The following is a 72,089-nucleotide window of genomic DNA, read 5'->3' as shown; positions in this document are numbered from 1 at the left end:
ACATTCAGTGTTTTACTTTTGCATGGTTTCAATCTCACTTGTCTTCACTCTCTAAATATTCTGTGCCCTCTCCTGTCTTTATGGCTCATGAACCACAGAGTAAAGAAAATGGAAAATCCGCAGGGCCACCACTGCTGCCCTTGTTTTGGTGGGCTACCTCTCCACAGTACTCTTCACCACAGAATGCATAATTTACCAAAGCAAAAAGAACAGTGACATTCCTTAAATTTTCTCTCTGTTTAATGGCCAGTGTGGATTATGCAAGGAGTCAGAATCGAGCAAATCATACGTTCAGATAATGAGTTTCTGTGGTTTTTGTACACAACTGTAAAGGTGTCATATGTGCTTTATGAATGATCAAGAATCCCCCCTCCCCCAAGAAAAAATGCAGCTTTAAAAGTGACCTCAATAAGGTTTCTTCAACACCTACATCTCGTTATGTGCAGAAATATTCTCATTTCCAAAATATGGGGAAAAAAAGCCAACACAAAATACTGCTCATTTTAATTACACTGGAAGAAATATTAATGGCAGAGTTCCCAGAGTCTGCTGAAAGTCAGTCACACAAGATCAGACTTGGTCTACCACTGTTTATTTTTCCAAAAACCCGAATGGGACCCCGAGGATATTATGCCTCTTTCTAGTTTATCTTGGACTTCAAAGGTAATGCTCTAAATTGATTAAGTCATTCCATCGCTAGCATTCAGGAGCACATTAGCGGCAGTCTTCAGCGCAGCAATAATCCTCTGTGTCACACTATTTAGAGAGACAGGGAATGCAGATCTCTAATGATGTGCCACAATGGAACGCACCTCACATAGCTGCGTGCTGATTCCAACCCCATTGCTCCTTTAAGACAATGAGGAAGTGAGTCATGAATCACGCCGTCTAAATTTGTTTATTGTAAGGTTGACAAATGCAGATGCCTTCGAAAAAACATTTCAGCACACTCCTACATCTACACAAGTAATCAGTGTTGCATTTTCCTTGTGGGACAATAACAAATTGCATGTTAATAGAGCTTCCTTGTTTGTTATCTCTACTGTGGAGAAAAAAAGGAGTGGAGTGGTTCATTTCATGTATACTGGCACCAAAGGTCATCATTATTACTAATGTTTCTGAAACATTTCTATACAAAGTAGTTTTACTATTATTATTTATTATTATTAGTTACATTATCATATTGTTGGGTAACAATAATGACAAGTGAACTTATACTTATGTAACCTATAATATAATTAATTCATTACCCAACCAACTAACCAGTGTTTCACTTAATTAAAAGCAAAAGGATCTGCGACAGTCTCTCAGGGAATCTCTTTTAACAATTTGAATATCATCCCATCTTATCAGATCTAAAGGTGAGAACTCATACAGGAACTCTATGCTCCAAAGATCCCTATTAACTAAAACAATGACAATAAAATTAAGAGTTCATGAGCCTTTACATATAATATATAGTGATGATAACCATATGGGATGAAGTGATGAATTGTATACTCGGCCCCTGTTTCCAAATTCCTGCTGCTTCGCGTCAACACCGGAGAGAAATGTGTGGGTCTCATACCTGCAGACTTCATAAATAAAGATGCGTTGCCAATTATGCATGACTGTGAACACTCGAATGACAGAAATGCTGGCGATGTGTTTAACACCCCACAGCCTCACTTCTCCGGCAGAGGAAACAGAGCTTTTATTGTTTTGGCTCTGCACGTCAGATCTCCCCAAACATACCCGTGTTTGGCTAATTATATTTTCGAATGAAAACAAGTTTGTCTCATGAGCTCTGTCTAGAGAATGAGACGCCCTGTGTTGAAAACATTTTTTACCTGTCAAACGATGATGCATTGGCATCAAAATCTATTACAAAGTGCTGAAGATTTGTTTCAGGATAATGTTATTTAAAATGTAACATTGATTGTGAAGTTTAATATCAACTGAATGGAACATGATCACAGATTATCAGAGTATGTTTTCTTATCAAAGGAGGCTCTGCTGTTTGTTAAAGTACTTTGGACAGTATCAGTCACCTGGTTTTGCTTTGCAGTTTGGAGGTGGCAGACAAATAAAGTTTATTTTTTTATATTTCATTAATGGAAGCTGTTAAATGTCTGGGATAGCTCAGAAACAAATATTCTCACAGGGTTTGTGGCACCATAAGCATTTGGGGAAGCAATTTTGCATTTCTGACCTTGAAACCTCAAGGCTCCTGCCAATGGTTTTAGTAACCCTGTTTTGGATTAAGAGGCAATGTGTGCTTTATCAGCAACCTCAAAATGCAGCTCTTCTGGGCTGTAAGCATTACACTCCTTTCCTTGTGTATTTAATTAGTGTCTACCCATAATGTATTGGTTTTTGTAAGAAAAAATAGGAATTGAACAAGTAACAAGTAGCATATCTGAATACCATGCTACATTTTCTGAGTCTGTCCCTGTCTGTGAGAATCCAAGAATAAGACACATCTCTTCCAGTCATTTTGTTTTTTAATAGAATGAAACTTCAAGTAAACATACAAAATCTTTGAACTCATCCCACCTGTTAAAATGTGTATTATTTACACTGTATGAAAATAATGTGCAAATGAGCTTTGTACATTCCTACCCAGTTTCAAATGAGAGCTTTGATTACCTTTTCCATAAGCAAAAATGTAAATAATGCATCTTGAATGGTGCCACCACCTTAAAGTCACGCTTGGTATTCTGAGATTAGTTGCCAGCTGTCAGTTGTGCAATCTGCTTGGATTTGTTGGACCAGCAACCTTTTCTGGTATGATTAATTGTGTCTTTCATATTGTCTTGCATCTGTGTGCATCAGCATGCATGAATGCAGATATTGCACCTTCTTGTGTGCATAGCTATGTAAAACCTTACAGAGCTGTTGTCTATATGTGCAGTAGCTTTGTTCACTTCTTAGGTATTACCTCAACAGCCTGAGTGATAGCCTTAACCTTGGGTTTATACCTTGGTTTTAACCTTGGGTTTATAACTCAGTTGTCATATGTATAGCTTTACATGTGAGTCTGTCAACTGTCATGTATGTATTGTGTTAATGCTTATGTTACATGTTGCAGCTTAGGTGGTGATGAGCAAACAGTTGGTTTACCAAACACTCCCATCATCCTGTATGTAGTACTCATGAAAATAGAAAATGCCAATATCTTTTAACTCTTCAGTCATTTTTTCTGATTGTTTTTTATGCCTGGCAAAGAACCATTATAAAGTATGTTGCTTAAGATCTTATTTTACCTTGGGGATCTCCAGGATTTCCTGTAATACGTTCAGATTTGATTTGACTTAGCTTTTCACTGAGCATATTCACTATGTCAGTATTAACTGTTATTAGTTATGTTAACATATGTATGTTTGTGAGGTTGGGCAGCAGTATGGTGTACGTAGTAGGGAACTGGTCTTTTAACCCAAAGGCTGCCAATTTGATTCCCAGGTGGGACACTATTATTGTACCCTTGAGAATAATACTTAACCATAATTGTATCAATAAATATCCGGCTGTACAAATGGATGCTATGTATATTGCCTTGTGTTCAATGATTGATTGACATCAGTTGTGACTACATCACAGTGTAAGTTACCAAAATGATAAATTGTATCATTTGCATACATTTTTTTTTTCTGTTAAATATAGAACAGAATGATAACATGTAGTTATAAAACGGTTCGTGGTGGGTTTTTTTCCCCTAATATACTCTGCTGGGTTTAGTAGTCAGGAAAAATGTAAACAACACATGGTATACATTTTGAGTTCATTCTAGTGTATATCTATTGATGCAGTTGGAAACGGTGAATGAAAAGGTTCCATAGCAGACAGTTAACACCATAACTGTCGAATTACCAATATCCCAGCCAGCGTAAATCTATGCTGTTAATTCATTACATCTTATGTATATATGAAATCAAAGTGTAAACAGCTATGTCATGCGTTGCTGTTGAGGGTTTTTCCATACTACTCTCATTAAGAGTGAATAAGTCTGCCTCTGTTGTGCATGACCAGTTTGAATTTTCCAGAAATTGTAATAGTCAGATTATTACTAAGACCTGTGATGTAGGGTTTACCAAATTCATGTGAGCGCCATTAATGCGTTGGAACACAAGGTAAGAAAGACTCATACTTGGCTTCTATTGCCAGTTATTTTCACCAATGAGAAATACGTTACTGATGTCATTTCATGTATTGTTATGTGTCTTTGTGAACATCAGTAGTTTATCATACTGCCTGAAATGCTTGCTGTTTTCTGCATAAAATACACAAAAAGGAGCGGATCAACAAGAGAGGGATGAGGGGAGGCTATGACAACACAGGTAACAAGAAGCAGACGGGGGAAGTCAGACGCTGTTATTGTTTTTCCGTAGGTTTGCTTTGGCTCAGGCAGCCTTCTGCAACCTGCGGGCCATGTAGTGCATGAATATTTAAACAGCAAAAGGAACTTCCTCAAAACATCAGTCAGGCACCGTCTATTCAATTATAGGATTTAGATCTGAAACGTCCTCCCATCATCGGCTCTTGATGTGAAGAAATTTTGCCGATGGCGAACTTGGTGAGCATCCCAAACCACTCCGACAATGGCTTTCAATTAAGAACAGGCTTCCTGGATTCTTGGCAGGCAACCGATTTTACTGCTCATAAATTTAGAAAAATTGGACATGCACACAAAATACAATATTGCTTGGTAGGTACAGACAAATGTAGCCATATGCTGGCTCTCTGTTTAAAAATAACACACCCTGTGTTTCATGCATGAATAGATTGTTCCAGCGTGTCCTCATGTCCTTCCTTGTGAAATAGAGCATGCTTCTTAATTTAGAATTACAGATGGAATTAAGGTAATTGCACTAAATCCATATGATTTTTTTGACCATAAGCCTGTCGTAAACGAATCTACATTGCTTTAAATTACAGCATTCTCATGAATCTTGTTTCCATGTTTATTGTGCTAAGGCTGCATCATTTATTCTGACTGCTCAGTTGTCTTTTTCTAGTCATTCCTCGAACTGAATTCATGAATCTATGGTTTAAACTTTCACTGCAACTTTAGCATTAGAAATGTCCTAGTTTACTTAAATCAGCAATGTAGTGCATGATTTTTACTAATCAGGGACTTTAAAAATAATGTTTTGCTTCTTGGTTCACCGTGCATAGAGTCTCTGGGAGGTAGTTATTAAAGTGAGAAGTCAAGAACATCTGTTTCAAGTTATGTGAATTTCCTGAGTATAGTACCTTGCATATTTATGCATAAACCTTTTATTTCACAACATGTGTTTTCACAATCTAAAGACAGAGGTATTCATCAGTAACATTTTAGATTCCATCATGTCAGTTGTGGGAGTTATAGTGGTGCAAATTATCTAAAACAAATTACTCAATGAACAGTAAACAAAATAAACTTCCTGAACAACTGTTTTGTCTCCCACAGCTCAGTGGAAATGTTCAAAACAATGGCTTGAATGTCACATTTTTACCTTTGATTTTTTTCCAATAATAATTTTCAGGAATTTAACAGAGTAGGAGACTGTCTTTTCAAAAAGCTTTTCAGTGTAAATTGATGCCTACAGAACTTCAAAACAGTTAATATTTCTGAAGGAATGTTACAGTTTTTATTGGACTTTATTTCAGATATATTATAATGTATTGCTGCGCATGGAATTTTTATATGGCATATAGCTATGGTTATGGCCCTGGCTGCGGTTATAATTACTAGAAGGGATGCACTTTAGTGCTGTTATGATGGCAGAATCAAGTACAATTATATAATGGTGAGCGTTGGTGGTATTACCATGTGTCCTCACTCTAGGACTCCAAAGAAATGACCTCATACTTACAAAAGCATTCCCCCAATTACACCAAACAGAGGCAAAAGCCACTTAATTAAAAGGGGGAAAAGGTGCCTTCTCTCACTTCTCAAGCCAAATCTCTAGTACATTATCTCACAAAAGTACCTGCCATTTTGACATCAATGGATGTTTGTAATCTACCCAATGCAAAGTACTCCCCAGCGTACACTGGTTATAGTAGTTTATTGGCAGAGCCAAATCAGAGCTACACTACAAGTTTGATGCTTTTCAGATTCCATGGCCACCAGATTTTATTATTATTATTATTATTATTATTATTATTATTATTATTATTATTATTATTATTAAACCCTAATAGTAGTCAGAATAGTTGTGTTAATTGCTTACAACATTTCCTGAACTATCACAGAGTTTTGAAGACTCTGCAGCTGGATGAAAGTTTCACTTGACAAAATAATAACTGCTTCAGAGGTACCAGCATCAAAACATATGTGGTGAAGCAGGGCTTTTTCATTGAATCTGAACACTCTAAGGCACACTGGAAAAGTGCATCTGTTCAGTCTAACTAAACTGATCATGTCTTAATGGAGAGATTTTACAGTTAAAAATGAAAAGACACAGAAACATCTGTTGGATGCATTAGATGGAAGACATTCAGCCACAAATTTTTACACCCAGCCCACAAAAAAGCAGAAGACCCTTTGTGTTATATTTCACATTACGTTTTAATGAAAGGCAGTGACTCAAAACCCAAATGAATTCTGGAGCACAGGAGAGCTAAACATACATAATCTATTAGATCGTGTATTCCCTTTGAGAGAGCAAGCCCAGTTTACAGTGCAGAGTAAATTACATTACTTTACCTATGACATTATAATCCAATTCAGGGACTCGTAATTCTTTAGGGTCGGTGCATCCTTCATTGAGATGTCTCTGACCCCATTCATGCAGGCAATATAGTATAAGAATTCCACTTCCACTTATTCTTTGTATGAAATAAGAGTGGAATCAAGAGTGGAGTGGAACACAGCTTGCATTCCTCTTCATCTGAATGATTATTGGATAAATGCTTATTCATAGGAGTGACTTCAGAGATAATTCCTTGCTGTAAAGGTGTATATGAGTAATGTCTTCTTCTTCTTCTTCTTCTTCTCCCTCTTCTTCTCTTCTAAATTTTAGCTATGACTTTTTTTAGCAGATGCATTCATCCAAAGGGAGGTATAAGGCTTACAAGGACTAGTATGAATTCAGTATTATTAATTCAGTAATAAACAGAATTCTAATGCTCAGACATTTGGGCTCAGCATGAGAATCCTGTGGCTGATGTGGAACCCAGACAGATCGGAGGCATTAGTGTGTGAGCCGTCTCCTACAAGGGTGGACTTGTCTCCGAAAATAAAAACGGAATTCAGCAAGAATTCACACAATTAACTCAATTGATAGTGTTCAATGGATTAATAAAAAGCTACAAGGCCATTTAGTTAAGTTAGTTTAGTTTATTGGTTTATTTAGCAGGGGCAATGTACAAAACATCAGTTGCACCAAATTTAGCTAATTTGCATCTACAGTCCCGGGGCAGGAAGCATATTAAAACATTAAAATACAAGCAGGAAGCGTGACATAGCAACTTAATATACAACATTCACCAACAAAACAAGGACAGAAGGAAGAAAGACAAGAAAAATGACATTTATATGTAATTAATTTGTAATTACATTAATTTCACACAGTTAAGCCTGTAGTTAATGATATTTAGCATTCAGCATCAGCCACATAGGGTTGAAAAGCCTACAATAGCAGTATTGTGCTGGCTCAGACACACAAATATAGCACGCATATAAAAGAGCATGATTATGACTGTGGTTCCTCCATTTTTTTCTTTTGTTTTCCTGGTCCGCCTGCAGTTCCTCATACGATGCTTCCTCATACGATTTAAGAGATTGTTGACAATAGATTTGCATGGAGGGAATTGTAGTCCAACACAGAAATTGTACTGTATCTCAAGTGCCCTGAATGTACACAGGAAAAATGAGAGCCGCATAACTGACTGTTCCCTTTTGTGCGGGAAATTTCCTTTAATGTGAATGCACAATTAGACTATTGAAGGCAGGCTTTTGAATATCTAATGAATTAAGGGATGATTCAAAACAGGATTGTCCCAGAAACCTTATCTGTATGTTCATGGATTATTCTTTTCAGACTAAGCTTTCAGATTCTCTGTGGCTAAGTGGGGTCTGCAGGACATCTGATGCAGGCCCTTCCATTACCAGCAGAACTTAGAGGAGAGACTGGATTTTTTCATGGAATGCAATCGCTGCTTAAGATCAAAATGCAAGGCATGTCTGTCTGCACCCTCTGCAGCAGAAAAACCTCCATTTTGACTGGAAAAAGATCTTTCTTTTCATTTTGCAAAGCAATATTTCTGGAGTTTTATGAAAAAGTAATTCAATAAGGTCAAAGGCACAGTGGACAATGAAGGGGGCTTGTGAGCATGAGAGAGAGGGAAAGATGGGCCTCTGTTGCCAAGGATGGAAGCCAGACTAGATTTCATTATTTTTCATAAGTCAGCCTTGACTGGAAGAGGCTGGCTACCTCGCGCGGCTATGCTGTGAAATTTTATAGAGCAGATTCGATCATTACAAGTGCAAGATCCCTAAAGGGAAGGGCTTCCTTCCAAAAAACTGTCCCAGATAAATCACAGAATACAGATAGAAGAGGGAATCATGGGACTGGTTCACTTCTCTTGGATCCTGTGAAATGCAGTGTATTGGTCATGAATCTACCAAGCTCACTGGCAGATATTGGTAAACCTTTCCAGGTTTATGTGTGAAAGACCATGCAAATGTCAAAACACATCAGACTAAGACACTGTGCTGTTGTCAATATCCACAAATGTGCAGTTATGACCAAATAAGTCTGACTGATATAATATTTTACACAATGCTTCACATCCCACTTTTGTGTTGAAAAACGCTGCAGCACTGACCACATACTGTGCCCAGCCTTAAGAATAACCAGTGCAATGCCTAGCAGTACAGTGCAAACACATTTACTTTCCAAAGGAGAACGTTTTGTTTCAAGGGCATCCATATCAACGAGAATCGTCAGCGTTTTTGTAAGATTAAGCACTCTCTTGTTCATGAGTGATGCTTAATCAGACAGCAAACAAAGAGAAAGAGCAGATAAAAGTTGTCTGGTTTAAACTGATTCTGCTGGGGCCTTCTGAAATGGAATCTGCTCTAAGCGGCTGGCTAAACATCAGAGCGCAGGTGAGCAATTTACCGGTTTTGGCTTTTGGGTCATCAAATGGTTGCATAGAGAGGGCCATGTACCATGTAACCATATCAGAAGAGACAAGGGGCAGAGACGGTCAGAGGAAATTGTTCCCTTTGTGCAGCCATGTCTGAAAGAAACCCATCCGCTGCTAACAAGAGCCAGACTCAGTGTAGGGAGTGCTATTCTTGGCAGACACAGTCCAATGCTGGTCTTCTACAAAAGACAGACTGTACACCAAGGCCAGACATCCTCCAGTGGGATTTGAGAACGACCACTGGAACGGTTAGTTAATTAAATGTTTGGTTTTCTTATTATCTTAACATATTATACTGTCCTGGTCCTGATTTGGTCTCACTGATTTTGTTAATCACCGTAAATTGGAATATATGCATTTCAAGTGGGTTTAGTAAAAGCAATGTGTTGAAATAACCCACATTATATTGTAGTGCCCTTGGCAGATCAGGAATGAAGTAATAACACTATTTATCTCTACCACGGCTCTAATCATGTGAAAATGTTTATTGTTTCTCTTACACACAGTCTTTCTGATTTGTCTACAAGTTTCCACAACTTTGCCCGATAAGATAGGGTTGTTCAGATGGATTCAGACCGCCCTGTGCACCTCCCTCTCTTTCAAACAAAGGCAAACGGGCACATATCAATCTAACAAACTGATTAATTTAATCAGGTGGTTAAAGACCATAATGAAAGGGAACAAAAAACCATCTAGCCTTCTAAAACAAAATCTGTGCACATTATTTTAATTAATGGAGACTAGCACTAATCTGCACCCACCTGATAGAAATGTTGAACCGTAATACAAACATTATACATGTCAAACCTTTACATATGCTGAAATCATTTAACATTATGGCTTGCATAACCTGGGTGTTTATATCCCACCAATGGTCCTGAGAAGAAAATTGAAGGAACAAGTATCAGGTCCAGTGCTGAAAAATATTTTCTTCTTAAAAACAGCAGCATTCAATCTTCCATAACTTAGACATTATAGTCTGGAAGACCATATGAATGAAAACAGTTGTTTTAATGGCTTCCTGATTGAATTGCTCATAGCTGTACTATTTTACTGAGTGTACTTTGAATGTTAAGCATACACAGTTACAATTGAACTACACTATGACTTCTATAGCATCTCATAAATGTTTTTTACTAATTAGTATTTTTAGCCAATGGTGTCATTATCTACTTTCACAGTGGTTTGAATTAAGCCCATATCGTGCCCCCCCCCCCCCCTTTTTTGACTGATGCTGATTTATATCACTTTCATGAGAAAAAAAAATCATCTTTTATCTATAATTAACAGAATACCCCATCAAATCCACCGCAACAGTGATCATGTTGAAATATTGTACGAGTTGAAAGGGGTCTGCTATGCATTAGGCCTTACACTCCCTAAACTACATGAAAGAAGCAACGTTCATAGCAAAACAACCGTCATCGACTATGTGAAGGATTCCCTTCCAACACAATATGAAGCGTTCTCCTTCTAGTGCCACGCTGGCAGGGGCCCAATGTGTCATCAGTCCCTTTTAATTCAATTAAGCTGATGTTTCAAACACGTCGTTACCAAACATGAAATGACACATGCCTGACAGACCATGACATTCCTGCAGAGGGGGCTGGTTTAAATAAAGTCCTTCAACCACACAATATTTTACTTGTCTTTGGATCATTGCATCTGAGATCTGGAAAGAGTGACACTGAAACTGGAGGGGGGGGGGGGGGGGGCAGCATGGAAACAACCTAACAAGTAACACAACATCCCCTCCGTTACATGATTGTGTATGAGGACTTTTAATACTGTCTTAATTACAAGCACCACTGTTAAGTAATGTGTATTTCATCTAAAGTAGCTATTCTGAAGCCTGCTGACTAGGCTTTTTCCATGCTTAATCTCAGTTTGGATCATAATGAGTTCAATTTCATTTCATTCTCATATCAGACACATTTGTTAAGTGCCTTGTTCAAGGTGGAAATATCACAATCCATTATTCAATCCTGCAAGCACAAAACAATGGCCCAATTACCAAACCCAGATGAAGTTACGAAAGAAATATGGTCACATAGAATGGCTGTGTATAGTGAAATTCATTTAGAACAAGATTAAGAAGAAAGGGGCATATTAACAAAAAGGCTATAGGCTATAAGACTGTAGACCTACAGCAAGTAAGGGATTGAAAAAGAGGATGTTTGCCTGTTTTTACTGATGCACTTCCTTAAAGTTGGTATTCATGCTCGTTACTGACTTTAATAATAGGTAGTACAGTGTCCCAATGGCCAACATTCATTGTCATAATTAAGCTTTGAAAAGAGAGCTGAGAGTGAGTACAGTGTCATATCTGTGCTTACCCCGGCCCCTGGAGGTCTGCATGCTGTGTTATTACTGTTCCACCTCCAGTCCTGATGATTGAGTGGTTTTCATGAGGCATGAAGTTCCTACGGAAACATGCTGCTGCTCAGTGACTTTATCAGTGCTAATGCATGAAAATCCATGGCCGTCTGCCCATCACTGCATCAATGTCCTATTAAGTATATTTCTTTAGAAATTAAATATGTTGAGTGCTCACACACATCATATTAGGAATTTTGTTGATTTTCAGGACACATCAGGACAGGTATTTACTGTAATACCATGCAAATCTGTTTTTGTATTGGACTAACCATAATTATTGCTGATTTATTATTCATGTTTTTTCTAACTGTCAATAAGTTTATGCAGACTGTGAGAGAGATGGAGGAGAGATTATACATTTACAATCATTAAAATGTGTACACTTCTCTAATTGGAAGGAAGCTGAATGGTGAGGTATTTCTCTATGGTGTCTGATCAGTATTTCTTCTCACTGGTTGAGCAAGTATCTGTTGTGTTTTAGTGTCAAAGGTGCTCAAACAGAGTAAAAGAAAAAAAAACTGTACCATGTAAACCTCTTTAACACACATCCCATATGCTCATTCCCCCTCGGGTAGCATAACCATGTTCCAAATGGTATAGCCACAGTGGCCCATCTCGATACACAGACTCAGAGAGGTCCCTCAGCGACCCTAAATCAGAACTGGTCTCAGCACCTTCGTGGAAACGGACCCGTTAATGTTCTGAGCAAGGTTTCAACAACCATACATGTCACGGAGAAGTCAACCATGGGATATATTTAAACATTTTTTTTTAAGTAAGATTCTTTCAGTCTTATTCTGTATCTATATCACTATCAAGCAGACTTTAAGAAGCTACAATTCAGAATCACCTTACTTTTTGACTTAAATGAGAGAAACAATAAACAATAGTGCATCAAGTGTCTGAACAATGCATAATTTTAAATCACTGCCACACACAGAATGTGAATTAAGCTGTGAATATGCTATAATAGCATGTCTGTTATTGTCATCATTTATGAACTGTGTAAAAACACAACGATTGATGATCAAAACCAGGATTCACTTAAACGAAATTTAACCCTCACCTTTCTATACCGCACAGTTTACAACCCACTGTTGGGTAATTCCTGTTCAGGAAGAGGACCTAGGAAAGTCATCCCCATTAAAGGCGGGGTGAGGGTTGGGATTTTATCTCAACATTTTCCGCAGAGAGCATTGAATTTCATATTCACCTTGTGAAAATACTTTTTGGTTTATTGCGCAATGTCTGACACATGCTGTAATCGTCCATATCCATTTGTCTGTTTGCGGGTTGAGGTATTTCAGTCATTCAGATTGCTATCATTCTTTTTTATTTGTTTTGGCATTAGACACGCCTGTCAGAAAAGATGGTGCAAAGAAATGTAAATGGGAATCCTGTCCTTTAATTATCCTGTGGCTAATTCCATCATCTGTCTGCAGTGTTTTCTGATGGTTTTCTATCAGGCAGTTTTTTTTGAAGAAAAGCAGTGTGAAATTTTCACTAATTTTACTCAGCAGCATAGTATGGAAGCATGCCTGCTTTAATGTTGTTTCAGAGTTTGACCTCTTCATCACTCACCCCGGCCAGTAAAGAACTCACACACAGCTCTCCAGAGCCGAGATCTCAGTGCAAACATTTAAAAACCAAACCCTGAGATGCATGCAGGCCCCATATTGGCTGTGAAAGCCCACACTGAACAGCACGGGAAATGCGTCTCTGGAGCTGACAGCATTCTGGCAGTGACGATAAGGAGATGTAAGTGTTCATTCACAAATGGACCGAAGCTAGTTCACGCAGGGAACACCTTGGGTTGTAAACCACTGGTAAGTGTTACTGTCAGCTGATTGCCTTTACATTCAAACATCTAAAGCCAAGTGTTGATATTATCCAAAGTACACATGACAGTCTTTTTAAACTTATCTAGCTAGCAGTGGAATGGATATGGTTTGCTGTGCTGTGGTGTGCAATTCCAACCACCCTAGCTTCCACCTTCTCTCTGACTTTACCTATCAGCAGAGCAGCAGCTACCCTGCCCTGCCCCTGATTATCAGTCTGCTGCCAATCAGGCATACTGATGCATCTATACAGCATATCATATCATATACTGATGCATCTATGCAGCATTTAATCTTTGTCAGAGACAAAGATTAAATGCTGCACTGTATTTAAATGTTTATTTCAATATATGCATCACTAAACAACAGTACCTGTGTTTCCATCATGTCTAGTTCTGCGATGAACCTTTAAGAATCCAGCCATTGTGTTGAATTTTTTCCCCTAATTTTTGGTAGTATATATGTCAGCACATATTGCTGAAAATAGTTAAGACAGTATCTTAGGACTGTTCCTAGACTGTTACTAAAGATCTCATTTAAGAATAATGTGCTAATAGAAATCCTATCTTTGTATTCTCCTGTGTAGAATATCCGTAGCAGATTGTTGCAAGTGATTCAAAGGCCATGTGTCATTTGTAGTTTGTAAGGTCTACTGCACTGATCTTTGTTCATAGTAGCCATCATACAGTAGCTAAGTAGTTTGCGGCTGTTGTAGTTGGGTTTTTTAAATATAAAGTTTTTGAGTTCAAAATGTCACTGCTGTGTTGCCTGGAGAACATATTCTATGTGTCAAACATCCTGTATTCTTCTCCTGTCTCAGAGATGAGAAAGACTGGTGGTGAGGTGATCCTGTAACATTACACCTGGAGTGCAAATCTTACTGATTTACAACATCATTCAGAATAACCTCTTCACAAGAAAATGGAGGCAGGAAATTAAAAATTCTATGGACTAACCCCTTGAGCAGCTGAAAAATGAATGGTAGAAACAGTCTTAGTGCAAAAAAAAAATCTAGAAATTGCCTTAACAATAAGAAAACATAATTTAATATTATCCAAACATTAATACTATTTATGCACATGTGGATGACATGAAGATTGAAATTAGCCAGTGAGAATAAAGAGTGGGGTATATAAATCATAATCTCCGAGACTTACATCTACCAAGATGTGTGAAATCAGGATGAAGCAGAGGGATAGCTTTTCCTCAATGAGACACAGGGCTTCAATAGGATATCAGCAGAGCAGAAAGTTGACTTGCTTGCATTCATCAGCAGGCCTCCTGTTTGAAATTAATGGGCTGTTAATTCAAACCAGCTGTACTCAACATCAGAATTTAACTTCATAAAAAGTATTCAAAAAAAAAAAACAAAAAAACATAAAAGTTAGTGCTTTAAACACGTCCAGATTCCTTCGTGTGCCACAGGGCAGAACAGCCTGTTCATTATAATTACAATCAATGGTGCTCAGGACCGTTGGAGTGGAAATGAGCTTTTGGGCCTTGCAGCACACACACAGAGCAAGACTCCTAGACCAGGGATTGCTTTTATGAACACAGCGGTTTGCCAGTGCCATGTAAATATGTTCTGGTTTCAAACTTTATTATATTTAAACATATGTTATTGGTATAATACAAAATACTGTCAAATTACGTTGATGGTTTTTCCAAAAGTGGTCACATGGGAGTCACATTGTTCCCTCCCTATTTAAAAGTAAAGTAAAAAAATTAAGAAGATAATATTGTGGCAGCATCTGGTATGTATGATTTATTTTCTGCACACACACACATACATACACTGTCCTTCTCTTGCATCGGTTATATAGATACAGCCATTCCTGATGTCCAACTGATAATATGAGTTTGGTTGCGTGTTTTTTAGTGTATATTTTGTGATTTGCACTGTTTTCCATCTGATGTATATTTTCCATTTACAGGTTAAAGTGTATTTTTTTATTTTTTATCACACCATCTCTGTAAACAGAATTTTTATCTATTAAGTGGCTCAAAAAACATAAACAATTGTTTTATTCAAGAGGTTAAAACTCAAATATAAAGCAAATCAATATTTAAAGTTCAGTGTGCTTTTAATTATTATTAAGATCATTGTAAATTACAGATAATACTTGTAGTCAAGCTATACTAGGCATATACTCGGAAGATCCTGATTTCAGCCTTGCTGTGTTTCATATGTGGACTAATAAACATCTGCCTTTTGAATGAAAGCATTTCTCCTGAAAGTACAAAATTACCACAGGACAATGTTGTGCAAACTGTGCAAAGGGTTAATAGCAGGTTGATTTTTTTCATTAGAGGGTGGCCTTTGGTCTAAGGGATGATTAAGAAGGTATTCCCAAGGTGGGTCAAATCTACCTCTCCAGAATGTTCAATGAAGACAGAGTCACAGCTGGGAGCATTGCTGTGCAAACTGTGCTTCGACCAGCGCGACCAGACCAGAACTTAAGCAGACCCTTGAGACCTCCTCACAGACCTCCTCACATGTGGAACGCATAGGGCCTGTCAGACAGGACATATGGTTTGTACATTTAATAGATACAGTTTGACAGCGTCTGGAAATGCATGCTATTTTGTACTTTTTTTTTCTTTATGTTTTTCAATGTGTTATAAACACTTATGCTACCCAGACTTCCAGATGCAGGGTTTTTTTCCTTTCTCCCTGCTTATTCCAACCCCACTTTACAACTGGAGGTGCAAAGCTCTTTTTCTCGGAACTTTACAGACACACAATCACCTCGTGAGGATTTTCATTTTTATTGTTTAGATTGGTGCTGTTTCTATTTTTGCGGCTGTTCAGTTAACACTCACAGACTTGCTGTTTTCAATAAACTGGCATCAGCCAAACACATTTTTGTTGGAGTTGATAACTTGCACATATATTCAGTGAAAATATATGGCAAATGTGGGTTGCAAAAAAAAAGTTTATAGCTCTTTCAGAAGTATTCCAGTTCAGCGAAATGGTCTTTTCAAGCTGTCAGTCTGAATAGTACAACTTTGTATGCTCCACAATAACCATTTTAGGACAAGCCCATTGTTGTCGGGTATGTGTTGAAAGTTTGCCATCATGTACTCACATTCATCCATAGACAGTCCTTTCTGCACCTTATACTGTACAGATCATACTGTATCTTAAAAATTTTCAATTTTGTTATAGCCAATGGCAACATGATTGGGTTATTGAAAGGCACTTGTTGAAGTCTGCCCTACATTAGGTCCCCTCAGTTTCTTCCTGATCCCTTTGACTAACTTTTCTTACACACAATAATGCTGGCTACATTATTGTAGTCATACACCAGAACTGTGGGCATGAAACATGAAAACAAACAAATAAAGGGAATTAAGGAAGATTGAAAAAAGCTTTATAAATCATATTGTTGTGTCTCCAGAATTTTATTTGACATATAATCCAACCCCAAATGGTCATTTTGTTTTTAGGGTAAAACTGAATGAGGAGTAGAAGTCCTGCCTTAACAATGCAAATTTACATTCTCTCTTTTATCTGTGGATTTAAGATGAACCGGGCTGCTGACCACTTCTGTGGTCCTCGCTTAGCTTCCGGCTTTTTCCGTGACCATGTCCTTCCTCTAGAGGGAGCTGACCTTTTAACCCTGCCTTGAAGGTTCAGCTGCCGTCCAGCATCATTGACCCAGAGCGGAAAACTTCAGAGCAGCGGAGAAACACAATATGCTCTGCTGTCTCCCGGCTACTCGTAGCATCAACTCCAATATTGAAATAATTACTGCGCCACACAAAACCATGCTGTCTCTATGGATACACTGACACACCCTACCACCAGTGTGCGCACAAAATTGTGTTTCAGATTTCGGAAAATGCTAAATGGCAACCATTTTAAGGATTTGTGTGACTTACTGTGAAGTTGTTGATGAATGTAACCATGCTAGATTGCCTGTCTTTCTCACGGAAAGAAACCATCAGGTTATACTTTAGTGTGCTGGTAGATATGGATTAAGCTGATTGAAACTCACTTTTGCAGGCTTTAAAGTGATTTAGGATTCCCATGCAGGCCGCTTGAGGTTAGCATGATACTGAAAGTTATTTAGAACATGAGGCCTCACTTAACATCATTAATAATGCAGGAAACAATATTTGTTTACCCTTTTGAAGGGAGATTGAGAGGGGATTACAGCTAATCAGAGTAATAGGGTAGCGTTAGGTCAGAATGTTTCAACAATCCCTCTCCATGCAAGGCCTGTGTGTAAAGGAATGTTTTGCTTATTGAATAAGATCTAATTATCTCTTCCGAAAGAGATGGGTTTCAAACGTGGTGAGGTTTCAAAGACATTCTTTGTGTATCTGTGACCCTGCTCACTATTATTCAGGGGCTGGTGTGGACATTAGCTGTTTTAATTTCACACACGATCACTGCATTTGAAACGTGGCCCTTGCCTGGAGGTGTCCAACTGTCAGGAGTCTGTGGGATTCAGAAATCAAAACCCACTCGAAACTCATCAGAACAATGTAATGGCCAGGTGTGGTTGCTAAGGGGATGAATTTGAAAGCTCTAAGTTATTTTCTAGTCAGAGGATATTTTTCAGAGGGTCCTGTGTTCTGTGTTTGAATTTAGTATATATGGTAACCACATAAACAATACATTAAAGTAGGAGTACAAAGTGCATCTAATAACATTTCAGGAACGATAGAACATAATGAATATGACTGACTAAACAACCATTAGTTACATGCATACTACAATAAGTGCACTGGTGCAACAATTCAAAGGTGCAATACACCGATACAGCATGTACATATGTTATAACAAGTAATTGTTAAACAAATAGTTGTAACACATATATGGGAGTTAAGAGTAGGTAAGGTAGCCAATATGCAGTCTGAAGAAGTGGGTCTTTTGCATCAAAGTTTCACATTGTGTATCAGTAATTAAAGGTGTGCACCTGATGTGACAAATCATTGTGTTGTTGAAAAGATTAAGAAAACACTTCAATCATTCACAGTGTTCCTTAAATATTACAAGAATGTACATTCGTTGAAGAGGAAGTATAAATTTTCTCAGTGGAAAGACTTTCTTTGCACCATTTTATCAAAAAATAATCAAAAGTGTGCTCTGTACAAAATGGTTTCCTGTTTTCAAAAGTTTGACATTCCAAAACAAGCCAACATTCAGGAACTCAGTAAGCAAAGGCATTTTTGTTAGGTTTATGTTTCATATTGCACAGTACAGAGATGAATTACCTTCTGCCATCTCCTAAATAATACTTAAGAGAAAAGAATGACTGCAGTTAGCCCCGCTGAAATGCAGTAGGATGCCCTGCGGTCCAGGAGATTATTCATCCACGTGTGTGGCTTCAACAAAAGCAGAGACCCTTCAGTGCAGGGCAGTGAGTGAGAGTGATGCCTCCACAGAGACGTTGGTGTCAGTCTCCCTCTCCACCGCTAAAAAAGGAGGAGAGATGAGCCCTCAGAGTGTGATTATGAAGTTAACCTCACCTGTATATTTGAGCAAGATGGATGAATTCAGAGAGAGGTGAAAATGAGTGTGTGTTTCGTGCACATATGAACTTCAGTCAGGTGTAGATAACAGCTTCACACAAGCACTTTGGCTCTGAGCAGGGGCCCACTCTGGGCTTTTTTGTGCATAGGCAAATGCATTTGCAGGCTATGGAAACATCCATGATCTGGGATCTGGATTTTGGATGTGGTTGCATGGTATCATGGTATGTTTGGCTACATGTTTCTGTGGGTTGTGTGCATTCTCCTAAATTTATAGTTTATATGTATTCTGCAGTCCTGTGTATGCACTGACACAATCTATGCTCTATCTCTCTTACTCTCTCTCTCTCTCTCACACACACACACACACACACACACACACACACACACACGCGCGCGCGTCCTGGTCCTTATTAGCCTTAGACCGAACATCCTCCCTGCCTGACAGGCAAATGCTTTTCATCGGCGCCCCGGCCTCACCGGATCCTAACCAAAAACACTCCGTCCCCCCAGGCGAGGTCAGAGGACTTCTCGCCAGCACACTGCACTACCCATCCTGATGAAGGTGGAGAGAAGATCACCATTCACCAATCACATCCAATTTCATCCTTTGCTTTGGCCAGTTTATTCCTGGGTCCCAGGGAGAAAGAAAATGGCACCTTTCCAAAAAGGGATAATCTAAAAAGCACAATGTCTGAATGACATGGAGCGTGTGTGTGTGAGTGTGTGTGTATGTGTGTGTGTGTGTGTGTGTGTGTGTGTCTGTGTGTGTGTGTGTATGTGTGGTGTCTGTGTACTGATGTAACTGAAAGTATGTGCAGGTGAAGGAAAGAGACAGCAGTAGCGTGAGAGGTCTGATAGCTTGCGCAGTCGGGCTTGTTTCAACGCTAATCTGCAGAGCGGGGGCTGAGGGGTCAGCGGAAATATATGGAAGACAGAGACGGTCTTTGTTGGTGTTTTCTATGAATGGGGTTAGTGTTTCCTCATGCCCCCGTGCGCAGTGGCAACAAACGTCAATCGACTGAAGTGTAAACATTTGTGAGCTAAACATGGTTATTCAAGCTGTCCGGACAACAATCCTGTTTACCAAGTGCTTTTATCTGAAGACATGATCACCAATTTTAACAATTTCCTATTGTGCTCTAAGGGAATATCCCATTATTGTTTCCCATAACTGAGCCAGTTCTATCAAAGGCTTATCTTTTGTCCTGATGGTGCAGCCATTATTTTCATTGTTTCTTCACTGTCTTCACAAACCAAGATTTATAGTGACTTGCTTCAAAAGAGAAGCTGGGAAAGTCTTTTGTTGTTGATGTTTTCACAGGGAGAGTCATGGTATTTGGAGGGAGGAACTTTGAAGTGCTGAAAAGGAGAAGGTCTAGGTGGCTCAGGCAGAAAGAGGCCTTGACTGAGCCAAGAACAGACAAGGGGATTACGCTGGCATGGATGGGAGAAACTAATCCCTTGTGGCATAATTGAACTGTACATAAACATCCCTTGAAAAGAGGTGCCCAGTACTGGCCAGACAGGCAAAGTGTGAAAAACCAAACATTCAAAAACAATTAGCTCCCGATCATGGAATCTGTTGGGCCTGAGCCCAGGGCTTGACCAATTAGGATGTTCCAGATACAATGCAGGCAATTATGTAGATATCCAGTGCATCTTTCATTGACAGCATGGGTTCTAGGCTCCAAACGATGTCATATTCAGTGAAGTGAATGGATTGGCTGAACAGTATAATCCACTTTCTACGACTATAATACTGATAGTACATTTAATACTGGTGATACAATTTTGTTTCAATATGTATACATTACTACTATATACAAAATTTAGAAGTGTGTCTATTGTGAGGAAAACATTCCAAATTGATATTGGGGGTGATATATACTAATAGTATTATTTCATAAATATAACACTAAATATAGCAAGTTTCAAAACAAAGAATATTATCCAATAACATTCCCAAATTCTGTATTACTTTATATTCATACAACTGCACAATATCGCTGACTGCTTATAAATTCTGACTACTTGATTGCTTTGCTATATAATCTGTCTATTGTGGTCCAACAAACCTTTGGCCATTTGTGAAGGGTAACAGCTTCTTGGTTCTGCTTCAGAAGGAGTAACTGACATTTGAGGTCAAACCCAGTGGTGTAGACATTTCAAGAAGCATGATGGTTTACCACATGTAGATATTTCAAATTGTCCAAAATAAAAATGAGGGATGTCCAGAGGTGTACAGGGAGCCACAACTTGGCAGAAACAGGGCTCCCTCGATGAGCAATGTGATTTCAGCGGTACAAAAGAAATCCTGCCAAAATATGAGTGCCAAATCCTGTCCTGACTGACATGCTGACATCACAGCCAAGTAGTGATACCATAAATATACTGCTCTTACTAAAATTACAAAAATAATAAGTTAATGATGTCATAACATACAACATTCACATGAGCACTTCATCACAAGAGGCTAGATCAAGTACAGGTTTAAGGATTCTTTTATTAATTAACAGTATGTACAGTTTCTACCATGGAAAAATAACAGGTAACATAACAGACTATATTTACAATTCCATTTTTACAAAATGTCTTTACAAGAAGTTTTGTCAGTTTAAAAAAGGACTAGACTACAAAAAACAAATACACAAACACACAAATCAAACTTTGTACTGTAATACATACATAAATAAATATAAACATTTACTGACTGTACCACCACAAACAGATCTACAGCCAATTAAGCACATATATAATTCCATCATTTGCAAACTAAGTTATTTTTTATTAATAAACAGTACATATTTATTCCCCATAGAGTTCTCTGTTAATCTGTTAGTGGAATCTTGCTAACATATTCAAAAGAGGTAACAAGGTAAAGACGTATTTCATGCCTAGAATAGAACACTATGTTTTGTCATGCAAAACCATGAAAAGCATTCAGTTTGAAGCGAGCAACATTTACAGTTTAAATCAAATGGCTGTCTACATGCAATGACACACTTTCTGCAGTTTTCTCTGTCTGAATTCACTGGCTCTAGTTGCATCATCCATCAGTATTGTGTTTTTAAGCGCCATTATTTCTTACTTGACACAGTATAATAAATAGTAGAATCCGAAACAACTTTCCTCACGGAGATGACAATTATAATGATTGTATTTTACAATTATTATGGCATACTTTCCATTATTTTCAAGAGTCTTTTTTGCTAGGGTTCCTTTATGTAATTATATTTTTGTTGTAACTAATCCTGTCATACTCTTTGAAGAGAAATACCTTCCTGTTCTTTTGCTGTTATCCACGACACTTCAGTTTTTGCACAAGATGCATTCACAATTTCTAGGGTTATGCTGTGGCTTTATTATTTTTTATTGACTTTATGAAGACAGTGCAACTCCTCCTGGATCAGGTGAGAATGCCGCCCCATTGCCCCGGGGCTCTGTGCGAAGATGGGTTAATGAGGGAAAAACCGTTGTGGCTGTGTGGTTGTTCTCAGCCAGCTGTGTGGCCTGCAGGACAACCCCACCTAACGTGAGTTGAAGTACATGCACAATCTGCCATATTTTTTCATTCGTTTCCGTTTTTTCATTCCTCCGCTCTGCTGAGGTGCCCCCCTCTGCGACCGGTTCTGGTCCTGCTGGGTTCTGTCTGGCCCCGTCTTCAGTGTTTCTCAGCCGATGGCTTCTGGTGGTGCTGGTGATGCTGTCTGAGCCTGGGCCCTATAAGGGTCAGAGAAGGCAGTCAGTTTTCTGTGCACTGTGGATGTATAATAATTGTTTGAATATCTGTTAGAGGGCCAGTTTAATGTCCACCTTATGCAACAATTTCAAAAGCCTTTAGAGGATTCTGTTTCCAAAAACACTGGTAATATATGCTACAAGGAGAATATTTCCGTGAATGATTGTCTGCATGCTAAGTAAGTTATTTTGTAGTTACTTGGTTTCATATCTTGTCCTTAACCAAATCAATGAATAAAAATCTAAAAAATGGATATATGGACATGGTGTGACATCCACAATATCTGGCCTAAATAGCCCTGAGAACAAGTATGCCAGCTTGGCCCTTTATATGATATGTAATCTCCTACGACAGTAAACATTTCCTTACTGTGTTGAAGGGCTGGTGACAGAGTGGGAGTCTGAAAGGTCTTCATGGTAGCTGGGCCTTCTCCTGCTGTTGTTATTACCTGTACCTCCAGTCGGTAGTACGTCCCTGGTCGTAGGTTGGAAACCACCAGGAGATTATGGTCCTGAAAGACAAAGGGCAAACTCTCTAAGGATCTCTGACACTCAGAATCACTAATATCCAGGACGCATATACTGTGGAGTGAACAGCCTCCTTGTCTGATTTTGATGGAAACACACTTTTGAAAAGCATTCTTGCATTTGAGTTAATTAATTAATATTTACTTACAATTTATATAGTATTTCATTAATTGATCATATGATTTCACTTCATAAATAATGCTACAGGTTTAGTGGCACTGTTGCAATAGCAGGTTATTCTAAAATTGCATGAAATAAGAAGATTGATAGTTTGCTTGGTTTATACCACAGACATTGTTTCTGCTGCCAGCACCATGGCCAGTTTCTCCTCTCACTTTACATCGATACACTAACTGCCATCAGGCCACACACCCTTTCCGGATTCTTCACAGCTACTCAACCATGAATCCATCCTTAAATGGCTCAGAATGTCTACATCTAGCCTTCCCCCCCCACTCCAAAATAAATGGTATAAAATATTGTCAATGTTGCTCCCAAACATTTGTGCAGTGCATAATGTTCAATGATAATTCAACAATATGCAAAAAGGGAGCACAGACAAACTTTTTTCGACATTACGCAAGCTACAAATAAACACACAACAGAGGACACAAATAGTTCATTCGCAGAGGTAAATAAGCCCTCTTTAATCATGAAATGTTTGATTCCCTTCTGCATGATAATCCCGGTGCAAGGGGAGATATTTTTAGATCAAAACCCTCTTGCTGGGTGGCGTGGAACAGGTCCTGGATGTTGTTGATAGAGGAGATTATGTAAACTTGCGGGCTTCTCAGAACAGGCGAGCAGGATGAAAGGAGATGTGTGGATGCCAAACAAAAAAACAGTAGGAGGGGGGCACTGGTGCCAGTGCAGAGCTCTCATTCTCTCAGACCCCCCCCCCCCCCTCGCTGTCTGAGGGAGCATGTTGATTATGACCTCCGTGTGAGGATGTCACATCTGCCTCTCCCGAGAACACCTCTGCCTCAGTGTCAGAAGCAAACATCGCAGGTACCGCGTTGAAAGCGAAAATATCCGTTTTTTTTATTCTTGAAAGAAAAGAGTGAACTGACATGGATTCACTTTTCTAAAAATTTATATGAATAAATTATATGAAAATATATAAAAACAATAGTCTTCGCAGCATCAATAATGGTGGTTATTTTTCATGCTACAATCAAAGGAAGAAAATGACAAATCACATTTAAACTTTTAACTGTCCTTCTTTAAACTGCAACATCACACAAAAGAAAGCACCGATAAAATCTAAATATTGCTTGAAGACAGCATGAAATCAAAAATGATCTATGACCAGTAGTAATAGTAATCAAACAGACTCCCTTTACAAGATACTTACGTCATTCTCTGCCATTGTTGAATGGACCTAAATGAACTATTGCTGAAACTATTAACTATTAACACCAGAACTCCTCAACTTACTTATTTACACTGACATTTAGTCATTTGACAGATGTGACTACATAACCTCAATGACAACTGAACACTGGACACAAACAAGGAAGGAACTCGGAGCATCTCACTACTCAGTTGTGTCTGGTGACACATGGTGAAAGGGTGACAGAAAGCTTACCGGGGGCAGTATCTGGGACTGAGAGATGATACTGTTGGGTAGGCTGTTCTGCCGGCTCTCTGTGGTGACCTCCGCCCAGGTGACCTGAAAGCCCGTGACACGCTGATGTGGGTGGGGCCTGGACACCCTCCAGAGGAAGCTCCCTGTGATGTTCCCCTCATGGATGGAGAAGGATGCTGTCAGGTTCTCTGGCTTGGCCAGCACTTTGGGAAGAACAGCGCCTGAAACACAGAGATGGAGAGTAGTGTTTTGCCTTATTGCATGATTCATTCCCATGCATATTTTGTCACTTGGCAAGGCACTCTTAACTAGGCAGGGCAATCTATGAATCAAGGGTACAGAAGTGGTCCTTACAGAATCTAATATAGCCACACAAACAACAGTACGTACAGAAAACAACTGAGTATGTCTGAACATATATCAATCCATCAATAAGCACCACCCTGAACACAAATTGCAACATTAAAAAAATAAACAGGTACAGTATATATTTTATCATGGAACAACACCACATATAAAGAAATGTTCCATACTGAGTGAGCTGGCTTTACAGACCTGGGCATGCAGTGACACAGCGACCAAGCTTGCCTCACCTCCTTCCCCAGGACAGTGGATGTGCTTGTGGGTCTTCGCTCTGATCGTGGCGCAGGACGGAGTGAGGAACGTCGTGCTCTCCGCCTTGGAGCGACCCTTAGACCTCATTGTGTGCACAGTGACTTTGTACTTGCAGGAGAAGAGCAGGCCCGGGAGGTTGATGTAGTTCTCCTTAAGACAATTTTTGCGGCACTGATTAGTTTGGTGTCACTTACAGGTCCAGAGATAATTAAATACAAAGCGCCTGAGATCACATTTCCTTCCTCTGCCCTGAAAAAACCTCGCACTGCATAAGTTACCAGTAGTAGTTATTAGGGAAGCTGCTGCTTCAGTTATATATATATATATATATATATATATATATATATATATATATATATATATATATATATATATATATATATATAATTTCAAATATATATACTTTTTTCACATTGGATTTTTTTTTCTTTCACGCCTAATGAGATTTCATAAGTAATACAACTTGCATACTTTCCAATATTAATTACCTCAAAAACCAATGCATGTCTTTTTTGTGTTTGTGGGGGGCAGGCCTCAAGCTGCCGAGTCCTTGCGGATTGAAACCTCCACACTCAGTTATTTGTTAGGTAGGAATTTCACATGATCGTCTGCACGGCCAGTGTTGTGATACAGAGGCACCCTGATTAAAACAGCCTGTGGCACCTCATTCACACGGAACAGAGGAGGACAAGAACAGCTTTGGCATTCTCTCCAGAATTCTATAGAAAAAAGGGACGTGCATTTCCTAGCAACCAGAAACAGAGCGGCGAAAGAATGCATTGATCGCTATACCACTGCCGTCCTCTATCAAGCTGAGACAGAACAGCATCCTTAACAGGCCCCAGTCTCATCTCGAAAGCTGGGGGGAGATGCGGTCCTGTTTCACAGAAACTTTGTTTCAGTGAATTTGTTGGCCTGGATGCTTTTTTTTCCCTCTCCACTAACTGAGTAATAACAAAAACAAAAGTTACAGATTTACTCACGGGTAAAGAAAAATACAATGTTTCTGGGTTTTGTAAGGGAGGTGTTCTGTCTCTGATGGCTGACAAAAGGAACGCATGAAATTTACATGGTACTGGGTTGTGTCTGAAGTGAACGTGCATCCACTTGCAGTGTAACTGACTTCACATCTACAAAAGTGAGTACTGAACAACTGCTATCTTCATACAGGGATGATATGATTCCTCAGTTACCTGGGTGACAGATTTCTCCGGGTCTCTGGTCTCATTGTGGCTGCAGAACTCAGGGGCCCACTGGACATGGTATCGACTGGCGATGGAGTCTGTTTCAGCGATGGAATGGAGAGAGTGTGTTATTGGACTTACTCAGCCCACTCACTGCTCAGATGTTACTTAGCAAGCTCACTGAACTGTTGCATATCCATACACAACACACAAGTCCCAGGCAAATGGCAGACAGGGGCATCATTTAATTGTGATGGTAATTTTGGGTATATATTGTGATGATCACAGTTCGCACCATCTCCCTTGTATGTAAATCAAATGTGAAAAGCCGTTTTAACTGTGTTACCAGCGTTAATGGTTGTCATCACAGTGAGCATGCACAGCAAAATGACAATCTTGACAATTTTGACATCAGTTTTTGTCAAAAGTTTCTATAACGAGAAACTCAAGTCACTGCCATTTTTTAATCTGCCAGATAATCACTTTTCTCTCATTTTAGAACACTACCTGCTTAAGACCAAACATGGCCAGATGTGGAATTTCCACAGAAAAAAACGGTGAAACTGGACTCTTTCTTACTTGAATGCCATACAAATCAATAATAGAGGCCTTTTGGTCTGTGTTTGGCATCTTCAATAGAAAATTCCAAGGTGGATGAAAAACTCCCATTGTGTTTTTTATGCATTACCCAAACAATAGTTCATTTCTGTCTGGCTTAACTTTGTGGTAAACATTTACGCATACGCCTCACTGTGTTGCAATCTACTAAAATGTATAAACATAAAGAATGTCCTGTTCTGTCTCTCTATATCTCTCTATTACACATCTGTAAGATCTATGGGTAAACAGCATAACCATGCATACAGTGTTTAAGATGTCACATGATTGTGAAGGCAGTACATGCCTTTACTGTGCATGAAGATTGCAGAGGTCTGCGTTCTGTTAAAGAGAAACTGTGAAATAGTCAAAGGCCCTGATGTTAATGGCGAAAAAGGAATCTGGTCAGTGAGTAAACTCTCAGTAATATTTCCCCCCAAGTTCGCCATTCGAAAGCTTGCCAGCTCAGGGGGATCGCATTTCACTCGATCAGGCCCTCAGGCAGCGTGCTGATTGCCGCGTGAAGGCACTCCATCGAGGTAATCAGGAATGTTTACGCTCGCTACGTCCCCTGCTATTTGCTGGATTTATTATGCATCGGGCTGTGTCCTTTTGGATGTGAAATTATACTTCTCGTATTAATAATTGAGTTACGCTGCGTTGGCCCCTGGCAAGGGTTTCCATTTGCGGTCGGGAGATAAAAGAAGCCCTTTGAAGGCTAAGACACGCATTTGGCGCTTGGAGCGCTTTGGAAGCAGAAAAGAGGAATTATGGGATGGGGGAAAAAAAGAGAGGGGGAAAAAATTCAGAAAAATAAACACGATGTAACGAGGTACGCTGATGGAGCATGGAAGTGTTATGGAAAAGCATAAGGAAGAAGCGCTGTAATCAGGTGGAGAGCTGCCCCTAAGCGCAACAGAAACCATGAAGGCGAGCACACCACCAGTAGCCAAAACCGTTTCCGCTGTTGATGTAAATGTTAAATATTGTCAGTAATGCAAGAGAACGTTGTATTGTCCTTGCATTCCACTCTAATCCCTTTGTATGAGATCACAGTAACAGAAGCTACTGTATCATATTTGTTAAAGCGTCTGTATCTAAAAGCCTCATCCATAGAGAGAAGTTGGAGGAATATTTACTGAGGTGATAGGTGTAACGTAAAAAAATGCAAAATCACTGAAGCCCATGGTCACCATGCAGAGACCAATCTAGTAAGACTAGGACTAGTTGTGGAATGGAAGTAATTATGCACCTTATACAAACAGCATATTGTCAGAGTTAGTGGAACACACAGCACAGAACATTATGTGAGGTATGGTACCTGGTTCAAGTCATGGGGACACATGTGAGAACAAATGTTTTCTGAGGGTAATTCAAAAAACATGAGTTACTGAGTTTCTCCATGATGCTTGATTCATCAAACCATATATCATGCTCAAGCCAATCTTAATACCTGCTTTTCAGAGGTCATAACATTTCCACACAAATATGAGGCTTGGGCATAAATCTGACCTTAAAATAAAATCAATGAAATACTGCACTTAATTGACCCTATATGCAAACTCTCTTTCCAGTTTTAGCGCTTTCATCTAAAGAACTGCATATGCATTAAGGGCAAGGGCACACACGAACACTACCCAAGAGAAGAGTTCTTAATTGCAAATTTCACCCTATTACAAATGATTTGTAAGTCCTACATACTGGTACATTCTTGCGGGTTTTGGCACCTGCAATGCACATGCAGTTCTTTAGTAAATCTGGCCCTGAGAGAAGAACAGTATGCAAACCCAGAATCCTGGCACACTGCGGAAGCAACGACCACACCAACCGCAACAAAACACTGTCCAGAACGAGAGTTAACTAAGCAAATCACAGTAAAAAGCTTTTGCCAAGCATTATTATAATGTGGTATTAAAACCTTCACTGAATTTTTAATATTACTAAATAAGGCATTTTTCAATCACCAGAACAGAATGTGAACAGGGATGTTTTGTAATCCAAAATACACTAATGCTAATAAAGGTAACAGGAAATTGCAGTTATATCTACAATACATTCATTTAGCAGACGCTCTTATCCAGAGCAACTTTCAGCACAATAGAACATTCAAGTTAGATGAGCAACAGTGTGAGACCATGCTAACAACACTCCCAGACCAGTGAGTGTGAGCAATAACACTGTTCAAGCCATACCCTTAACTTGTGCAACCTGATTAGACAAGGGAAGCCAAGCATACTACTACATATCAGTCACTATCACAATATTTGGTTTGAAAAGAGAAAACCTAAACTTTTTAAATTACCTATTCAATTGAAATGACCTTACTATATTCCTAAAACCTATTCCACAAAGCTAAAATGGTCTTCTTTATCAATAACCATACCTTTGCAGTATGTACGTAGTGCATTACACCTTCAATACATAATATGTTTCAGTATTGAATGAAGCAATTTATCAGTCAGAGGAGCAAATGAGAAACTTAGCCCCATGAGTTCAAGCATCAGATATCCAGGAGAGTTGGTTATTCTTTGTAAAACAGGTGGTTGGAGGCATCCATCAGATCTATGAAAGACCTTGCCCTGAAAACATGCTGCGCCACAGGGACTCTGCCCCGGTTCCGCTAACCGTTCTAGACGGGGCAGATTTGCATCATTACAAATCTGCAGAGGGCTACTCCATCACGAAAAAAACAGACTTCCCCGAGCCCCGGCACAAGCACTCCGTGCAGAGTTTGGCTGGGGCGATGACATGTATTAGCAACATAACACAGACCACTGAATAAGACCTGACAGCCTAACTCTCAGAGCATGCCTTTCAAGGTTTTCAAAATTTCCACTCCGGTATTAATGGGAGGCCAGGACGTTGACGCCGTCGCACGTGTTAACCCCTTATTTCTCCCCCATCCAGTGTTTCTGGGGAATGACATCAAGCCTTGTAAAACAAAATTGACTGTTTCAGCAGGCATGTGTGGGACCACTTTCCGGCAGGGAGATCTATTAAATACAGCTGTCAATAAACTGCATCACGTGAGCCCTGCTCGGTGTGTTTATTGTTCTTTTGCAAAGAGAACCTCTGCGGATTTACACATACCCACTATAGGTTCTTATTACCTCCGTACAAAGACCCATTGTTTCATATGTATTTGCGTAAGGGTATTCCCTTTTATCTTTATGATAATCTGTGTTGGTTCAAGTAGCTGTGGAGGAGGTAATCCAAGACTGTGTGTACTGACTGCTGCTGTTCAACCAAAAAAAAAAAAATAGAGGATTTCCTGGATTCTACCATTAACGGAATAATTACTGTGGTTTTTGTATACTGGGGCTCTAATGTGACACCATACATACCTCCTCTCTTCTTCCAGTAGATCCTGACCTGCAGCTGTCCATCCTGATAAAAGGGGGTTCCCAACTCCAGCGGTCCTGTAGGTCGTTTAACCAGGGTAGAAACCGAAGTCAGTGCCTCGTCTTTCTTTGGTTTTGACAGTGGGTCTTCTGCAGAGAAAACAGAAAAATGTGTTTGCTAACGAACGATGGCTTTGTAACAGCAGTTAGTCTTGACTTCTCTACCTCAGTTTAAAGCAGCAATGAGGATCAGACCACTGCAAACTACATGCACTGCAGGAGACCCTCACATCCAAGCAGTCACTATCTCAAAACCTCAGCCTTAGGATAGGAGAATCAAGCAACAATCAACCCAACAAGAAAAGGCCTCTGACAAGGTGTCTCTGGCTGACGCACTTGTGTCATTGAGCCGGGCGGTGGTGAAGCGAAGGGAGGTCTTCGGGCTCTTCAGGCGCACCTGCCCCCAGTACGTCACTGCCTGCAGCTCCACCGTGTAGCTGCTGTTGGCCTGGAGGCCCTCCAGATCCACAAAGTTCTGGGCCTGAAATGGCAACGATGCTCACCTGTTAACAAGCACCCCCCCATGACAGCCTGCATTGCGGCTGCATCAGCCAGCCTGTTCTGGGAAACCCAACCCCAGCACATTCAATTTGTTTCTAGAAGAGGAAAATGTACAGTGCTGCTATTGAAACTACATTTGGGCCTAGCAGCCCATGTCAATGCCAAGTTACCACCATCTGTGTTAGCCATTGTTTCTGAAGCAAGTGGGGCTGTGTGTTTAAGCGTCCATGTCGTATGACGAGTTTGTCCTGACATCTCAGTATCAGTGGACCGCTCGCCGGTGCTGAAGTGCCAAAATGGAAACAAGCACTACCTATTAGCGGATACCTTATATCTCTCACCTTTTACACTTCACCACCACATCTGTTAAAGACTATTACAGAAAATACAGTCCAGAATGGGTAAAAAGTGCAAACATTCTAAATATCGGGTCAGTTGTGAGAATGGATTCTGTGAGCATGTAATCAAATGCAAACTTCTTGAGGGAGCTTTCTGATTATATCTGAGATATACAGGGTGAGGAGCTTTACACATCTGAATGTATATTTTATTTGTTCTAGATGCAATGATGTAGTGTGGCCCTGAGGTCCCGAGGCTCTTATTTCATGTTACTGTATTCATTTTTACATATTCTGTACAGAATCTTACAGAATCAAACTGCTGCTTACTGCTATGAATAAGAATAAGTTTTTGGATTAAAAAAAGTTTCATTAGCATGCTTATACAGTAGTTTGCCATATCTACAAGGTAATGTAGTAAAACACTAAAGAACACAAAACTCGCTGATCCTTCAGTTACAGTAATTGTCAGAAAGTAATATACTGTTATCCAAAGTAAATCATTTCATGTTATTGCAAGACTTCCCTCCGTAAATAAAGCACGACTGTTATGTTTTCTCTAGTTCGGAAAATGCCAACCATGCATTTTAAAGAGCTTAATTTGTCCAAAGCAATAATAGAGTAATACTGCGCTGCGTCCGTGCTTGAGCAGACGATGTAAGAGTTTATGCAATCAAAGCGATGCCGTCTGCTGTTTATCTTTGGGGTCGAGGCGCAGTGATTTTTATTTACAGTGCTGCGGTTTGTAGAATGAGTCTGAAACAAGCAAATTCCAAACAGTCCTGCCCAGGCCCGGGGCAATAACCGCCTGGCCAACGCTTCAGCTAAGGAGGGAAGTGCTTACCCCATTGGTGGTCTTTCTCCTCTTCTTCTTGGATGGCACCATGGCCCTGTCACTGACGATCCAGCTCCAGAACACTTTGTAGTGGTGGACAGGGATGTCAGGTTCCTCTGGCAATGTCCAGTTGAGACGGGCTGAGACCTTCCCATCGGCGTTGACTGTCATGTTGGTGATCCTCAGGCTGGCTGGAGCAGGGGGCGCGGAGGGGTCTGTGGAGACATCGTCAAAATACACATTTGCAGCAGCTGTACATCTTTGATCCGTATGTGTCCTCAATATTCCTAAATCTGAACTGCAATGTAATCAATACTAATGTCTTCTAATTGCACTTGTGTGTTGTGATCTGATAGTGAAACCAAAGGTTAAGAAACCAAACTAAAGGTTAAGAATACTACCCACAGTTCTATAGGGTGTGAGAGGCAATATCCACAATAGTTTGCATTATAAGCAAATTGACTTCCATACATTTCAGATCATTTTCCCTTTTTAATATAAATAAACAATGAAGATTTTGCAGAGGTTGAGCTTCAGAAATGCAACATTGATGCTGATGATGAAGCACTTGGAATGTGCTAAATTTGTGTGAATTACTGTAATAACTGGCTCAAATATTTCTCACAGTTGCTTCCAAATTGACTGTTTTGCAGTAGTATAAACCAAAGTTGTCTCAGAAGCAGGCAATCTTTTCAAGGACCTACAATAAAGATACTTATCTGACATAACTAATCATTCCAGTGAAACAAAGTATGGACAACAAAATTGTTTAACCTAAGAAAAAGAGGTCGGCATTACAGCAGCAAGCTGATGCTACCCCTTTATTTGTGGATTCAGGCAGTGGCCATGCTGTTCTCCGCACTTTCTTCTGCATGCTGAACACTTTTGAGAAACTTCAATGTGCAAAAACAAAATACAAGTCAAACAACATGGGTTGAATCTGAGCGCTGTCCTTTGATTTGTGTTTACCCCTGCTTGAAAAGACTCCAGGCTCAGAGGGTATGATTGTGGATACTGGTGATGAGATGGGCTGATTCCCAGAGCTCAACCCCACAGAGCCTCACTCTGGCTTTGTTTGTGTGTGTGATTCCTACCTCACTGCTGCGTCTGTCTATACTGTCATGTTGAAGACCGCCCGTATTCACAAGACCCTGATGGATGGAGGCTTGTCTAGGAAACTACTTTCGGCTGCCGCGTGCCGTGACTTCCTGACCGATGAAGTCAGGCCCAGCTCTAGCCAAAGACTACCAGATGTGAGACGAGCTTTAATGAGAAAATGATCGAAAGTACATGCGCCTCCTCCCACCTGAAACACATCTGAGGCCTCCGAGGTCCTGATCGGGCTCATCGGCTGGTTTCGAGATGGCTCGCCAACGTTAATTCACACAAGATAAATACATGTCCGCCATTTTTTGCAAATCAGCTGAAACGAGTCGCAGCGGTAAGAAATTGCAGGCAGATGATGTGCCGTCTCTGTGTAAATAACTGAGGGATGGCAGGCTCATCAATTTGGTTCTGCTCATCTGTTGAACGGCAGCAAATGTTCACCCGTCCGCCTTGCCCAGCCCATGCTCGCACAGCTTGGGAGCAATAAACTGTGGACAATCATTCCCCTGCTCTCCACATGTTCCATAGAAATGCAATTTTTCATCAACACAAAAAGGACTCCAACACAGACATGGCTGCCTTCTAGAGAGAATATACCAGCAGATTTGTCCACATGTGAAAACTGTAAGGAACGGTCAGTACGAACTGCTGGAATAAATATCTTATACAAACGGCATGGTAAATATCATGTGGTAATTGAAGGAGGACCTCACCATGCCAAATTATGACAGTAGATGAATTTCCTAAATAATATCTCTGTATGCTGAAAAAGAACACATTTCAAAAGGGTGGTACCATACCCATAAAAACAGCAAGTGAATGCAGACCCAACTTCTGCATCATTTGGAACCTATATCACTGAAGAGCAACACACACAACAGCTAAATCAAACACACTTTGATTTTGGCTGAACCTGATGAAATCTAGATACAACAGCTCATTTACAACCATGTAATTTCTATGAATTCCAGGCCAATTGGCTCTGCATTTACACATGCCACGTGTAATTGCACTGAAGAGTGGTTTATTGTAGCTCAATTCACAACACCAAGACAGAAGTCAGCCAAAAGCACACACTATCCCCCACATCTAATCAGTGACATAGAAACACCTTGCTTCATACTTTTTGGCAGTCAGGCAACAATTATGTGCATTTAAAACATGTAATACTAATGGTAATTCAAACAAATTACTCTTTATATGGCTGTAAAGTGGGGAAGCCCCCACTTTGAAAAGTTAAATTAGGTTCTGCTCATTCATCAGGGTGAAAGACAGTTTTTGTTCAGCTTGTCATTAAATCCTGAGGCCTGTGGGAGCACAAATGCACAGCAAATACTGACTGATTTTATGAGAGGCTGGTATCATTTTGAAATCTAAAATCTGAACACTTCACATATTATAGAGACACTAGGCTCTGGGGTTGCAAAGAGAGGCCTCACTTTCAATGGTCAACAAAGTTGTGGGGCCTTCCTTTCTCAAGGCAAATAAAAATCTGAAACCACACTAAATTACAATGATTTAACAGCTGTGCTACCATTTAAAGCAAAATTGTGGCTTTTGAGGGTTTATTACTGAGGAAGTGGCAATATTTTAAGTTTGATTCTGCTACACAGCAGCAATAAAAAGTTCTACTAGTATATCCTACACTGTCTTCTCTCCCAACTGCTCTTCACTAGTATACTGTTTTACTCTAGTCACAAAGACACTGTGGACACGCTTTGACAAAATCACTCTTTGGTAGAGCTTTGATACACTGAGGATTGGTAAACCCAAGGAATTCCCTCCAGTGAATCTGGATGCAAAGTCCTCTCTCAAAGGCTCCACCTGTTCGGGTGTCTTAACTGTAGCAAATGGGAGGGATTGAGTGTCAGTCTGGGAGATAACAGGACACTGCGGTGAGATCAAAGCGAGGCCACACAGGCAGTCAGACCTTTGGAGGAGCGGAAGTGCTTGCTGGGGGCGGTGAAGCCCCGGGTCCCGTGGACATTGACGGCAGCCACTCGGAACTGGTACCACCTGCTGGCTCTGATGTCGGCCAGTTGGAGACGCTCCTCTGCGGTCTGCGGGAGACAGATGGGGACAGGATTAGCCCAGAGGGGTCAGGGGTGACACACAAGGTCAGAGTTCATAGGGGTGTGCCACCACATCAATCTACCTCAAAAGCAAAAAAGAAAAAAGACCCAGTTCTAGCATTGCTTTCACTGAGCAGACTGCAGTGATAATTACTTTACCCCATACTCAGTGATAAGAAGGCTATGCAAGCTGCTATGTTCCTTTTATCTATGATTCAGGGAAAATATTTTTAAAATCATATCAGGCCATTTCACTGAGCACACATTATAGAAAAAACAGATCAGACATAATTAATTTCATATGTTCTGATATATCAGTAACACATTGAAGTGAGCATGGTTCAAGGACACATGAGTACCAAGCAATTCTCAGTGCTCAGTTCACAATCCAAAATTTAATTGAAGCCACAAACCTTCAATGACAAATAGATAAGTGTTTTTTTTTTTTTTAGGACTCGATATATTATCTTTAGACAAATCCAGATGTATGAGTCAAATCTTTGGGTGCGCTTAAACTTCACACTGCATTAATGTCATAGGGCTGTGGCAAACGGAGCCATGGTACCTGTGCCACGGTCTGCCAGTCTGTGGCATCATCTTCGCTGGGGTGGATGCCGTAGTTCCACCTCCGCTGTACCACATACAGAACCGGCTCCACAGAGATGTTGAACTTGGAGGACCAGCGGATCTCCAGCTGGCCTGATTGAAGCTCGGCAAAGCTCAGCTCCTTCCTGGGCTTCAGTGGTGCTCCTGGAAGCAGTTATTTATAACCCACATTAATATGCTGGCATAACTGCAGACACAGTTGCCTTCACTGGCACACACATACACAAGTATAGGTCACCCCTCTGCATTGATGGAACTGCTTCTAACACCAAGAATTCTTCATCTCAAGGACAAAGGACTACATCTTGCTTTAGTCTTTTCTCCCCCCACATAAGGGATATCAAGGACCTTCCAAACATGTCTGACAATCTGCAAGTTGAGATATTCCTCATCTGCTGTAAATTAAGTCTGCTAGTCTTATGACACTCGATAATAGTGGAGCCATTTAAGTGGATATTGTATGCAGCTGGATTAGATGGGTACAAAAAGGAGGAGGAGAAACATTCATATGTGATCGGATTCTCAGCACCCAGCTAAATCTATGTACAGTCACTAACACATACAGTCATTCTCATGCTCATAACAATTTGCAGAATAACAAGCAGACACAGACACACACACACACACACACACACACACACACACACAGGCTCACAGGCAGGCAGGGTTCGCAGATTTTAATTATCATTCACCCATGCATTTTAAAAATGCCTGTGTATGTGTGCGTGGATGCACGTCTTTCCATTAAAGATCTATCAGAGGGTTTGACAGTGCCTACAGCAATGACATACTACCTCTTTGCATTCAATAACTTATTGCCATTGGAGTGAAGTGACTTGTTGATAGTGAGGTAGGCTGTGGGTTTAATGAAACAGAAATTGAGAGGGAGAGACTTTATGAGCGCAGTGCAATCCTGGGTCTATCAATCACTTCACCTGATGGAGAATACACTTTCTCACAGGGGGGAGGGGACATGCTACTCTGCACTCTTTTCATTACATGGCCATGATCATTTATCACCTTTGAGTAAGCATCACTTGAAAACATCACAATGTCAGGATTATAAACAGACCACAGAATTATGCTCTACTTACTATTATAGTTTCAAACTAAATTTCAGAAGGGAACTTTTTAGAAAACCCCTGGTATAACTATCACCCTTCACAAGTATAAAAATGACATACATTCATCCCTAACTCCCCTATCGAGACTTTTTTCCTTTGTTTCTTTCGACTTCTTCAATCCATTTTGTCCACCGGAGGAGTCAATAATCTTGTCCTTATAGCCAGGTACTATGCCCACCTCTGACTCCAAGTTTCAATCTAACATTACGAAAGTAACCCACTGCAAATTTTAATAAAATGTCTTTACATGTATTTTATTGACTGGAAACAAAAATGTGACTTGCATTAAAAATAAGCCGTGGTAGGATCAGACCCATTTCTATGAGTACTCAAAACAGCATTTATTCAGCTTGCAGGTTTATGTAACCGCTATACACAAAAGTCATCTTGTTGGTTTATATAATTCCTATGCACAAACGACCGTAGAGCTGAGAAGAAAATAAAGCATTTTGACAGCTCTGTGTGGAGTTATCCTTCCTTCCAGTCCCCAATGCCCTCCCACTGAGCAGGGCTTTCCAGGATAAGGACTGTGTGCCAGATAAAAGATGCACCTCACCTCCACTACAAAGCGTAACTCAGTAATGGTGCATTCTCAAAGAAGGCATGGCAGGGACTGAGACGAGGGATTGCTTTTGTGAGCGTCTTTCAGTGAACATCACTCAAACTCAGGGGGTGCGGTTACTTCACGGGAAAATTAAATACAAAGTTACAGATAATACTAATGATCCTCTTCTCTACCCTGATGGGATGGTGTTTTCCCCATATTCAAAGCATTCTGGAAGGACTGGAAAAACAATGACTGTTCTACAGCATGTTAAGCTATGTTTCAAGCAGAACAACCATTGGCAATGAATGACATCCCCAAAAAAGCAAGCTTACAGAAAGTCAGTGTCAACTCAGAATTAAAATCCAACAACCTTGCTATCCCTGTGTCTAGTTTATTGTCTCTAATGCCCATGTTATTATGCATATACACTTTGCCTTCTAATAGTGACTCAAAATGTATCTATCTTCCAATGGTCATCTTGCTCTTCTCAGTCCTCCCTTTCAATGACTGCCATTGTACACTCCTCTTCCCAAGACTCGCTCTCACAGCTTCGGTCTTCCAATGGCCTCTTGTTTAGACGTCTCGTTCTTATCACTAACACCGTGAAGCCAGTCTTTCAGTATTCATCACTACAGATCCCATTTCATAGCTTCAACACCACAACAATAATGCTTACTGATTGTGCCTTCCAGTAATCAGTTGTAGGCTGCCCCAAATTAACACAGAGATAAGATTTTGAGAGTGAAATTCTTCAAAGGTGTGTTTGGACTACAGCTCTGCTCTCCTCCATAACTACTTTTAAAAGGCTTTGGTCCTAGTGTGGGCGGACAGCAGGGGAGTTAACACTTGACTCTGTAACAAATCACTCTGAGTGTGCCTGGCTGCTGGATAACACTGATCCCCCAAACCATTCATCCTCTTCTACAAATCCAATGCCTCCCGTGGCAAAATACCATGGTCGAACTTGTGGTGCAAATCCCAGGGAAACTTCTCTCTGTCAGGAACATACTTCTGGAGCATACATGTGCAAAAGAAGAACTTCTGATGTCTCTGATCTACTGAGAAGATCGGTCCATGGCCAGAACTGCTTGAACACCTGAAGCTGTAACATGCAGTCTGATAGATGTGAAGCAACTGTGTACACGACCGCTTTCTCACACTGGTCTCAGCATACCCACATTGTTACTGCCAGGGACAGAGATAAATAATTCAAAACCAGAAGAAGTGTGCCTGTGTGTGCAGCCATTTGGCTAACTGTATGCAGTTTGCTTATTGTTTAAGACACAATGAGAAAAATCTGGATATTGGATAAAAAAAAAAATCATTTGTAATGCTTTTGTAATTATATGAAATCCTGAAATAAAAGAGGGCTGTTTATACTCAGACCTGAGAATAAACATGAAACTTCGCTCAGCTCATCAATCTTGTGCAAAGAAGAAAATGGCTTTCTTCTGTTTAGCCGAATACATGCTCTGCCAGCAAAGACTGAATATACAAATCTGCAGTGCACATTGAAAACTGTGCACGTGATGTAGTGGACAAAAACGGCACCACGCTCTTTGGTCCTGGTATTTTGGAAAGACGCTGTTAGTGCTAAAAACAAGCGTGTCAGCTCCACTGATGTGTCCTGAGTGAGACGTTTCACCGGGGCACCACACCTGCAAACACATCTGAGAGCGATCTCGCCAAATATGCTCAATTTCACCCCATTCACTTTCCATAATCACTTCCAGTGTTGGGAACCATAGATTAACCTAAACGCACATATCCGGATGCTGCGCACATACAAACAATTACGCGCTTTTACACTGAACACATGATCGGACCTTTCACACTGAAGGTTAGGACAGGAATTCAATAAAACCCTTTGACCTGCATATAAATAAAACATTTCAAAACCTGGTACCAAGGGATATTACATAAGGCCCATGTTTTCTGTTCAAGTCTGCTATTACAACACCACACCACTTTGAGGCATTGCCATTTAGCAATTTCTCTTTCGCAAAAAAGCCTTACATTTCAAGGTTTGCTCAAGGACCTCCAAAGCCGATTTTTGACATGGGTTTACTATTGGCTTTAGTACTTTAAGCAAGTAACAACATGGGTTTGTATTGCAGTTCAGTACATCACCATAAATGGTGGTTTTCACGACATTCAAGAGGGTACCAACATTACTCACACATACGGACACACACACACACAAACACGCACACACACACACACACACAAACACGCACACACACCACGAAACTATACCGTAACATGATAACACTGCTGTTATGCCAGTAGTCCAGTGACAGCGTGACTCAGTTTGCCATAGTCTCCCAGCTGGAGGGCTACAGTGAATGGTACCTTTGTAAAGGTTCTTGGGCAGCTGGCAGGTGTGTCCGCAGCCATTAGAGCAGCACTTCTTGACAGTGGAGCACTCCCCATCGTCCTCACAGCTCTCCACGCAGGCTGCCGCAAAGCCACTGGCCTTCTCCGGGGCAGGGCAATCTCCCTGCTTCACTGTCTCCACAGACTTCAGGAACTCACAGCTCGTCAGACACTCGTAGTGCTTCTTAGGAAACAAAGGCTAAAAGGGGACATGGTGAAGAGGAGAAGGCCAAAATCATGAAACATTTGCTCTGCTAAATATAAATCCTTCCTGTGACTCCATGTTTATACTTTGTGGGTCAATGCCTTGATTATTCTCAGACTAAGTGTTAATGAGTGCTTTGTCATATCTTCCCCGACTTATATCTCAACATAGATTTTAAATATTATCCATTAGTACAGGTGGACATTTACTGAAGCCATGGAGATTCAGCATCTTGATAAAAGTTACAACAATGCGCCACATGAGATTTAATCCTGCAGTCTTCTGGTTTACAAACAGAACTACAGTTCCATAACAATAACACCTTCCCCCAATTCATGGTCATACTGTCCTACCTTACTGTGTGGAATTTTCACACTGAAAGGGGGCCTTCTCCTGAGGCTAACTACCTGTCTGTAAGTAAAACTATTGTTCTGGTTTCATCTGCTCACATTTACTCCACATTACAGGGGATGGTCTCCAGCAAAGATTAAAGATTAATGTCAGAGTGATAAGATCTATTCTTAGCAGGAGTATAATCATCACTTTTCCCATGCCAAATAAGTTTGTTCATCACTACACCACTTTGAATGTTGGTCTGGCCCTGGACCAGTCACTGTTTAACACCTGGAGAATATAAGCTTTTGCATATGGATTCTGAGTCACACCACAGTGGATATGGAGCTGCTGACTTACCTCACACAGGTCCTGGCACTGGTTCTCCTTCAGGTCCCAGGATTCCTTGCAGGGCTCCAGACACTACGAGAGGGAGAAGGGTGTCAGCGCTTCAAAGACAAAGCCACATCAAACGGCGGGGGAGCCAGAGCCAAGCACACACCACACAGGGCCGCTTCCACTGAATGCACAATGAGCAGAACTCACACCACTTTGAAATGACACCCCAAAGCACCTGCGGCGAACATAAACAAATTACAAAGAGATAATAGGCAGGGACAATGAATTTGGATAAAGGGCAGAAAAGGAGATTACATAATGGACCCACAGCGGCACTGTGCTCGTTTCTGTGTTTGGCACTGCCCCGTTGCAGATTCCTTTTCAAGTACATCAGCACCAATCCCCCCCTCAAGTCTGGACCTCAATCCATTTGGCACCAGCGCCCACATTCTCTCTCTCTATCATTTCCAGTTGTAGAGTGCACATAGAAGCTGGTTGACAAATGATACACTCGTTTTGGAACAGTTTCCCAAGACATTTCTGACTTATGCCTCTGCACGGTACAATGAATCAAAGAGGAACTTAATATTGAATGTCACCACATTACACATTATTTAGGCAAATGTGCTATATAAGTGACAAATAAAGTGATATGGAAAAAGAAGAAGCAAATCAAATCCCCTCATGCTATATATATAGCTGCCCCAATAAATGAAATGCAGTAACACTTAATGTGATTTGAGAAAAAAATCTACATGTGCGTCTTGTGAAATCATGCATCTGTTCCCACAGCACATGGCACAATTTCAAATGTGATTGAGCATCTAATGGATGATGCTTTCCTGGTGCTGCCTTGTGAGAGGGCCGCTACTCTCACACACAAACCACAGTTCTCACCAACTATCTGCCATATCCAAGCTATTGTTGAAGTGTCTCACACCAAACCACACAACAAGAGAACTGCCAAAACAAGTTATTAAGACCCTCTCATTTTCTTCCCCCTCATCTTACCAAGACATGGGTACTGACAGGGAACTTCTATGTCTTAGTCCATGGAAGGAGATTATGGCAGAGGAGCCATTATTTTTCCCTTGGGTTTTTACAAAACTGTGACTACAGTTTAATCTATGAAATGTATTTTCTCAATATGGAGGTCTGGAGGTTGATAAGAGAAGTATTGCCCCAGAGGTGGAGTGCAGCACCAGTATTCATACATACAGAACACAGTTAAGACTAATGGAGCTACACACATGAAAGTATTTGCACCAGATAAAAGAACATGACTTCATTCATCAAAATCTGAGCAGGACCTGTGCTGATCTGCATGTTAAATGGATGGGCTGGCACAATGTGTGAGACTGGCATAGTATGCAATATTATTGAGGAAGTACTACAGTTCTGGAAAATCAACCTCAATTCAAAGCTTGAAAGAAAGTAGGCCTAAGAATATCAACAGTGTTGATAAGGAAAAACATATGAAAATGGCTTTCTGGTATTTTTGCTGATGCTGCTCCCTGAGTGGAAAACATCTTGACAGAAGCGCATTTCACACCTCTCCCCCTGACTTGCTGAAAACTGCAAAGCTATGTGATGTGCATCAGTTTGTAAGGCTATTGTTGTGTAGTAGTTTGTCTCATCTGGAAACATTTCCACACTGTTACACCTCACCCAACAAACATTTGCATGGCTGGCACTCCAAAGCAGTCGGGTGAGGCGAAGTTTTTGCTTACGAGTGAAAATGAATAACAGCCTTCATTGGCACCCAATCATCCCTGCAAAAGCCCAGCTCCTTCAGGACCTCTGCTGGGGCCAATCACAAACATACTGGCAGGAGACACCTTGAGTTTCTCCATCTGTGGGTGAAATGATGCTTCTTCTAATCCACGTAAATGTGACAAAAACCATGCATCATGTTAAACAGAAACAAATAAAACACTTACTTTATCAGCTATTTTTTCCATACCTTTAAGTTAAAGGTATCCAAGACATGAACGTGTCAGTGGACAGAACCACATTTGTATTATGCTTCTGCAGGAATAACACCAGAGTCAGGAAAGAATAAACGCCTCAAATAATTCTCTCAAGCGCTGAATCGATGCACAAAATCCCATGTATTCCTGCCAGCGAGCTGTGTGTTTATGGCTCTTTAATTTGCTCATTTAAGAAGGCTCGCAGATATTGCGCTGCACCCAGTGAAAAGTTTATTTGCTTTTTATGGAGCACATGGGAAGGCTGAACCTGGCTACCGCGAGACAGGGGGCTGCGATCTCAGACCTAGAGAGGGCCCTGAGCCTGCCTACAAGCTCTTAATTACACAGAGTGTGCTCTTTTAATTAACGCTTGCTTTGCCTCGCTTTCTGAGATGGCCTGTGACAACTGCCTGAGACCGAAAACCGCTGCATGGCTCACATGCAAACGACGACTATAAGAAGACCCAGCTGTGCGCGGTAATGCTTACGACACCATCCGCCAATCTGGGCATATGCACAATCCTTATTAAATCTGACAACACAGTGATCCCTTGTTATGATGGCGCTGGGACATTAAGTCATCAGACAATATTAATAGAGATCTAGCAGTATAGAGAGTTTTTATAGGGAGAAACAGAATTCACAGTTATCCCACTGTTACGGTCTACAGAATGTTACGTTAATGGCTGAGTTACAACAAGGGAGGACTGTAAAATCGATGACCAAGTTGTGTATTTATGTGTATGTATTTTTTCTCTTTTTTTTGGGCTTTACTTTTAGCATCACAGTTTGTATGTATGTGTATGTGTATACTTGCACCATATTATTACTGCCTTACAGACACAACAACCCCAGTCACATGCGATTGCACATCTTATTACTTATCCATCACTTCTGTCTGACTGATCTAGGGAAGGATCTGTACTGCTGAATGAGTTCAATACCGTCGTCCAATATGAGTGAAGCTCAGTCACGTTGGCCAAGAATAACTGCCTAATTACATTCACACTGCTGTCTCTGCCCTCTGCCTCAATGTCCCTCCCCTGCTACCCCGCACTAAAAGGCACCCTGCCTGAATAATGAGCTATGGGGGCAATGACTTCTGCTCCAGCACCCTCACTATAGGAACCCCAGCCAGTTCACGCACACGCCAAAGCCCACAAATACCTCCGGCAAGTCTCTAAGCATACACGCGTAAGCTGCCGGATCAAGCCTGTTTCCCTACTGAAAAAGCTTGTCTTTGGCTCCACTGCACTGCCTCAGTGAAATCATCAAAGGGAAATGCAAACCACAGGTCGAGAGGACAGAAGCACACAGCTGGCCAGCACTGAGGATGTTTTTTTTTTTTTTTTGTAGGGCAAGGGGTGCAGATCTATTAATTATTGATTAAATTAATAAAAACATTCCTTTTTACATGCAGAATTTTTCTCATATCATCCTGGTAAAGCCACTAGAGTCTGTGGATACCACATGCCATTAACATCATTAGTAAATGCCTTAAAAATAAGTGCAGCTAACGCTTGGATTTTTCTACACTCAATCCGGTCTCTCCCAGTTAAAATACATTGTGCCTCATTATATGCCTGTTGCAGGCATACAACAAAGCATACGTGCAGCTCATAAATAACAAAGGAGCTGAAACTGCAGAATATTTTACATTTCACATTTGATAGTGTACTGACATATGCGGTTCTTTTAAAGGCAAGAATCTGTCATAAAAGCTGGGAGATGACTTTTGAAATGCATGCACAGGTGTGCTGATACCAGACAATTTGTCATTATTTCCCGACAGCCCCACCCTCAAACTGACATTTCGGCAGGAAAAGAGAAGGATGATGACAGACATCTCACCAAAGCAAGTAGCAGGCCTCTATACAATAGTAAAGCTGCACTCATCAATCAAGCTGCTTAAATCCTTCAGAACTGATGAAATCAGGTGGATTGTTTCTATTAATCTCGATTTTAATCAAGGCTGAAAAAAGAGATGTAGTTTTATGAGGAGAAAATACCTGATAGACAGAAGATACAGACACTGAATTCTGCATAATCCTGTACAACAACTTAAGCAAATATTGTCAAAGTAGACAGTGAAAAGTTTTCACAACAGCACTCATCCTATGGCACTCTAAAAATGCAGAGAGAGAGAGAGAGAGAGAGTTACCACCACTGGCCTGGACCCCAAACAAAAGGGCTTGTGTCCCATGCTCCTTTGCATGTGTCATTATCTGCTTCCCAGAGAGTGACACATTCTGCATGGCTAATTAGGCCCGGCCAGGGGGGCCTCTCACTTCCTGTTTCACGCTGCTATAAAACGCAGCAGTTATTCCTCAGAGGGGGCAGCTTGAAAGACTTTTTGTGGGCCAATCTGAGAGAGGCACGAAGCGTCTCGCAATGACGCGGAGTGTCCCTGGCTCTTCACATTGTGATGGTGAACGTGCATGTGGGGGGGGGGGGGGGGTTAACATCTTGTGGGGTGAGGGGGTCCATCCTGGAACAAACTTCCCATGGGGTGTACAATGATCGCCATCCATCTTAAAAACCCCACACCTTCCAGAGCAGAATGAAAGGATGACAGGAATGATGAATAATAAGAACATGACAGACTGGAAAATAAATATGCATAAACGCAGCTGAAGTGTTTGGCTTCGGATTTATGAAGCGTGACAGGCGACCAGTTAAAAAAAAAAAAAAAAAAAAGTCCATGGTTTTCGCGACACTGAGTGCAGTCACAATAACAAGAGGGCTCTGCCAAACAGATCACAGAGGAGAGAAGTATTCCCATGCAGCCCTTGTCATACATACACAAACACATGGCTGAAATGGCAGAGACGAGTGTGGGTGGTACGGCTGCTATGATTAGCGGAGTCGATGACTGATGAGCTGAACTAGTCTGTAATGGATACAGATCTGATATCATCTCATGTAGACAGGTAGAGCTGAAACCTGTGTCTTACGCAGTCATGCACGATGAAGAAACTGATCCCACTTTCATTAACAAACTAGTGAGATACGATATAAATATGCCTTCGGTTTGCTAACAATAAGTAACGTGTACATACTGTGTAACTCTGCAACAGAAACTATGAAACAGGCCCTTGCTTTACCACAAGACTTACAGCTAATGTAATATGCAGTTGTAGTGAGAGTATTGCACAAAGACTAATACGGGCTCTTGGCTTCCACACAACACAGAATAGCCGCTTGTTTCAGGGATCTGCTGTGGTCGATGTGAAGTGAAGGGAGTTTCCCTCTTCTTCCTCTTTGTCACTGAAACCCCTTCTTCGTGTCATGAGTGGAGTTGGGGGGGGGGGGGCTCCTCCGCAGTGGCATTACTGATTAGTCTTTAAAATCATCAGGCTGGGTGTTGGCTCTCAGCAGCGACGGGAATATTTATGAAGCGGGTGTGAAATCACGCGGGGGCTGGGGTGGATAGCAGCACTGCATCATTCTTCTGGGAGGATTTGATAGGGTCAGATCTGTGCAATTGATCGCTAGCTGTAAATCCCCCCACATACACACACACACAGTAATGGCCCGTTTTTGCTGCACTTGCTGTATGCACTGATTTAAAAAAAGAAAAAAAAACTTGGGGCCCTCACAATTCCCCCCTCCCCCCCTTTTCAACATCTGGTCATATTTATCGACCCCCTCGCCTCCTCTGCTCCTACGGCTGGTCTTTCTCCACAACCCTAAGTATAGTGCAGGCTTTAAAGTGCTCTCTCACTTTCCCCCCATCCTCTCTCTCTCTCTCTCTCTCTCTCTCTCTCTCTCTCTCTCTCTCTCTCTCTCTCAGCTTGCTCTCTGCAAAGCACTGTTACTCACGAAGGTCTCCCTGTCGTCCTTGGTTCTCTTTTCTCCAACAGCTTATTCTTATGCATGAAAACGGCCCCACTTCTCACATTACTGTCATATTTCAATGTCAAGTTTTATTTCAATACGATTTCACATACAGATTAAGCATTTTATTTCGCCCTGCTCAATAAAGGTTAGTTAAAGCAGGCTTACACAGAGACTATAAAGAAAAGGCCTTGGGATTTATGAAATAATAAAATAAAGTTTTGCAGCTGCTGCTGAGGAGGGGGAAAACACAAAGCAGAATCATTTTGGCTTTGATGCACTCGGGGAATAAGAAATCAAACCCAGGCTCACTTTTCAGCACTCTTTATTAGGCAAACTGCTATATTTTCCTATAGGAGTACGGCTAAATCTGCATTACAAATAAGCATAAAATCTGATCTTCCCGTATACTGTTCAAGTATACTGTTCAAAAATGCAGAATAAATTTTCTTTGTCCCATATACTTCATTTACGTGAATCTAATTCACTTTTCTTCATTCTCAAAAGTTCATGTTGAAAGAGCAGCTTAAATCCAAATATGGCTTTATTGGATGGTATGCTTGTTTTAATGCCTTAGGAAAATCAATCATTTAAACTGGCAGCTGCAGTAAGCAACAACCATGATAGTCTGATGTGATGGTTCCATTCACAGCCAAGACTTTTAATGTCCATATTTTGAACAGTGGCCTTGGATGCACGTGTTATGCATTTTTACTGTGGTATTATGGAGATGAAACAGCTCCTGATTTGACCCCTGCCGAGTGCATGGCATTTGCTGAGCATCAAACCACCTCTCTAATATTACAGTCCAGTCATAAGCCGGCAATAAGAGTAAACCAATCTCATCTCTCAGCCATATCCAGCCACTGCTGAAAGTCTTCCAATTATACTAGTAAATAGAATACAGAATTCCTCCACAAAACATCATTTTACTTGATGTAATTGTGACGCAGAAGAGAATTTACAAAAAAACGACATGGGCTCTTACTGCATACACAAGCATACTGCACTATGCCCTGAAAGAGTCTGGGGTCATAATAGCTTATAGCTATAAAAACACCTGTCTAAGATGTTTGTAATTTTGTTAAGGATACTAGCTTTGCAACCACTTACAGAGGAGCACACCCAACATCGTTCAGTGTTCCTGCGAGCCGATCAAATTTAAAGCACTTCCTTGGTAAGCGTTAACATACTGTTAGGATGCCTTTCTGTTCATCCAGGAAACAAATGACACTGATGAGCTGGTAAAGTGTGGACTTTGATCCCTGCTGGATAACAGTGAACCAACACAGGTGTGCGCTCAGAGGAGCGGCCACACCTGCTGCCGAGGCCCTGTGCGTGCAGACCAGGTACGTCACGGTTAGCAAAGAGGGGTCGGGATTAACCGAGGCGCGCTGTGTTGCAGCCTGACGCGGCCCTGCCCCATCTTTCAACACGGCTCGTGCACTGGTTCCAATCAGCTCGACTGCAGCTTCAAAGCCGAGTGTCAGTTTGCTCTGGTTATGATGTTTACAGAGGATTACATGAGTCATGTTACTCTGGGCCTTCTCACGGGTTCAGCACACTGAGCGACGACCACAGCCAGTCACTGTTCTGTCAATTATTGTCACAAGGGCTTTCAACGGAACAGTCGCTTGGCATCCGTCCATTTCTGTATGTAGTGTGTGTGTGTGTGATCCATCCCTTGTTATACCATATACAGAATACAATTAATTGTGTATCTGCGTATTTCATATTGGAAACACAAACATCTAATTGCTTCAGTGATACTCCATTTCTGTTTCTCGGATGTAATGAGCAACTCTGCTCTCCATATGACTCAATGGAGAAAAAAAATATATTATTTAGAATATGACAAACAGCACAGTCTTTAATGTGTGCTGAAAACATGTCTATCTAGTTTTCAGAACTGTTAGAACCATAAGACCGGGGACTATTTTTTGCTTGTTGCTGCAGTCAACAATGTGGCAAGTGGTATCACAGCGCATCTCACAGTTTCACTTTAATTATTTATTTAAATGCAGTTAGAGCAACAGACAACAAAGAGACTCAGAGGAATATCTTGGCAGACTGGGCTGCTGTGGGGGGGGGGGACGTGTGAGGGGGGTGCATGAATTATACATGCCCCCCACAATCAGCACCGCCTGCCTTATTTATGAGCTGAGAAATGGCTCTAGCACTCAGGTAGGATAGCACTTTGACTGCTGTGGAATTGAAAGTAACATATATATTCGCTTTATCATGATGAAAGTAAGCCTCCTCTTCCCCTACGATCACGGGTAAATCACAACAGAGCACAGCAACACAACAGTAACACAAGCTACCCTGAAACTCTAAAGGCTCCAGATACTGAGGCTCTTTGATTTGTTGTTGACACACATGCAGTAAAGGAGCACAGTTCTAGTTGCTGTAATGTTAGCTGAATTTATCATGTTCCTTGAGAGGCTGGACCGTGTGAATCAGGATGTGTCCATCAGGGGGGCCAGACTGAGGATAAAAGGCTGGCTGTCCTTTCGCCATGGGGCAGTCCTGGGAAAAGCAAGCCCAGCCCACTGCTCTTGCTATCCCACACAGGCCTGCTTAGCCTCATATCCGATTTACTGTATTCTCCTGTGACTTCTATGCCACTGGAGTGGTGACTGAAAACAACCATAACATGCTGAGATGTACTTTCACTGTTAAAGCAGACAATGCTGAAAAGATCACAGGGGCAGAATGAGAAAATGTTTTTCCCAGTCATGCACTTTTTTTTCTTTGTATAAATATTTTCCTATCTTTACTTATCACAAGATTTGTGTATGAGTACTTATAAAACTTGGTTTTGTTTCGAAGCTTTTCTGTAATCATTACACTCTACTCATTACCCACTTTTTATAATGTGATTGCTCAGTAGATGCCCTAATCCAGACCAACTTAAACAGCTCACAATAACTGGATATTTGAGACACATCAAGTTAAGCACCTAGCTCAAGGATTTGAACCTACACACTGCTGGGAGGCCTCTAGTTCCTTAATTACTATGCTAATCTTGTAAAACACAATCAAATTATTGTTTCTATACATGATTCTATACACATTGCTTCTAAGCAACTATATAGGAAAGTCCAATGAGAAGTACAGTCCAGTAAGGCTTGCAATTCTGACTTGTAAATCTGGACTGTGCAATTCCTGGTAAAGAACACTCTCTGAGCCTCTTGTTCCACTATGAATCCTGGTAAATAATTCTCTGTGGAAAAACTAGTTTGTAGTGTTAGTGCCAATGTTACCTTCAACTAGTCTGAACCTTGTTCTTCAGACAGAACTAAACTTTAAATACTGTTATGTAGATATCTTTCACAGAGGCTGCAAAAGAAGGACATCTGTTGTAATGCCCATGGCCCATGAGCTCCACCCCACTGGGCGATAAGGGCAAAGCCTTGTTTATGTAGCTTTCTGTATTTAAAGATAAGCAGAAATTCTCCTTGAATACCTTTGGGTGGATAAACACAATTGACAGAATTTCACTCAATGTCATTCATTCAAGCTGTGCTGATTGGCTCCTGCTGTTTCTCTCCTGAGCATGTGGTCTGAGACAACAACATACACCCACACTTCACAATGGAAAGGTCCCCTTGGCCTCTGAAATCTCTGTGCCCACCCTCCGGGTCAGTATTTACACCAGGGGGCTTCTCTTGCACAGAAGGATCCTGGTCCTGCTGCAGTCAGCATGGATGGTTGACTTCTTTCCTCCATCACTAAATTCTGTGAGAGAGTTACAATGCAGCCAACAACCTCAGGAAAGTTTGGATTGTTCTGTTCAAGTGTTGTGCGTTGTGCCATTGTATCTTATTTGACAATTTAGCATTAGCTCTTCATCACCCAGGACACAACACTGAGAGCACAGTTTAAAGAGAAAGAGATGTTCCCCAAAGAAGATGTGCTTCAACGCCTGAGGCTGTAAAATTCCAATAGACCCTAACTAAATTAATTTAGAAAGCATAAAACTAGGTGCTGTAATGTTTGCAACGGTACTATCTGGTCTTATATGTAATACATGTCTCCCTTTTAAGACATGGGGGAACACACAACATCGCATGTGAACTGCAGCTGGTTTTGTATGTCTCAAACTAAGTATTGAATTGCCCCTCTTCTTCAGTAATTCTCCGAAGCATCAGCAAAGCACCCTTGGAGCAAGACACAGGATTAGGGCTTGGATTTTAATTACAGTATGTTTGTAGGGATTAACATTTGGATTAGGACCGGATTGGAGGATTCTTCCAGTTGCAGATGAATTAGGAGTCATTAGAATTCTTTGCCTTTTAAATGATACTGTACTTAAACACATACTGACCACACTAAGCCTCTGATTAGGAAAGCTGTATAGCACCCATCACACTATTGCACATAGTCAAAGCCATTGCAGACATTATTTCAGTGTTAAAAGTGTTCTCACTACAGGAATAATTATTTTTCAAGTTTGGCTGCTACATCACTATCTCCCCATTTATACATTCACCTAGCATTTTTATGATTTGATTGGAATGTACAACTCATCTGATAAGCCTTAATCTTATTTAAAAAGTCACTGGAGCTCACACTTAGAATTTAATTAGGCTTGACACGTACACAAAGAGGCACTGGCTGCACTCTTTAGGACTGCCCACATATATATATATATATATATATATATATATATATATATATATATATATCATATATATATATATGGTATGATATGTGTGCTATTGTTCTGAATGTGTGCTATCTAACCAACTTCCATTTGGAATGCAGTCACAATTATCCCGTAAATGCAGTTCGTCATTCGTCACCTGAGACCTTCCTGAAAGGATAATCTTAAGAGATCGGTCTTAACAGTGTTCTCCAACATAGTTTTGTCTTCAGCAAGACCATTGTTTGAATTCAGCTTTGAGGAATACACATCAGCTCAGCTATGAGGACACTAACAGATCAGAAGGAAATTCAAGGCATTACCAACAAAGAAGACCACAGTTTTCTTTATCAGACCAGGGTAAACCTATCAGCATGGATTGCAGGCACGTTGCTCAGCAATGAAAAAGTAAGAAAATGTTGACATAATCAGCAAAGGAAGTACTCCTTTGCCAGTGGCACAAGTCTCATCATGCCCATAGAGTTTACTGTCAGGCCACAAGACACAACCTACTCTAGCCAACCCGTGAGGAGCTGCAAAACTTGGGCCAGCCATATGCTAATTTGTTTGCTTTCACAGACTGCATTCCCCCACAACATTGCACTGCTACATAATTACCACTGTTATTAGCGGGAAATTATAATTTCACTGGATATTTAATATACTCTTTTGCATTTATGAGAGCTGGCTTGCGTCCCAATTCAGACACTAGCATACTGCATACTGCGTATGTTATGCAGTGGCACTACATGTGCTGTCAATTACATCTCCAAAAAATCCAGAGGGAGGGAAAGTAAGTTTGCAACAATGTATATCCTTCCAAATTCAAATGTCAATGACATACTATAGCCCAGAAAATAAAGCCAACCTCAGCCTTTTCGGCCAAGCCCACCTATGTCTCAGTATGGCTTGGCACAGCATGGGTCCATTGGGGAAAAAGGGATGTAAGTGTCACCCGTCACCGCCAAAGACGCTTCCAGCTAAATCCAAGGGTTCTCTCCTTTCCACCCTCCCTCTTTTTCTCAGCTGGTAATTATAGCTCAGCAGAGATCTCCCGAGGTAAAAGTAATGACCATGTTTCTGACAGAGCTGTCAGCTGAAGGAGTCAATGCAGATAAGAGACTTCACTGGAAATCAACACACAAGGCTGCCGTACAACGTGGGGCAAATAAATATAAACACTTGCATAAGTTGAGACTTTTGAGCTGTGACGGGACACAATTACTCAAAGAGGATTTTTTACAAGCTGCCCTGATTAAGAAAATCCCCCCTGAAAAGCGAGAAAATTAAAAAAGGGGGCTGTAATTTGACGTAGAGAAGAATCAAATGAAGACAGCTGTGGAGACTTGATTATGTCTCAGCGGCAGTTTATTTAGGACACTGCTTTAAAGGCATTCATGCTTTGTGTTCATTAGATGCACCAGAACTGGCTGCATCTAACTATTCATGTAATATGAATAGGCCTAAATCACAGTGATGAACAGTGGCTGTTTTATTTCTGTTTAACTTCAAATATAACCCAGCAGAGGTTTCCTGCACAGTGAGGAATCATTAAGCTATGATGGATACCTCTCCTTTTTTAGGTTAACTTTGAGTCTGGCATTGTGTTAGTTGGGGATGTCTAATTTTATCAGTTACATCTATAGTTCTGGAGATGAACAGAAAACATCAGGAGAGATCTCGGATGGGCCAGCTGTCCCTGCCTCCCCTAGTCTTATTGCAGGGACCTCCTCTCAAATTTTACACCCGTTCCCCCGCCACCCACAATGTGAGCCTCAAGCTCTGCAGATAGTGGCCAGTGGTGCAGGCCCTTGCACCAAATGAAAGTTAACAGCCGTGACCAGATCAGGCCCTGTCCTGCTGGGAGTGACCGGCCCTCCCCTTTGCGCCCCCGCCACCCACACACAAAGACTGGGGCTCATACACCACATGGGCCTGGCCTGTAACACTCTCCCACATCGACATCCTAGAAAACATGAGGCACAGATGACTCGCACAAGAAATTAATCCATTATACAGATTTATAGAAGAAAATGTATGGAATAAACAAAACCCTTAGAGAAAAAAAAGACTGTGAAATATACAATGGCACAATGATGAGCATATATACATGTGCCAATGTTATACGGATGTCAGAGAAGTTAATCAGTCTCATTTGCAACTGTATTGAAACATGCGCAAACCCTATCATGTGGTATTATGCAAGTGTTTGATGCTTCATTTTTCTATAAACAGTTCCTGTCCACTCCAGTTGGTCTGAGTCAGTTTCCACAATTTCAGTCACTTCAGTGTAAGAGACCAAGGGGCTCTGCAATTCTTCTGCTCTGTGGTTTAACTTTGACTTTTAATATTCCAGTTTTAGGGAGTGTTAGTTTTTTTCACAAAGTGTTTTATTTCTTCCAGCAGCCGATGACCTTGTGATGTTGTGTAAGTTTTGAGAAAAAAAGCGCAACACCTCTTTAACTCAAAGTTGAGGACTCAATCCTGCAGTTACTCAACTGCAATTACAGTACACAAAAATTTAGTGTAAGATTCAGCACTGATTTATAGCAGTGCTCAAAGGAGCAAATGTAATGCAGCCGTAGGTCTGACTGCACCACATAGTGGCCTCTCACACAGAAAGAAGGCCAGTGGTGTCAACAGCATCCTGTCAGGCCCAGACGAAACAAAAAAGGTGCTATGAAGTACTTCCTGGCAAACAGGCAGACCTAGCTTCACTCAGCAATAAAGTCTGCACTCACTTTCTCACTTCACCAAGGAATTATGGGTATTGGAGCACTTCAGAGAAAACCCAAAGTAAAAAAAAAAAAAAAGACAGCCACATGAGGACCTTAAGGTAACTAGCTGACACTCACTTCGGGGAACTTAGACTGAGAAGGAATTCATTTTCTACTAAGGTGCATATTATTTCTCTTTTTAATGAAGATTAATGCAGATTCAAGGCTGAGCCAGAGTTACCAATTTAACTTTCTTTGGACTGATTGACCTAGAAAAACACTATTGTTAAAGCAGTCAGCTTTTTAGCGTGAGAAAGGAAGAGAGGGAGGGAACAGACTGGTCTTGATCGACACTTCTGGACTGGGGAAACAGTTTTCCCATGATTGTTATTTCCAATTAAAATTGTTCTTCTTAGAACCAATTTAATGTCATACTTAAAATCCACAGACATCTTTTTGCCATGCAGGAATTCATAGGTGTAAAGTCTGATAGACACTGTCTCCAAAAAGATACATTAATCACTTCCATTTGAAAAAGAACAACCCCGTGTATCAGAACAGCCATGACGCAAATGACATTTCTATGTTGCATGAACATTCCATGTTCTAAATTTTTAAATGATGAAAAGCTCTAAAATTGGCAAATGTGACTGGAAATTAGAACAACTGAAGCTATACACCTTAAGTGGTTTAGTTACCAGTAAGGGCAATTGTACTGAACATTAGTGGGTAATTCTATTTTTTTTATGTGATGAGAGAGCGGTTGGAGACCTGCCTGTGTGTTAAAACGTTCAAAATGAAAATACGAAAGGTTTTCGTTCATAAACTGCCAGTGTTTCCCTCCTGCATCTTTGGGATTTTCACTTAGCAGAAAGACAAAAATCAGGTTCAGACTACAATTTGTACACACCAATTCAACCGTATGTGCGAACAAGGGCCAGTTGTCTTCCCTCTGCCTGAAAAGAGTTAGGGGTAATGAAGTGAACTGCTTCATCGGCAATCGCGCATGGGCTTTTGGCCGTTCCGAGTCGACTCCGGGATTTGATTCCCTGCCTGGATCGCCTCCCCACAGAAAGCGAGAGCTTGTGTTCTCCACACTGCAAATCTGCAGACCCTTTGAGTCTCGTCCAGATCCACTCTGGCCTGACACAAAGAAGGAGGCCCTGCAGTTTTCCAACATTTGGCGAGTTTGGCCAATTTTTTCAAGTGGTTGCGTTTGAAGAAGAGAGAGAGAAAAAATGACAATAGCTTGGACAAAGGCATGCATTCCCAGGCCTCCTGCCGTCCCCGAGCTGAAAGGGGACAGGACAGTGTTATGGCATGCTAATGACTCCCCGCCGCTCCTAAATGCCCCCTTTCCATCCACTCCGGTGAGAGGGCAGCGGGGTTAATTATCATGACAATGGGGGTGCTCGCAGAGGGGGCCGACTTTGGACACTGCGGACGAGATGGGCGAAATCGCTCTCCCCGTCACAAATTAAAGCTGGAAGCTTTGATTTCCTAAAGTGCTGACAGATGGAAGTGGTCAGGGAATCTTTGTTTAAATCATTAACTAATCTTTCCACATCCATTATCTGCAGACGGACCCGGGCAGACCCCCTCGGTATAGGCCCCCGCAGCAGGACCAGACAGCTTTATCCCCCGCAGCAGTCACGGAGGGGCTAGGGGGGGAATCAAAGTTTACTTTGGCTACCACTTTTGTCCTCTTGTTTGACTTTCTCGTTTACCCTCTTTTTCTCGTCAAATGAAAAGGGCTAATCAAAGACCACAGATGCGTTCACACTCCAGAACTGTACGACGTGTGTCCGTACGGCGGAGCTGTTTCAACAGACATGAGAGCTGTTGTTTTGGGCTTTGAGACGCAGGTTTACTGAGTGCTTCTGTAAACACTTCAGTCAATTAGGTGGATCAGCAATGTTCCCATTTGCAAACCATTAACAATGAAAATGTTTACCTTCTCTTTTCTCTCTAACCCTTTAAGTAGCTTTAACAACAGCTGTAACTTATTATTTAATCAGTCTGTTCAAAATAAATTTAAATATACAGGTATAAGTGCTACAGTACATGAGGGCCTACAGCAAGCTCAATTACCTAGGACTATAATATGTAATGCTAGCAATAATAATAATAGCAAATACCTTACAAACATCCCATATATGACATGATTACCACAAAGGACTGCACATTCTTCCAGAAAATGGTTATTTCTGAGAAGACACCCTTTAAATGACATGCTTGTTATGGCAGGGGAAACAAGACAACCAGTAAAAATCTCAGGAATTTTTACAATTTCTTCAGTGCAGATGGGCGATTAGGAAAACAGTGAGCTTGGACATGAAAAGAGCACGATACTTTTCAAATACATAACTCTCATGATGAATGACCAGGGAACAGTTATTGCCAAGAGCCAATACTGGCCACTGCTGTGGAAAGGAAAGGTACCAAGTTCTCTATGCTATAATGAAAACAAAAGAAGGAAGTCTTAAAAGGCAGCCTTGCTTCTACGTTAAAGCCCGTCACAGTGGTCTGACAGACTCTCATTAGCACTAACCCCAGACAACCTCTTTTCCATTAAATTGAGTCACATTAAATCTCATCAAATACACCAAAAAGCCTTCACATACATGTAGCTGCTGCTACCAAGCAAAACCATGACACATACAACACATTTTGCAGTTCATCAGTGAACCCAGGATAAAATAGTGACATTTGGATTACATGCCTTAGAGAATCCATTACCTTCACAAGACCAAGGATTTTAAATAAAAGAAATCACCTCCTTTATTGAGAGACAAAATCTGAGCTCTTTATTTCATAGAGAGTACATTAATACCGCTGTGGTGTTGATTACCACAAAACCAATCACACACTGACCTCACTGTACCATTAACATATTCAAAAGTTGGCAGTCTTTATTACAAACTCTCTTTTTTTCCAAAAAAGTAAACTATTAGTTCATACGTAAACCATTCTCTGTCCATGAAAGGACTTTTTTCTCGTAATCAATATGCAATGTAATATTCTATAATCGAGAGCAGTTTTCTTTTAGTCTCCATGAGGAGAAATAATCCCATTTGTATCTGACCGCAAAAAATTTTAAGGGCATGCGCCCCAATTAGCCATACACATCCCTGATGCCCTGTCAGAAGCCACTGTGAAGACACGGGATAGTAAAAAGAATTAGCATTTAATCTCTTTGGGTCAGAGGTCAAAGGGCACACTCCAGAGACCTGTCAAAAAGACTTTTTCCCCCAAACATTTCCAATGCTCAGTATTCCTCACAGATTCTGATGCTCCTTCTTAATAATTCATCTAATAATATCAAGACACTAACACTGTTTCAAATAGTAAGCCCCGGGGTTGCAAGAGCATAGGCATTACTGGTGGTGTCTTTTTCACATTATTTCATTTAGAATGAAACCTAAAAGCGAAAGCTGTAAATAGTTAAAACACTACCAATTTTAGAAAAGGTAAAAACACATCCAAACAACAAGAGCATGAGTCACAATTCCAAATTTTATGTTTTGTGATTATTCTCTGGCTATAAAAATTTTCTCTTGTCAGCATTAATGTGAAATGGAATACCAGGTTCGTAAACAGGGGTTGCTTGGCAAAGGACTGACCTCCTGCAACACTGAATTATTTATTTAATCATTTATTAACAAAAAGGGCCTCTATGCAGTATATAGTATATAGTGGCTACAGACATGACTTACAATGTGATATTCAAGAGCTTGAGGTGGCAAACTACATTTATGTGGGTTCATGTTTGCTTTCATTTATCTTCTGCTGTTGTTTGCTGCTGTTTATTCCCCATCAACACAGACGAGAACAAAATCACAAAGAGATCCTATTTGTCATCCCCTTGGCTATAACAAGGTTTTTGCTGGGTACCTAGACAAACTCTTTTAGATCAGAGGATATGGGCAGGGAAATAATTTTTAAAAAACGACTGAGATGCCATTTTATGGATGAAAAATCTGTAGAATCGATAGAACTGAAATTGTAACTAGACCATCTGTTCCCTAACTTTGACCAAAATATGTCCTCACTATATTTTGCCCAACACATAACTGACAAGATGAGTCTACTGGGTTCAATTTTATGATGGGATGGATAGCATTCAATGGGTGTCACTGTCAACACTGTGCATCGATATGCCCACCCATTTTAACTCTTTGCACACTGCTCTAACTTCCCAAGGTTATGCTGTCTCAAACACCCATAATCCACAGTCTCGTCCCGCCACAATCCAACTGTGTTGATGAAAACTAGGAAGAGTCAGGCAGACATCTCCGACAGAGGTTGAGAGGACATGTCAACACCAGCTTTGAGCAGAAGAAACCCTTGAAACACAAGCAAGCCTATGCAGAAATGTTGTGTCAGGACGAGAGTGGTGGAATTCCAATTAGCTAAGAGGCAATCATCACCATTTTACACCCAGACCTGCCTGGCAACCCTGACATACCAATGAGTCTAAACAAAAAGACTTTGCCTTCAACACTTTTACCCTAGTCTGAAACTCAGAAACCTTCAGCTTCATGTTAATTGCTGGTCTTAACTCATATTTTGGAAACTAAAATAATATAACATTTCTTAACTGTTGACAATAAAACATCTCATTAAGTTGAAATATTCTTTCCAGGCACTCCATTAAAAACATTATAAGATATGAAAACATAGATGCAGGGAGTTTAACCATGTCTAAATTTAAAAGCTAATTCTATAAACTCCATTAGCTGGGGGTTGTGCCAAGACATTCTTGCTATTTGTATTCAATACTCCCAACTGAAAATGAATTACAAAATCCTTTTTTAAAATGTGCTTTCATCAAGAGGATGTAGGAACTATTACCAGTTCTAAATGTTTGTTACAAATATACATGCTAATGAATGGTACACTATAATAATGACCCTAGCTTATTTTAGTGGCTATCTTGAAAGCTCTAATTAAGAATGACTGTGGATGGAATCATTCTGTGCAGTAATGTGCTTTTATCTAATCACTGAAGCTGTTTTTCTTCATATGAGCAATTCATACTAAGGAGAAAATATCATTGTGTTTTTTGGGTAATTATACATAAGTAGGTCATAACAAGCACTGAGTAAACATCAGTGATCGCCTTAGATATATTCCCACAAAAATGGCTGTTCAAAAACATAAACTTTGCACTGAAAGAATTCTTATCTTGAATCATTTATGCGCTTTAGAGAAACCAGTCATTATGAAGCAAGAGAAATCCCTCATATTTCAAAACATTGTGTTTAGTCTGCTACACTGTGTCAGTCTAGAAAGAGGACCTCTTAATGTGCATAATTAGAGTGTTGTTGTGACATGTAAATCTCCATATTTGTGAAAATGGATGGACACAACTGAAATGAGTATTTTGCCTTCATATTAGTGTAGGGGGCACTGTGAAGTGCTATGAAATCCTTTCACATATTAAGAGCACTGTTTATATATCATCTTTAGTGTATTTCATAAAAATATATTAATCATAATATATTTCCGTCAATGTGTCAGTTAGACAGTTTCTAACTGACACATTGACAGTTTCTGAAATCTTGGAAACTGTAACAGCTAACAGACGTACCACAATTTACCAATTACTAATTACTTTTCTATATGAAAATGTATACATTCTGCGCACAGTTAGAATAAAAGTCATGCTGTCTATTACATTACCTTTGAGCATTGTTTATGGTTCTGACACCACACCAAGGATCCATTATTCTGAAAGGAAAAAGAAGAACAGGATTCATGTCAGTCATTTTGCAAAATTTCACCTATATACATGCAATGCATATCTGTAATAAGCTACTTCTTATTCTTCTTTTCATTATGCTTCTTCTCATTTTTCTCTGGGATGTCACTCTCTGCATAAACAAAAACAAAATTGAAAAAAAAACAAAAACTGGCATTTGATTTGATATCAGGCAGGCTGACAACATTGTCCGTATCTAGCACCCACTTGTTATTGTTCTGTGGTGATTCCTCTGGTGAGCTATTGAACCTACAACGTGGTCATTACACGAATCATGCTGTTTCGAGTTAACCTTGTGCAGTCAAACCTGACTGAAGAACAACCAGTCATTAATAAAAGTAATCTGAAACCTGCTGTGCTTGGTAATTACTGCAGTTGACTTTTCACTTTGATTTTTTTTTTTTTTTTCAGACCTGCTGGCACAGGTAGCTGCTGTCACTGTAGCACTGCTTTGACAGATGAGACATGTGGCTAAGTGGCTAGGTCCTGGAAACTGAGAACCACTGGGTGCATCCACATATGCTGCAGCTCTGCTTGTACCTATACTGCCCCCAAGAAATGGTCTGTAGAAGTGAATTCCTAACAACAGTACTCCACGGTGCTCTAGTTTGTGTGTGTGTCATGGGAGACCTAATGTTTCCTTTTAGGTAATCAGATTTTTTTTTTTTTGTACCCGCTTCATTGAGTTTGGCTATGCTGGGTGCCAGACAGCAAGCTAACTTTTGCCTTTCAGACTAAACACACATCTAGTTCCCAATTTCAGCTGTTAGTTGCCTGTTTTGAGCACTTTGCATTCTTTAGTCTCCCCAAGTCACTCTGATTGCTGGACCCTTTTTTTAATTATCTTTAGACTTATAGTATAATATACCATCACTGATTTACCTCCTGTTTTTACCATTCATTTCAGAATAACCCCTTTGCATTGGCCCAGATTCACCTCAGTGGGAGGCATTTCCTGTCAAAATGCAAATCTGACTGGGAGAGTTCACCAATATAACCTCTGGACTAGTGCCAAACTGGTGCGATCCATGGCGCAGACATAATTTCCTCGTTCCTGTCTAATTTAGCGAGTCAAGCTACACAGACTGCTTTGGAGGTATATGTGTGGAAACAGCCATACTGTGTCACTCCAGAGAGGTGGGATAAGCACTAACATACACTGTGAATCCATTGACACTATTTAAGTTTCTTACCATATTACAACATAGTCAGAAGTAAATCCTTTACTTTCTTGCCTATCTGGATATAGTGACTCCTTCCGTTTTCCCTGAGACTCTGCAGAGCAAGGTCTAAGCAAACAACACCTGCTTCCATCCCGCTTGATCTCTGGAACTGTCTTTGAGAGGTCATTCAGTCTGGCACTTCTGACTTCTGTCAGCATGCTGAAATAGACTGCAAACACCACTCACACTGGAAGTGTCAAATTATGCAATTCAAACATTCGCTTGACTTCTGTTAAACAGCGACAATCCTTACTTTCCATTTTGAAAAGCACCAATTGGGGGTCATGAAAGAGGCAATTTCCTGAGATCCAAAAGAAGAAGGGAAGTATTAAGCCCTGCCTCCCACTCATGTCTTATTGTGTCATTAAACAAAGATGTTTTATTTTATCACTGTTAATACCATAGGCAGTCCCTCTATGTGAGAGAGCACAACAGAAATACCCCCACATTTAATGATTTACCATGCTTCAGTGAGCACCGCTGTCTTTTCTTATATAATTACATGAAGGCATTCAACCTGGAATGTGGTATTACAAGATAAGCTGAAGTGTTTGCACGGTAACACGTCTATGCTATTATAATATTTCACTATGTATGCTCCCTGTTGCTCTATAACTGTGTGTGTGTGTGTGTGTATGTGGAAAGAGAATATGTGGTAGGGGGATTTTAACTCTGAAGAATAAGTATATATACACAAATTACCAGTAATAATAATAGTTATTTCACTCTCTTCATTTCTGAGTAACAAATTAACCTAACTTAAAAAAAACTAAACTGACAGCATACTGACAGTATAATGTTGACAATGTTAGGTTACATTCAGATGTTTACTGTACGTGACAGCCGCATGCCACTCCCCCTGTACAATTCATACAGTATACGCCATTAACTCCAGATTCAATATCTTCCTGCACCCTACACTGCTGCTGAAACACCAAAATGTGGCTGTGTCCAGATCAGCTTTCAGACAGTTAAGAGAGGTCTCCAAAATAAAAGCATCAAAGCCTTCCTTTCATTTTAGCTTGACGCTGAATAACCAACACTGGATAACATCCTTGGCCAAAAAAAACCCATACTAGCCTTAACTTAACACAAATTATCCCATTGCATTCAGTCACAAGTCTGTTAAGGCACAATGGTAAGCGGAGATTGTTTGGTAGATGGGGGAGGGAAAGGTACCATCAACACTGTATTGTGCAGGTGCATTGTGATTCATGGCAATTACGGTGTGTGGGAAAAATATGAAATAATACTACACCTATGCTTTTCAGTTTAAATATGTTTAATGAAATTATTGATATAATGTTGCTAAAATAAATGACAAAAGCAGTTCTTCATATTATTTAGTAAGGACACCCTCAAAAGGGATCTGTGCTGTCATGGATGGAAGTGCTATCACAGACTATGGGCAAGCAACGTGCTCCTACACTGGTGCATTGAACAAATGAATTACACAGATAAACACAGAGCAATGTAGAGGTAGCAATGTAAAGAGGAATGGTATATGAATCACTCAAAGCTTTGTCTTAATGCACATACTAGTCACCATGTTCAGCATTAGAGTGGACTTATTTATTCATGATCAAAAAACATAAAAAATAAATTAGGTAGCACTTCCAGTAGCATTTGTTTATTTATTTATTTATTTATCAGGTAAGTGTTTTTACTGTCAGCATGTGCTTTATAATAGGACAGCCAGGCCGGACACGTCAGAATGTTAAAGAATCACTGACAAGAAGTCTGTGTAAGTTCAATGTCAAGTTCAAAGCCTTTTCACACAATACAATCCAATGAAAATCCCAAGAGAACCCTAAGGAAAGCACTTATCATTAAAGGGCTTAATTTGTAATCCAGTGCCAGTGAGTATTCCGTATTTGGTGTCAGTGATAACCGTCAGCAGGCTTCAAAGACATTCATGAGTAATGACAAAGACTGGAACAGAGACTAATATTCTTCTTGGAGGGAATTTCTGTATTAAGTTTTGTTTTCCTTCACTGAACAGTGGTTCTTAAATACAGCAGAACGAGTGGGAACCTTCAAGCAGCCTTACTGTATGATATTAACAATGTCCATGCTTAAAATACTGTGATCTGCTAAATAGAAAAAAATCTTTGTCTACCTCACAAAATCTGATTTCAAGACACATCATTTACAATTTATTTAAATGATACAAAGGTATTTTACACAATATCTGATCAATAACTGATCCCAAACATACATTTTCCAAATAATATGAATTTCATGGTCTGACACACAAAATTACAACATCATTTTGGGTGCTTTTTCATGTATAGTACTCCCAGTGCTAGGAGCAGAGGCATTTAGTTGCTGGCTTTTTCACAAGAGCTGATTTGGCAAATGACCTCTGTAGCAAGCGAAATCTGAGCAGGAAGCAGTCCACACTCCTTTCAGTAGATAGCAATGTCAGAGCTTCTCAAGAGCCAACTTAATTATCAGATATGGGAATGTAGGCAAGGCTAACGAGATGCATGTGCCAAGACAAAAGCATTACATATAAGCATAGGATGAGGATCTTTGAGAGTTGTGAAAAAGTGGAAAGATATATAGCCAGGAGACTTGATGGTTTTTAAATACAAATAGCCTTTTGTTTTTGTAACCTCTGAGCATGCGAGAAAGAACATTGGCACAAGCTAGGATGTAGCAGGTTAATGCTTATAGCCATACCCTGAGGTAGGGACAAATACTGAGACTTGCAACTTTCACAGCTCTGCCCACACTGATTCCACAATGGCCACCATATCCAGTGTGTCAGGTGCACTCTGAGGACATTCACTTGTTCATTCTCCGGGCTTTACATGACGGATCCAGACAAGCGGTGCCGCCATCACTCTAGTGACATCTCTGACACCCCTCCCAACAAGCCCATCACTGGCGACAGAGATCTGTGGTGTGACGGCTAATTTTGATCCGTGACAGCATCCCTGGCCACAGGAGGGCTCAGCGGGATGTTGCCCCAGCTGTTCCGGACTGACCTCACCATGTCACGTACCAATGGACAAGAACAGGTCAGATGCTGATCCCTTACAAGCCACAACTGCATTCCTGACCAGTTTCGTCACAAAGCGGCACTGGAAGTGGCCCGCTCGATAATCAGTGCCAATTTCCAGATGATAGACAGCACATTTCATTACAATACAAGTAGCATCCAAGGAGTCAAAGAAATGTGTACAGCAGTAGTGAAGACGCCATGTGTCTTGACACCCACACCAATGTCACAGATGAGGTCAAGAAAACACAGGCCACAGAAAGGAGGAATTTATTACCCCCACAGTCAGCTGAGAAGACATGGCAGGTGGCTTGAGATGGTCTCTACTGTCCAGGCTTAGAGACACACAGCCAAAGCCACCTTTGCTTTGAAGGCAGAACATATTTCATAGCATCATACGTCTACTGGTCTCTCTTGTGCTTGATCCTGCCTAATTGTGTCTGCTATAGTGATTTTGATTACTATTTTTTTTTTACATGCTTATGTTTTCTTGTTATCTCAACCATATTAAACTGTCCAGAAATGCTTGATGACACACTACTGCTGTAATGCAGATTCACTATGTACACCTACAGATTCAAATGACATTTAATGTACACAGCTTAAATGGGTTGTCAACTGAACAGTTAACTGCTTTGATATCTGCTCACATTTGCCTGATACAAGTTATTTCTCAGACAATGTTACTAGTGCTATATGTATTCTAATTTATAAACGTAGTGTCTTATCATTTCTGTTAATTGGCTTCTCTGACAAACAGTTATATTGACTAGTCATAAAATTAATGAAAACCACACAGTGGGTAGCTGAACCAAAAAACTGGCTTCAGTTCTGTAGGCAAAGGTTTAGCTGAGGTTTCTAAATCAAAACCTACAAATCCCATGGTGAATAAAAACCTCCTATGCATCTCTCTCTTTTCATGATTTGTTGCCTCTGAGGAGATTAACTGATATGGCTAACTCCCCAGGTAAGATCATTCTTTCATACTGATATGACCGTGAAGGATGAGAGTTTCATACTGATCTTGTCTTTTTTTCAGTATGTGATTAATCACTAAGGAAAGCGCACTTTTGGTCAAGATGCAGCCGACATTGATGTAGTAGCTGGCCATAGAACAACTTTCACATTCTCAGAATGCACGTGAATTCGAAGTTCAGTCTCAGTACTGGCGCAGCAGTAGCCCTGGCCACCCATGCACAATTAAACATTCGTTCTCTCTGGAGAGCTTTGAGGACATGTCTGTTAAGATAAGCTCCCTGTCTACCCCGCTTACACCCAGAGTGTTCTCTGTGACAGGGCAAAAACACAGACTATACCTGCCCTCTGCTCCACTCTGCCACTAGGACTTACCAGCACACAAATATGTGCCACACTCCTACCATGCCCCCCCCCCCCCTCCCCCCCAGCCCAAATGTAACTGGGCCAAGCATTAATAATGTCTAACCACCACAGTATGGATGACTAGATATGTGCATTTTGATTCATTTGACATTCAAATCTTGTATTCCTCCTGAGATCAAAAATCCAAATAATCAAAACATGCTTTCTTCCCTAAACACTGAATGGAACTCCAGTTCTGTGTAAATACTGACTCACTGCAAAGAGATCTGCATTCACTCATGATTTCAGGAAAGAAAATTAAGAATACCAACTATGAAATATGAAGGGGGGGGGGGGGGGTATGCTTGTTTAACAAATTCCTGTATTCTGAATGAGAATACATTGCCTTATAAGATGAAAATATTGCTAAACAAAATAAATACACATTAATAAAGGCAATACTAGCTTTGTCCACTTCAGGAAAATAATGACCTATTGTTTTTTTCCTTCCAAACCTAATACATTACAGAATTATGAAGATTTGATTTGTACAGTGAAAGTTCACACCCAACCACAAGACGCTCTTTTAACTACCAGCTGGGGTGGCACTGTTGATCTCAGGAGGATGATGAAATAGTTTTCTTGCATATGCTGCACATTCACAAAATATATAGCAAAAATGAGAGACCAAAGTCCAAATACTGCTATGGCAAACACTGGATGTCCTCAGGTGTAAGGAAAATCCTGTGTGTTCATAAAAATTAAGAAACTTCTAGTGCATGGGAATAAAGATGATTCATATCATTCATTTTTAGGCAGACTAGACACTCGTGGGTGGTTCAAGTAAAGACAGCTTTTATAGTGCAACCATGAAATTATAAAATAAAACACAGGTTCTGTGCCCCACACCAAAAGAGCCTTGGCAAACCTAGCCAGAGAAACAAGTATTAATGCAGTCATGCAAGTTTCATTCCTTTGTATATTACTCACCAGAGAATTTTCACTTGCCTTACCTACACTGTTGAGAGTTACAAACTTGAGAATGTTCACTATTCAACAAAAACAAAAAACTGCCCTCATTTAAGATGGCTCTTGTTTGGCTTCCTGACTTATACTGTAACATACAGATATACGTACAGACACATACAGATCATACAACATATTCCATTAAAGTTGGAATTTTATATATAAAAAATCAATACCCCAATCCAATTGTATACAACTGCAAAATAATGAATGAATGAATAAACGACTCCATTCACAAACCTTTTCCTTTTTTGTATTCAGACATCTTGCACTATATTAGAACATCTCAATGTACAAACCTATACATACAGCTTGAACAGATATCTTAATTTGAGCACTCCCTCAGTACACAGTAACTCCTGCTGAATACAGTCAATCTATTAAAAGACACCCAGCCTCATCCAGTGAGGTATGCAGCGTGTGTCAGTCCAAACTCTCTGAGGTGCTGCAACACTGCAGACTAAGAGATTTACTGACAAGTCTGTCATGGTTTAAATGCTTTTACCAGGAGGTGAAACCAGGCAACATAAGCCTCTATTCATCCAATGTCTTAACTAATGAAAAAGTCTACACATAAGACGAGCAGTGGTCGTGGTTTGATTCCACCCCAAGTTATTTTATATCAAAGGCAAAACAAGGGAATACAGCTAAACTACTTTCCAATGTTTTTCTTTCCTTCAGTTAGAAAACACGACTCTCTCAAATGCAAGAAATGAGCTCCAACGGGCCAGACAGCCAGAATGAATGGCCGAATTTAAAATGTAATATTTTTATGACTTCAAATGAAATAACAAGACTGCATTGACACACCTTGTTTTTTGGCATTTGCAGCACCTCACATAAATAATCTGATACAAGGCCAATGCTTTCTGGATGGATTAGTGAACTGAGCCTCTGTTTGATTCACACATTTCAGTGAACATCAAGCTCAGATACATACTGTAGGGAGTTGCCCTCTGTCTGTTGTAGGAGAATGACAAATTGCATATTTCCATTCACGTGTATATATATTTTATATCCATCTGGATGTATTTTACAATCAATAAACCCACCCCTTAGAAGAGCAAGCAATGCCATAACTTTCTGAATCATTCAGTTGTGTGTTTGTGCAAATTTGCTGGTCACTGGATTTTTTTCCTGCAACATTAATGTAATATATCTGTCAACACACTTACTTCTAAAAGCATTTGTCAATATTAAAAAAATAAAATAGAGACAATTTCACCAAATGCAAAATGTAATGTTTGTACTTTGATCAAAAGGAATTTATTTATTTTTCCAATCATGAATATTGAAGAATAAATCATACATTTGATGCCTCCATTTCCACATTTAGACAAAGTAAAACACACACTTTATAATATCGTTTTTTATTATTGTTCCTAACAACTGACACAAACTATAAACAAAAATCTCCTGCAAATAAATGAGCTGACAAATAAATGAGCTGACAATGTATGCTGTACTCATTTCAGAATGTCCCTGTGTGTCTTCAGACAAGGCATTGATGCGAGTCTGTTTAGTTGAATGTAAATGCTTGTCAATCAGTGGCCCCACAGAAGGCATAACAATCGGAGAGAATGGGGCGTATGTGGATGTAATGGCAATAACAAGCATCTCTTTTCCCCCCACATTATGCCCCGCAACAGAGCGCTGTAACTACTAATCTAAACATCTGAAGACTTACATGGGAAAGTTTTTAATGGTGGACCAAAGCATTCTGTCTGCACCACTGCATCCTGGACATAAGACATGGGCTCATGTTGTGACTGTAAAACTTGGGGCTGATAGCAAGGCGCGCTTCCTCCGTATGCATCACCGTCACCGCAAATGCTCTCAGCCCTCCTCTTATTTATAGGCCCTTATGGTTTAAGTGAGCAGGCCTGCTTTGTCGCAGACTGAAAAAAACCCTACATCTTTGTGTCCCAACCATCAGACGCGTTCCACCGGGCAACAGAAAAACGACCCAGTGTTGCTCCACACAGTGACATTGTGAGGTCCATTTACCCGGCCCTGTGGGGGGCCTACTGTAGGTGACCAATCAGGGGCCACGTTTCATCTGCCCGTTAAACACTGCATACCTTTGCGCTCCCCTCAACGCGCCAATTTGTCCGGCACAATGGCTTCATTTGGTTCCTAGCTGTCAAAGGCACACAATGAAGCAGGTCTGGCTGTGCAGCACATCTGCCACGTTCACGCGTTGCTGAAACGCAGCCGGTTTCTTTCCATGTAAATATTGCATGATCCAAGTCTCCCATTCACTCTGGGACTACCAGATGTGTGTGAGAAAAGTGGCCCCAATCATCACCACATAAGACTTGATCTGCATGATATTCAACAAAGCTCTTTTTTTTTACACCTCACGCTCCACAGCTCTGAATGGGTTCTTAGCGCATTGGTTTCACTATGAGTTTCAGCTGTGCTTCAGGGCACAGGTTATTTCAGAACAAACTTTAACTTAGGAAGTGCTCATTTTGTCACAAGAGCACAGGCAGTATTTGTTTTTGCATTGAAATCCATTAACCACCTTAGCACTGTACAAATACTGATGTAATTCCCAAGAACTTAAAAAGTGTCCTTATTCAATGTTCTTTTTTAAGTATGTGAGGTCATACAAAAAGTTAAATGATGGAAAATCTTTCTTGCACCATCTACATTTTCCACAATTATGCCAAGTACAAAACACTGACAAAAGATGGAATTTCCCTAAATCAAAAGATTAAAATGTTTATCTCTGAGTTCAGAGAACTCCAAAGATCTGTCTGCTCACTGCCTCCAGTGCTCTAGAAACAGTAAATGAATCAGTGCAGGGTATCAAACAAGTATTTCTGCACTATAAGTCTTTATTTTAAGTGAGGTGACCTTGATAGGAGAGCATCGGTGGGAGAGGGGACAATGTGAGAGGTGTGACAGTGGCATTTGGTGGCAGGGCAGGAGAAGGAGGGGTGTGTTTTTACAGCTGGCCAGACCTCCTGTTTCTACATGGAAGGCCTGTTGAGATCACAGTACCCCCAAAAGAATTCACTGTGCATCAAAAAACCAGCGTTCGGCTATTGTTAGACATGCGTGCCTGTTCAGCCAGACTGTCTCATCAGGGCACTAACATGCCCTTTTTTCCAGCAAAATCTCCCCACTGCCGAACATGCTAAGTGTCCACTATGGCTTTGAAAAATCACCACAGGGAACATGTGTTCCTGTCCTGTCATTTTTGTCTTGCCAGACAGTTGATTATATTTCGCTTTCAGTTTTAGAGATTTGCATGTATTAGGGAGATGACAGACTTTTGGCAAACTGCAACAACTGCAATCATTTCTATGCATAATTTGAAGTTGATGTTGTTAAATAAATGTTTTCAACTTGTAAATGAACTTTGGTGTCTGATGTGCCTGAACCATTTGCAATCCACTACTTAATCATTAATAAGATATTGGCCGACTTTCCTTCTATTTTAAATTACATTTAGTCAGGAAGAATGCAGGACATTTAAATGTTTACCTTCCGACCATTCATAATAACAATCTCATCTCAAAAATCGGTTTGGTTTCAAATACAATGCACAAAGTCTTGACTCTTGCAGCTCATGTCATGAATTAATTTGTTATTGTTATAATAATGAACCATACCATAATTAGTAACATTTATTACAGAGTAGAAAATGTTCCCAACGACTGAAGTCCCCAGGGGTTAATCATTCCGATTTTTTTCGTTGGTAAATGCAACGCATTCACTTCAGAAAAACCCTGCACTTTGAATAGCTCGTCCAAGGAAACGAAATAAAGCCCCGCTGCAATCCCTTTCACCGACGCCTCGGGAGAGAACAGTGCATCCAGCGAGGAGTGAAAAACAACTTCTGACACGACATACCGGATCGCCCAGAGCATAGGACAGCCAATTCTTGCAAATAACGGGCTCACAGACTAGTCAGCGGAAATGTAAATTAAAAGGACAAATGGATGAATATCTACATTTCCACGGATATTAACATTAAATGGATAAATGACAAAGCAGTTTAAACAGTAAACGTGGCTAAATTGGTTAGCATCACCAAATGCAATTAAATCAAATACAATTAAATTTGGCGAATAACATGACAAGAAATGTTTAACTCATGTAAACTAGATAGTTTTGTTACGATTAAGAGCAGCAAAGCGATCGATTTTGAGAAATAAAGTGACAAATATATATATAGACAAGGATTTTTAAGGCAAATTGTCTAACTTTTTGTAATTTTGCATATATTTACAGTACATACTGTTAGTAAACATCGGTGGGTTAAGACACTACTCTGCTCTAAACATGTATAAAACTTGTGGTGTCTGAGGACTGACTGACAGTATTGTTAAGTCCTCTTGGCTGGTTACTTTACAAGGCAAGATCACAATGAAATTACTTTTCTTTCCAAAATATCTTTACAGAAAATTAAGTAAATAACTGACGGTATAACACCTAAAAATACATTATCTTACAAAACCAGACTTTGTTTTGTGTCACTCCTTCCTAATAATTACAGGGTCGTTTAAGTTAAGTCTTCTCAATTCCGTCCTAAAACGGTCTTATCACAATACGATGTGTCCCGGCAGGCTATCTTTCACTTAACAGCGCATTCCCAGTCCCCAACCAAAGTATTGCCCGTCTTTTCATTCATTTATCCCCATGAAGTTCGTCATGATGCCTGGAGGACAGCTCGAATATCGCTCAATACAAATGTCACAGCCGTTTAATCATTTACCTAGTACAAGTCTGGCGCATCGCACGCACCTCGGCGGCTACTTCTATGCGCAAACCACACGTTGTATCCGTCTGTCTGAACTGAGATGTAACAACCCAGACCCTTTCAGCAACTTTGACTCACACTTTTTAACTTAACAAGAAAGGCCAAAGAGTCGGATTTTCAGAACAAACTGCGCCTGAAAAATAATTAATTCGTTTCATATGTATACTCCCAATACATGACAACGGCCGCATGGACGACAATGAAATTCAACTAATGTGCTTGCCACCAGTATCAGTTAAAGGTGCGTCTTCAAGAACACGCGCAAGCATGACTTTAGAAGCATCATAATAAACTACTGCGCTTAGATCGCAAACATATTCACAGGCATCAGACAATACTACGGCGACACGATTTACCTGAAAATGCTTGAAAAAAGCCGATATGCGCGTGATGTGAAGGCTGAGACACCTCGAAGCGCATCTTGCACGGTAAATGCTACCCGTGAAGAAGGACTCTTCTTGCTTCTTCGCAGCGGCATTCGCGAGGCTCCAGGAAGCTGTAATCCACAGAAACAGGGTCAGGTACACGCTATGGTTTCTTGGAAACATTGTGCACTCGTGTTTTTATCTCCGCACTCTGAGCAGCATAGACTGCGTGATGACTCCGCTGTACAAACTAAAGAAACTTCAATAATCCACTCGGGGGAGGAGCCAGAACTGCGTGCGGAGCGCTATTGGAGGAGTCCGAAGCGATTGGCAGATTTTGTTGTAGCGTATTTCCAGGTAGGGCATGAAACAATCGAGCTGAAACGCACAATTCATCGCGAGTGGCAACGTACCCTCCCCTTTACAGCAAATAAGCAACCAGTCTTAAATTCGAAATAGGGAAATAAATTCCGTTTAAGATATAACTTTTCTGGACTATGCATTGGAATTATATTAGATGAGTCTCAAGACGCTATTACATTGTAAGTCGAATTATCAAAAAGAGAATGTCGTGACACTCACA

At 40.5% G+C, this 72,089-nt stretch overlaps 1 protein-coding gene across 1 annotated transcript; it reads right to left on the bottom strand.

The window, feature by feature from the left end:
- Positions 1–21,641: 21,641 nt before the first annotated feature.
- LOC118785865 (anosmin-1-like) lies at positions 21,642–71,820 on the bottom strand. Its single transcript, XM_036540812.1, has 14 exons — positions 71,498–71,820; positions 59,713–59,760; positions 40,877–40,939; positions 39,955–40,177; positions 35,891–36,075; positions 35,184–35,313; positions 32,156–32,361; positions 30,809–30,953; positions 30,416–30,562; positions 26,484–26,572; positions 25,269–25,440; positions 24,676–24,896; positions 22,930–23,071; positions 21,642–22,541 (listed from the first exon to the last, which is right to left on the bottom strand). The coding sequence occupies exons 1-14, from the start codon at positions 71,687–71,689 to the stop codon at positions 22,483–22,485; spliced, it is 2,022 nt and encodes a 673-aa protein (XP_036396705.1). The 5' UTR covers positions 71,690–71,820; the 3' UTR covers positions 21,642–22,482.
- Between the last annotated feature and the right edge of the window lie 269 nt (positions 71,821–72,089).

This window comes from Megalops cyprinoides, chromosome 11 (genome assembly GCF_013368585.1).
Source record: "Megalops cyprinoides isolate fMegCyp1 chromosome 11, fMegCyp1.pri, whole genome shotgun sequence".
NCBI lineage: Eukaryota > Metazoa > Chordata > Actinopteri > Elopiformes > Megalopidae > Megalops > Megalops cyprinoides.
This window is presented reverse-complemented; position numbering and strand designations above follow the sequence as displayed.

Coding starts and splice junctions, on each gene's coding strand:
- LOC118785865 (XM_036540812.1), bottom strand. CDS start 71,689: ATGTTTCCAAGAAACCATAGCGTGTACCTGACCCTGTTTCTGTGGATT. Junction 40,940..59,712: donor ACCATAAACAATGCTCAAAG/GTAATGTAATAG, acceptor TCCCTCTCGTAG/TGTCTGGAGCCCTGCAAGGA. Junction 36,076..39,954: donor GCCCAAGAACCTTTACAAAG/GTACCATTCACT, acceptor AACTGCTTCCAG/GAGCACCACTGAAGCCCAGG.